General features: G+C 32.2%; 7 protein-coding genes across 9 annotated transcripts; 4 read left to right on the forward strand and 3 right to left on the reverse strand.

Annotated features, from left to right (window-relative positions):
• The first annotated feature begins 8,709 nt into the window (after nucleotides 1–8,709).
• Nucleotides 8,710–15,122, forward strand: LOC114410066 (lipase-like PAD4). The gene is made up of 4 exons (XM_028373820.1): nucleotides 8,710–8,822; nucleotides 9,078–9,411; nucleotides 13,041–13,766; nucleotides 14,178–15,122. Exons 1-4 carry the CDS (start codon nucleotides 8,800–8,802, stop codon nucleotides 14,994–14,996), a joined length of 1,902 nt encoding a protein of 633 aa, XP_028229621.1. The 5' UTR covers nucleotides 8,710–8,799; the 3' UTR covers nucleotides 14,997–15,122.
• Nucleotides 15,123–15,183: 61 nt separating this feature from the next.
• LOC114410067 (amino-acid permease BAT1 homolog) lies at nucleotides 15,184–18,847 on the reverse strand. Of its 2 annotated transcripts, XM_028373822.1 has the most exons (8): nucleotides 18,722–18,847; nucleotides 18,468–18,587; nucleotides 18,170–18,352; nucleotides 17,611–17,730; nucleotides 17,333–17,524; nucleotides 16,351–16,656; nucleotides 16,016–16,198; nucleotides 15,184–15,788 (listed from the first exon to the last, which is right to left on the reverse strand). In XM_028373822.1, the coding sequence occupies exons 2-8, from the start codon at nucleotides 18,528–18,530 to the stop codon at nucleotides 15,297–15,299; spliced, it is 1,539 nt and encodes a 512-aa protein (XP_028229623.1). In that variant the 5' UTR covers nucleotides 18,531–18,587; nucleotides 18,722–18,847; the 3' UTR covers nucleotides 15,184–15,296. The 2 variants fall into 2 exon arrangements, with proteins under 2 accessions (XP_028229623.1, XP_028229622.1); XM_028373821.1 differs by lacking the exon at nucleotides 18,722–18,847 and having other exon boundaries at nucleotides 18,468–18,704.
• A 2,529-nt stretch (nucleotides 18,848–21,376) lies between these two features.
• On the reverse strand, nucleotides 21,377–24,225 carry LOC114410068 (psbP domain-containing protein 2, chloroplastic-like). Its single transcript, XM_028373823.1, has 3 exons — nucleotides 23,742–24,225; nucleotides 22,562–22,717; nucleotides 21,377–22,067 (listed from the first exon to the last, which is right to left on the reverse strand). The coding sequence occupies exons 1-3, from the start codon at nucleotides 24,054–24,056 to the stop codon at nucleotides 21,813–21,815; spliced, it is 726 nt and encodes a 241-aa protein (XP_028229624.1). The 5' UTR covers nucleotides 24,057–24,225; the 3' UTR covers nucleotides 21,377–21,812.
• Nucleotides 24,226–26,299: 2,074 nt separating this feature from the next.
• LOC114410069 (NAD-dependent protein deacylase SRT2-like) lies at nucleotides 26,300–32,922 on the forward strand. Of its 2 annotated transcripts, none has more exons than XR_003666271.1 (11): nucleotides 26,300–26,460; nucleotides 26,851–26,893; nucleotides 27,027–27,264; nucleotides 27,411–27,476; nucleotides 28,477–28,522; nucleotides 29,084–29,244; nucleotides 29,343–29,472; nucleotides 30,520–30,684; nucleotides 31,890–32,017; nucleotides 32,553–32,647; nucleotides 32,741–32,759. XR_003666271.1 is itself a non-coding variant. In XM_028373824.1 (11 exons), exons 1-11 carry the CDS (start codon nucleotides 26,407–26,409, stop codon nucleotides 32,789–32,791), a joined length of 1,182 nt encoding a protein of 393 aa, XP_028229625.1. In that variant the 5' UTR covers nucleotides 26,300–26,406; the 3' UTR covers nucleotides 32,792–32,922. The 2 variants fall into 2 exon arrangements, 1 of the variants encoding a protein (XP_028229625.1); XM_028373824.1 differs by having other exon boundaries at nucleotides 32,548–32,647; nucleotides 32,741–32,922.
• Nucleotides 32,923–33,432: 510 nt separating this feature from the next.
• LOC114410071 (RNA polymerase II transcriptional coactivator KIWI-like) lies at nucleotides 33,433–35,442 on the reverse strand. Its single transcript, XM_028373827.1, has 4 exons — nucleotides 35,015–35,442; nucleotides 34,808–34,913; nucleotides 33,863–33,885; nucleotides 33,433–33,720 (listed from the first exon to the last, which is right to left on the reverse strand). Exons 1-4 carry the CDS (start codon nucleotides 35,141–35,143, stop codon nucleotides 33,661–33,663), a joined length of 318 nt encoding a protein of 105 aa, XP_028229628.1. The 5' UTR covers nucleotides 35,144–35,442; the 3' UTR covers nucleotides 33,433–33,660.
• A 2,001-nt stretch (nucleotides 35,443–37,443) lies between these two features.
• Nucleotides 37,444–41,745, forward strand: LOC114410070 (vacuolar protein sorting-associated protein 20 homolog 2-like). Its single transcript, XM_028373826.1, has 6 exons — nucleotides 37,444–38,847; nucleotides 39,754–39,906; nucleotides 40,171–40,323; nucleotides 40,468–40,551; nucleotides 41,102–41,231; nucleotides 41,512–41,745. The coding sequence occupies exons 1-6, from the start codon at nucleotides 38,746–38,748 to the stop codon at nucleotides 41,535–41,537; spliced, it is 648 nt and encodes a 215-aa protein (XP_028229627.1). The 5' UTR covers nucleotides 37,444–38,745; the 3' UTR covers nucleotides 41,538–41,745.
• Nucleotides 41,746–53,846: 12,101 nt separating this feature from the next.
• LOC114410072 (probable receptor-like serine/threonine-protein kinase At5g57670) lies at nucleotides 53,847–57,390 on the forward strand. Its single transcript, XM_028373828.1, has 10 exons — nucleotides 53,847–54,149; nucleotides 54,229–54,311; nucleotides 54,432–54,675; nucleotides 54,826–55,416; nucleotides 55,513–55,761; nucleotides 55,853–56,016; nucleotides 56,122–56,198; nucleotides 56,281–56,428; nucleotides 56,587–56,736; nucleotides 56,829–57,390. Exons 1-10 carry the CDS (start codon nucleotides 53,996–53,998, stop codon nucleotides 57,066–57,068), a joined length of 2,100 nt encoding a protein of 699 aa, XP_028229629.1. The 5' UTR covers nucleotides 53,847–53,995; the 3' UTR covers nucleotides 57,069–57,390.
• The last annotated feature ends 5,087 nt before the right edge of the window (nucleotides 57,391–62,477 follow it).

A 62,477-nucleotide genomic window follows, 5' to 3' on the forward strand; every position in this document is an offset into this window, starting at 1 on the left:
ATCTTTTTTTCAACAAATGCATGTTATTGAATTATTTGATTTTCATAAAATAATTTTGGTCATAATTTTTTTTGTTGAATGTCATTTCTAACTTTTTTATATAATACTTATAACAAGCTTTGTTAGACATTTAAAATATTTACTTTGTTTATTATCCCTTTTGAAGATAAATAATGTTGAAGTGAATAGGAAACAAGGTTAGGACATCGAATGATGGAAGAATAACCTGATAAATTAAAATATTTGAAAGAATATTTTTTAAGAGTACTGTTAACTAAGTTAAATATTTACTTAATTATATAACTCATCCTTAACTATAATTAAAAGTTTAATTGAGTCCCTAAATTATTAAAATTATTAAAAGTTCAATCAGGTGTTTCAATTATTTAAAACATTTGAATTGGGTTCTTCAATTATTACAAATTGAATTAGGTTCTTCAATTGTTTAAAAACATTACAATCATATCATTTTCGTCAACTTTGTTAGTTTTATCACAGAAATTATGTAAAAAAATATTTCTACATTGATTGTATTAACAACAAATATAAAAATATTTATTTACATCAACAATAAATCTTAACAAGAACTTCATTTTTGCATGGGTATCATTGATAATTGATGTAAAAAATTCTTATTTTAAGTTGATTATATTAATCTTACTTTTATCAATCAAACTAACGGAATTGATAGAAAAAAGTGTAATTATAATATTTTTAATTAATTAGAGGCTATAATTAAACATTTAATAATTAACGAACTCAATTAAACTATTTTAAATAATTGAAAAACTTGGTTGACTTTTTTAATAATTAAAGGATCCAATTAAATTTTTAATTATTATAAAAGATGAATTGTATAATTAAACCTTAAATATACTAAATAAAATATTTTCATATCTAATTGGATGAAAGTATAGTTTACTTCACTATTTTTGTGTGTATACCAGACTTGAACCCAATTCTTTATGGATGTTGTCATTAGACAATTATCATAAGAATCAAAGTTGTCGATCTCTTTTTCTTAAAGTGATAGTCCAAGCATCTAAGCTCACCAGGCCATGCATGGTGGATTGTGGTTGCAACAACTTGTTATCCATCCATTGTTGGGAGAGGAAGGTGTTCACTTCTCTATGAAACTAACCTCTCACGTTGTGTCCTCCACTCTAGGAACCAGGAGATTCAACTCTTAACTTGCAATAACATTAATTTAAATGAACTACGTTATATATTTCACTATAAGAATGTAATATTTATATCTCTTAGAGGAGAGAAACGTAATTTGCTCAATATTTTTAGGCTAAATCACCCCTAACTCCTAATTATAAATAAGTTTAAAAAAATATGTGTGATTCAAAACTTATTAACCCCAATTCTTGAGTATTTAAAATGCGCACATCAATATATATTTAATTCTTGTGTGCGTAAAAGATATAATTATGGATGGTTTAGTGCGAGTAAAAAATTAAATTACTAAATTTTGAATTGCAGTTTTTTTTCTTTTAAATTTAATAGAAATATAACTGAATGAATGCCCTTATATTGAGCAACCTTTCTTTCCCCAGCATAAAAAAAAAATAAAACTACTTAAGAAACCTTTACAAAATGGAATTTTAAAAAAATTAGATAGTAATAGTAGCTTTTATCTTTTGCAAAATTTTTATTATTTGTATAAAGATGAGTACTGTTATTTTATTAATTCATTTTTTTGGTGCTGAGAAAATGAAAAAAGAAAAAACAAACAAACTACTGCCTAATGTATAGTTCCCATTTCCCATCATGTCTATGCCTCTAATATTGTAGGCATTGATTCCCTGGGACAATCTTATTATTCCCGTTCTTGTGGGACTAGGAGAAGAATATTATCCACACTCTTACTTAATAAAAGAACAATGTTGAAAAGAAAAGGGGTTTGGAATTTAGCAAAGTACAAAGATGAATTCCGGATACAGTAAAATGATTTAGTCATCAATCAAAAAATCAATAATTAAATAAACCAAAATAATTTCACTGTATATAATTGGCATTAATCCAATAAAATTAATGATTAGCTATTTCATGTATATAAACTTGTTCCATGCATATTGCATGGTACATATTTAGTTTGACTCATTTTTTTATGAAATAACTTTCTTGGGGAGCTAGCAACACTATATTGTGCAGACCAAGTACTAATAGGCTGGAGTTTGATAAAGTTTCTATAATTAGTATAAAAAAGCTTCTAAGACATTATTTTAAAAAAGAGTAATTATTAAGAAAATAATGATTTGTTACTGCAAATGGAAATGGAGAACTTATTAAGAATAACCTCAAAAGGTAGTGGATCAACCAATATATATATATATATATATATATATATATATATATTCAGCACGTTATAGTATAGCAGGTACCTTTAGTCCTTTACTAGCGTTAAGTTATGTAACAAAAAAAAAGTCTTTCGATAACTATTTAAATAGGTTAAAATTTTAATATTTTAAATGTTTAGTTTCTATAGTGCATTGAAATTTAAACACTTTCAAGTTTTTTGGAGAATTTTTTTTTTTTTTTGGATTAAAAGAATAGCAAAACAAATTACTTGTTTGGATTAAAAAAAAATCCCTTACGTATTTGTACAATGAAAATGTTAAACGAGAATTTTAGAGATTTTTTTTAAAACGCGTGGGAGTAAGAATAGCAAATCGAAGTTGAAAATAGTAATTCTCAAAAATAAGAATTGGGCTTTAACGAAAGAATAAGGAAACGCCGATTCAACTTTGGGCTTTGTTATTCCCACCCATATTTTGTTTTTGGATTTTATGATTTCTGAAAATGCAATTCTATTGATTGACATACGCAACGAAAATGCATTTCCAATTGTGTAAGAGGGGCTCAAACTAATTACATTATTGTTCTGTTGTGTATTTCATCAACATGGTAATGTTTTCATTGTGACTGAGTCTTAACATAGAGAAAATGTATTTTCGATGATTGAAATACACAAAAAATGCAATTTAGTTGTGTGTTTTTGAAACCCGTACAACAAAAATACGTATTTTGCATTTATAAACCGCTGTGTTTTCATGAATTACTTGTTTGCTTTTTTGAAATTAAAATTATTTTTTATCAACAGAACATTTAATGATTCACTAACAATCAGTAGAGGTCGTAATGCTTTACTGACGTGTGAACAATACAGACATATGAAAATATAGACACAAACTTCATGCGTCCCATGATGAATACGAAACATAAAAAAATATTATTAAAACTTAATTTAAATAAAATACTCCTAACACAATTAAATTAAATACTAATAAAATATTTTGATAAAAGCTAATTAAATTACTATTAAAATATTTTAATAAAACTTGCTAAAACAAACAATTAATAACATATTGCTATTTTTTAAAAAATAAATAACCAAATAATTAGTAATCACATTATTAAATGAATACAGGTAAAGCAATATTGATCATTGTTTTTACTTTAGCACGTGACAATGCTTGTAATATTTGACTGACGATTAAACAATTGATGCACTGATATAAAACAACGATGGTGGTTTGAAGCAGCTCATTGTTTGTCTTCATATTCACTATTTTCCTAACAAGATGAAAGGATTCCTTATTGTTATGTATTACAATGGTGATATGATATCAAACTAAATATGCCTTGCTATGTGATCCTTATATGACCTAAAAGAAGAGTCAAGTCTATAGGACCTCCACCAAATGACAGTCCAATGATCTGCATAAGAAAAAAGGGAACCACAAAGGTGCAGTGGAAATAAGATTTAGAAGGTGAGGAGAGAAAGAGGAGGGGAAATGAGAGAGAGAGAGAGAGAGAGGGGGTAACAAGGCGTGCAAGGATGAGTGTGAGAAGCTCCTTAAATCAAAAGAAATTAAATTAAATACTTAAAAGTGTAAATCCACGATTACAATAATCTAAAATTTTAAAAAATATGTGATTGATGAAGTGATAATATTAACATGAGTTAAAAATTAAAATGACAAGTAATTAAATTCTATGGACTTATTTAACATTTAAGGATTAGATATATATTTTAAATATTTATTCAATATTTTATTAGCTTCAACCATTAATATTAGAGAAATGATTCTCGTCTCGTGACACTGCAATTGTACACCCGATGATCATCTGAACAATGTGGTAAATTATGTATATAGATATGATTATTTTTATTTCATAAGTGGTTAAAATAAATAAATATTATAATTTTAGTAATTAATCAAATACTAAAGTGATTATTTGCTCCTATAAATAAAGGATTTGTCTAATTTACTTAAGGTACAAAACTAAAAATTAGATTAAATAACCTCATCTTCAATGACCAATAGAATTTAAACAATTATCTTATTTTTAATTCCATTGTTAATGTAATTATTATTATATTTAATGTATGATCCTTTCTCTCATGTCTGAAAATTCTATATTTAATGTTCATAGAATTTAAACAACAAATAATATGATGTAATTATTACTATATTTAAAATTACAACTTTAGAGATTTTTTTTATATTTTAATGTGATTGAAATATATAAAAAATAGTTTTTCAATAACACTTTACTTTTGTAATGTATAGGATATTAAAATTTTTTCCATATGTAGACTCACGTTTAATCAGGATGTTATGAATGTGGATATTACGTAATGCATTGGATGTGGAACATCATAACCAGCGAGATAAAGAGTGATTGGTCCATGGTATGCATAAACTTGAGTTTCTAACATTGTTGATTGCAATTGGAACTGAATTTTGTTATTTGCAGTACTAACTTTTAAAAATTTATACTTGTAGTGGTTTGCTGATGAGACACCGTTGGACATCGATAACATAACAACAATTCGAAAGAAATGGACAACATATTTTTTAAAGACTGCGTGTAAAAAGGGCTAATTATGGCTTAAGAGTATTGTTTTTTCCTGTATTTGAGACAATTGTTTTCTTATTTTAGTCACCAGCTATCAAATTTTCAGGCTTGGTAGTAATACAGTGACCATTCACAATTGGTATAATGGTGATGTGCCCAAACATCGTGGTGTTCTGTTTTTAGTATTACGTAGTCATTTTGATTAAATTTTAGTAATATATTGTCATAACCCTGTTGAAGTGCATTGCACCTGCATTTAATTCACTGTTTGCAGGCTGGTGAACTTATAGCAAGGCTTCATCTGGATGATCCTTAAGCTGTAAGAAAGGCAGAACCCTTCACTGGGAGCTTCCCAGTTCTGGGACCTCCTACTGCAATTTCTGGTAAAGTTCATCATAAATGTTCTGCAAGCTTAAATGTCGCAAGGATGATTCTTTCTGGGTATGACCACAATATTGATGAAGTGAGTAAATTCTTGACCTTGATTCATTAAGATTGATGAGGGTGGATGAGAGAGCCATGCCCATATAATTGTTCAATTCCTATTTGATGAGTATCTTTTTGTTGAAGAATTATTTAGCGATAATATTCAGGTTATTATGATTATTCAACTGCTTGTACTAATATTATGTGGGTAAATCTGTTATGACCTTTTATGATTTCTACCCTCCAAAGTAGTTTTTTTTTTCTGGGTGATGTTAAAACTTACAAGAATCTTTGATACAATGTTTTTCTGCATTACTATTTCTAGTTTTTACAACATTCTGATAGATCATTATATATTTTTTCTTTCTCTAAAATAAATGATTTCTTTATTGTCTTGGGGTGGTGTATATAAAAATTGATCAACACATTTTACTTTTCTTTTTTTGCGTGCTCATTCCAATGTACAAATGATTGGTTTATGATGCAACAAAATCTAAATCAGGAACTAAATAGCTCTTTTGATATAAAACATGTTTTCTTTATCTTTTACTTTTCTACAAGATTCATGTCCCTTTCCCTTGATGTCTAGGCTGATGTGCTTGTTGATATATTGAAGATCTATTGAAGATTGTTGATATACTGCTCTCTCATCACGTATGAAATTTTATAACATGTTCTGTTGGGTGTTTTGCTTCCTGGATATCTTGTTGACATTATACTGCAATTAGATTAACTGCATTTTGTGATTTTCAGGGAATTTCATGTAAAAATAAGCTAATCTTGCAACTAATGGATAAATTGGTATAACCCAAATTACACTTTATGTTTATTTTAGTTTATTTCCTAATATAGTTTATTTTAGTTTATTTCCTAATATAATTATACTTTCTGCGTGAATGGTATAACCCAAATTTTGTGAGCAGGGCAACTACAACAACGACGGTCGTTAGGAGACCCGTCTTTATAGCGTTCTCCAGCAACGACGGTCGTTCCACGACCCGTCTTTATACCTTCCTCCAACAACGACGGTCGTGGAACGACACGTCTTTATAGCTTCCTTCAACAACGACAGGTGTACGTGACCCCGATGTTGAAATTTTAAAAAGCGACAACGGGTGCATCTTCCACCCGTTTTTATGGATTTCTGAAACAACGATGGGCCCCCTTCACACCCGACGTTAAAATCAATCCGAACAACGACGGTGCTCTGGTAAGTACGTCGTTGACTTATGTTATATAACGACTATTGTTAATCGCGCACTGACGTTGTCTTCTGACATTACAAAGACGGTGGTGGGGCTGACCGATGTCGTTGTTGTCGACTTACAACGACATCTGTAACAAAGACGGTGAGAGGCCCGACGTAGATAGCTTAGTTTGACCGATGTAGAATCTGCTTTTTGTAGTTGTGATTACTTAACTTCTAATTATTTTTAGATGTTAAATTTGAACTTAGTTTCTAAATTTTAACCACTAAGAATTTGGTTTCTATTTTAGTAAAATCTACTCTTATAATATAAATTTGAATAATCATTTTGAATGAGAATGAGTTTTTGGGTTATTATTAAATAAGAGTATTTTTAAGAATTATTCCTGAGTAAATTATTACTTTGGCTCTTAAAATTGTCAGGTGTTGGATTTTTAAAGTTAATTTTGTATATTTAATTCAGATTAATATATTAAAATTATTTTTTATAATTTTAAAATGAATGAAAAACTATTTATCTAAAGTGAATAAAGAGTATAGTTTTTATAATTAATTAATTTTTTATTAAGATTTAATGTTTTTTTTATATTTTATTACATATATTTATACATTTTAGTATAATTCTAATTATTAACTTTTAATTAATAATTATAATTTAATTATTTATCTATTAAAGTAATAAATAATATGACATGTACGTCATAATCAAAATGTTATTATAATTTCAATTTTTCAATTTTCATAATCTTATGTATAATTTGATAATTATAGTATTTATTTATAATTTTTATTAAACAATTATAATCAAAATTTTATTTAAAAAAATACTATACGTATGTTGCAAAACAAATAAAATAAAAATGACAAAAAAGTTTGTGAAAAAAAGTATGACATGTACTATGTGTGTTATATATGGAATTTTAGCTTCATGAGAACGAAAGCACTAAACATTAAATATAATAGTAATTACATTAACGTTAAAATTTAAAACAAGATAATTGTTAAAATTCTATTTTGAACGTTGAATATAGGGTTCATTTTTCCCTTGGCTCAATTAGCCAAACCAATAAATTGTTAGTGGTTAATTTTATCTTGCAGGATTTTTATGAGATACTAAAGTGATTATTTGCTCCTATAAAGTAATATAAAAATTTTGGACAAAATTGTAAAATTGGTCCCCACTTTATCTCTAATTACAGATTTGGTCCTCCTATAATTTAATTCACAAATTTGGTCCCTCAATTTTATAAATTTATGCAAAATTGGTCCTCGAAGCCTAATTTGGACGTTGACCGTTAACCTCAGACGTTGACTGCCACGTGTTAATGCCACGTGTCAACGCCTAAGTGATTCCCCGTAAAGACTTCATTTTTTGTAGGTAAAATTACACTTTTGATCCCTTAGTTTTACTCAAATTACGATTTTGGTCCCCCTATAATTTAATTCGCACATTTGGTCCCCCAGTTTTATAAATCTCTTTATAAATTGTTCTTGCAAAATTGGTCTTTTGAATGGTTTAGCCACTAATACTAGAGACATGATAAGTCTTGATAAATCTCGCACTTCTTTTTCATCGCAAGTTTTTCACTCACTTGGAACCCAGAGAAAAATCACTCTTGGTCTCTTTCCCACTTCCGGGGTTGTTCAACTTGGAAAAGTGGCGCATGAATTTCAACCTGGGTCTGAAATTTTCAGATCTCTTACTTTAACAGTAATAACTCCCTCTTTTTTTTTTATTTTTTTGCTTCCCCATGCAATATGATGTGTATACGACTGCTTGAGTAGCCTATGTATGACAATGATATTTTTGTTTGAAATTTGAAATACAACTTATCCAGTAATGAAACTTGACTGAATTTATAAAGGGATTTAGAAAACTGAGGGACCAAATGTGTGAATTAAATTATAAGGTGACCAAAATCGAAATTATAGTAAAACTAGGGGACCAAAAGTATAATTTTACCTAAAAAAATGAAGTCTTTACACTCAGACGTTGACACGTGGTAGTCAACGTCTGAGGTTAACCGTCAACGTTCAAATCAGACTTCCAGGATCAATTTTGTAGGGATTTATAAAATTGGGAGACCAAATTTGTAAATTAAATTATAGAGGGACTAAATCCGAAATTAGAAATAAACTAGGGTACCAAAAATAGAATTTTGACAAAATTTTGTATAAAAAGAGTATCACTCATTCAAAAGCTTATTATCCCATGAGTTCTCTATTCTTTTAAACCTTAGTCTCCCACGGAAGACTTCAACAGAAGAAAAAGGAAGAATTAATATCACTCTTCCATGGTTGCCGACGAAGCTTCACCGTAAGTTCTCACTCTCATCACTCATCAATCATACTCAACTTTTTTAATTCGTGGGAGTTCACCTCCCACTTATACTCCGATATATTCATTCGAGTAATAATTTTCCACCCAATTCAAATCACCGAAAGAAAAAAAAAGAAAACAACTCTAGACTCCAAAATCAACAATAACTTAAGACTTTCGAAGAATAAACAAAGTCACGCTAATTAATCAGGCTTATATATGTCGTTAATAATTTTGAATGATACGTGCCAGATTCGAGACCAGCGATATGCTGGCAACGCTCCTGGCGTCGACGCCGCTGTTGTCAGAGTCATGGCGGCTGTGCACCACCGTGGCCGCCACCGCGCCGAGGAGTTTCATGACTGAGCAGCACGGTGGCGGCGGTGTGGTGTACGTCGCTTTCCCCGGCGTAGAAATGGCGGCGGGATCGGACTCTATCTGCAGAAACTTGGTGGCGTTGGAAAGCATCGGCGACGTGCCACTGTTCTCGGCGCGGCGTCGCAACAAGGAAGGCGATGAACCTGTGATGGTGCATGCTGGGATGCTGAATCTCTTGTCCACCTTTTTCGAACCATTTCAAAAACAGGTTTGTTAATTCCTAACTCTTCCTTACAAGTGTGTGTAGAAGATTTTGTTTGGAGAAACAATTTTTTTTTTATTTTTGTAAATTTTACACCTCCAAAGAAATTAGTATAAATTTCCAAATAGAAAGAAGTATATTCTTATTTTTTGTTAATGTCTTTGGCATCGTGTTGTCTCTGATCTATTTGCGAAGCTTGTTCTTGTGTGTATGTTTTGTGTTTTGATAAACCAATAACACGTACTGTATGTAACATGTGCGAATTTATATCATGTTAAAAGAATCCCTAAGAAGTTAAACTAAATAATACAGTAACATATAGAAAATTAAAGCACGATTTTATTCGTATAATCAGTATCATAAACAGAAATGAATACAATCAAAAGGCCAAAAGAGTATGTTTCGATAACTGTTATGCATAGAAGGTATTTTTGAAAAAGAATACTTTTGTATTTTTTTTTTAAACCTACCTTTGGAACTCATTAAAAGTGCAAAAGTTATCCAAAGGTATATAAGGTAGCTCAAACGAAAAATTGTAAGTTTTAAATTTTACACAGACATTTAGTCATTGTTGTTAACACAAAAAAACACTTTCTGAGAATATAAATCTACTATATATAAAAAAATTTGTCAGCAATGAAGTGCTACAAAAAGTTATATAAAGAGTAAAACTTCAAGTTTTTTTCTGTATAAAAACTAAAATTTAAAAGAGGCAATTATATACACTAAATAAATAGTAGAACCTAATTGAAATATTGCATAACATTCAATGCATCATTAAGTAATATTTTTTCCTGCAATGATAATAAAATTTAATATTGATTCACTATCACTATAAATTAGTTTTATATTATCAATCAATAAAAGTCAACAAAAATTTACTTACCATGCAAAGTCTATTTCTCATAATATTCATGTACTCAATATCTTTTTATCTTTTTTTATGCCTTTTTTTATTTTGTTTCAAAGTTATCACATCATTTTGTTACTTTTTCTTTCTTTTGGTCTCTTTTCTGTGATTTTCTGGTTCATCCTTCTTCCTTTCTTATGATAAACAAATAGTGATCACTGGGTTTTTCTTTTGAATAATTATATTTATACACTTTATTTTTCTAGTATTGTATCACTTATTATATTTACCATTTTAATTTATTTGTCATCTCTTGTTCTTTCTCATGCTTGCACTCCAAGATGGGGGCGTATACCAACATTTTCCTGATTTTTGTGGGAGAGGGTTCTGTGCGTGGTTGTTCACGTAAAAAAATAAATTAAAATAGCACTCTATATATATTGACGGCTTACGTGACGAGATTGGTGGGGGTCGTGTCACTCTTCAATTTTCAGAACTATACTATACCGAGTTTATTAATAGAATAAGAAGTCAATCTTAAAGAGAACAATCAAATTGAAGTTTAAAATTCAAGATTAAAGTTGAAAAGAAAAGGAGTTTTCTCTCAAAAAAAGAAAAGGAGTTATTATTGTACAATAATTTCTCTTTATTTTCTATCACATTATTTATCATATTTTACTTTTTCTGTCTCCCTTTTCATTCTACTTATACACTCTAAAAAGTATCCATTCACATTTTTCAAAAGAAAAGCCAAAAGCTAAGATTGACATGATAAATATTACACTATTAATCATCATTCTTCCCATCGCTTTCACACAAATTTCCCCGGTACAATATCTCCCTTTTTTTGTGTGGTAGTTAAGCCGTGGTGAAAGTGAGACTGACTAAGCAAGAATAATGCAAAGAAAAATATATGGAACATGATAGAAAAATTTAAAGAAATTTCCACTATCCATTGTTTATTCAATTTATTTTGAAGAACCTTAATTTTTTTTTTTGTTATTTATCACAATTAATAGGAGATAGAGTTAAAAGACACTAGTATACTACTATCGTAAAACTACTTTAGTAACTATGTCACCATTCATCAAACTAACTAGTTACACTAGTTTTTGCTATTTTGCAACATTCATTTTACAATATATTTTAGATTTTACAAGATGGGTGGATGATCCGCAACTCCAAACTCAATTAAACGTCCTAGGTAATTAATCAATGCGACTAATCGTCCGTTTGTTATCATCATTTAGTTTGGAATCAATCAAGTTTATGAAGAAGAAGAAAAAGAAGAAAGACTTGGACTTGAGTCTTCTTCAGCTTGAAAATGTTTACCTCTTGTGTCGGATAGTATCATGGATTGGTCGCGTCAGTCGTTGTTTTATTTGAGAAAATTTCTTGAATTTCTTTGTCCTTTTATTTAACTCTAAATATAAAGTAGGGTACAAAAAGCAAAGAAGATTTTTGCCGTGTGAAGTGCTCTCGGGCTAATTAAAGGCCATAAGCTCGTGCCAAACATGGGTCCCCTTAAAAAGCTCTCAGTGTCATTTTTGGCTATATTTACCAACCAAGCCATTAATGAGATAGTCTCCAATAATAATATTCCAATTTTGAAGCAATTATTTGCCTCCGCCATCAAGTAGATAATGCTATTGACGAAAGATTCCAAGTGGGATAGATTTTCAGAGTCAATGAAGAAATTATACACCATCCATTATTCTTATTTAATATCTTCATCATCATTATATAATGTGTGTATATTAATAGGAACAAATCACTACCATTGACTTGGGAAAACCGGAAACAAATCATTTATATTAATTTATCATCTGGTATACCGTTTTTTTTATAATTTTGAATAGAGTGTTTAAATCATTAATTGAATAAAGAACGTTAATCAGAGTTTTTTTTTTTTGCAACATACATCAATATTTTGTAATGCTCTTTTAACAATTTAGAATTCAAATACATGCACATGTAATTATATTAAAATAAAAAATGAATAATTATTCTACTGTGTACTTAAAATAATAAGTGTTGAATAGAGAAATTAACATCATTGGTGAATTGGAAAAATATTTAATGCTAAAACTAATATTTTTTTTATACTACTAAAAAACTTATCGAAGATTATTGATGTCTCAAATAAAGTGTCTTAATTATCAATTAAATAAAACGCTTAACAAAATTGATTATGTTACTTTAAAAATTAATTTTACATATATCCTAGAAATTTATTATAAAAGTTGAATAAAATATTATAAATTATTTTATTATATATTTGTTCGACTTTTATAATAAAAATCTTACAAGTCATATTCACCCTGATTTTAATTGGCTAGTAGTATAAGAAAAAACTGTGGAGCATACACAATTTAGCCTCATGGAAAAAATATAGTAATAGTAATATTGTAAGAGATGCAGTTCGGATCGGTTTACTTCATAATTTTTTAAAATAAGATTTAAAAATTAATCCAGACCGAATAAAAAAATTCAGTTGTTTTCAATTTTTTACTTACAGATTCTTTCCTTAACGAGTTTAATGGATTGAATTAGATTTTAGCACCCCTATCCTATAACTGGAAGAAAAGTATTTCATTTTCACAATTCCGGCGGCTTCTTCAGTTCAGTTTAAGACCATATAAAATCTAAATCATTTTATTCATCAATTTAATAATCCATATTACAACCTTGAAACAGTGTTTTTTTTTTTTTTGTTATTGTTCCTTACATATGTTTTCCTAGAATCTTAATATTATTCCTAACTAACTATAGTATTACCATGCAGATGTTGGCACTCATGGGAAATTCCAAGACCAAATCAATTGTCCTAACTGGCCACTCCATTGGAGGAGCCACAGCCTCTCTATGTGCTCTTTGGCTACTATCTTACCTCCACCAGACATATTCCTCTATTTCTGTGTCAGTCTTGTGCATCACATTCGGTTCCCCCATGCTAGGGAATGGCTCTTTCTCACGTGCCATTCTCAGAGAAAGATGGGGTGGTAACTTCTGTCACGTGGTCTCAAAGCATGACATAATGCCAAGGCTTCTCTTTGCTCCCATAACACCTTACACTGCTCAAATAAACTTCCTGCTTCAGTTTTGGCAACTGTCCATGACTGCTCCAGGCTTTGGGAAGCTTGCAGTTCCAATTTCTGACCAACAGAAAGAGCTGTTCAACTTTGTGATGAGTCACTTGGATGCAGCCACACAAGATGAAGAAGGGTCTGCACCTGTTTTGTTTCACCCATTTGGGAGCTACCTTTTTGTTTCATCAGATGGAGCAGTGTGTGTGGATTGTGCAACTTCTGTTATAAAGATGTTGCATTTGATGTTTGCATCAGTTTCCCCAGCTTGTAGTATTGAGGACCATCTAAAGTATGGAGACTATGTTAAGAATTTGTCATTACAATTCTTGAACCAGAACAATTCCGTGCAGGGGAATATTCCTGATTCAAGCTATGAAGCAGGACTTGAATTGTCGGTTCAATCTTCAGGTTTGGGTAACCAGGTAAATGCACTATCTTGTCACTTCACTATGGAGAAATTATTGCGTGATCTTAAACTATCATGGATCCCGCTAATCTCTACGTGATACATAGTCGAGTTTTATATTCTTTCTCATAAATTGAAAAACTTGACTATATATGTCACGTGAAGATTGGCTGAGACCATAGACACGTGGTGGTCTAGGACTTACGTCTTACAATGATTTCTCAGCCACTATGTGATATTTCTTCCACTCTTATCTTTTTCACGCAAACACCAAAATGCCAATTTATTGAACATGGATTGAGAATGTGGAATGAGTAACTTTGTCTTCTCACTAACAGTAATATTATTATTAGCTACACATGATTCATAATTTCCACTGGAAGTAGACATTTTACTAAACAAATTACTTTCATTCTACTATATATAGGAATCGGCAATCGAACCTGCCAAGGAGTGCCTTAAGATGACAAGGAGGATGGGTCCTTCACCAACCAAGAATGCTGCTAACTTATCAATTACATTATCAAAGTTTGTGCCTTATAGGACCGAAATAGAATGGTACAAAGCTTGGTGTCACCAGCAAGTTGATCAAATGGGATACTACGACTTATTCAAGAGGAGAAGGAGCACTTCAAAAATGGCTATGAAAGTCAACATGAATCGTCACAAACTTGCCAGATTTTGGAACAATGTGATTGAAATGTGGGAGAGAAATGAGCTGCCTCATGATGTGGCGGTGCGGGCTAAATGGGTCAATGCTTCACATTTCTACAAACTATTGGTTGAGCCACTAGATATTGCGGAATATTATGGGAAGGGGATGCACACAACCAAGGGGCATTACATACAGCATGGCAGAGAGAAGAGGTATGAGATTTTTGATAGGTGGTGGAAGGATGCAATGGGCAACACCGAAGAAAATAATGAGAGGAGGAGCAAGTTTGCAAGTTTGACCCAAGATTCATGCTTTTGGGCAAGGGTGGAGGAAGCAAGGGACTGGCTGAATAGTGTTAGAAGTGAGAGTGACACAACAAAGTTGGCTGTGCTGTGGGATAACATTGAGAAATTTGAGAAGTATGCTATGGAACTTATTGATAATAAGGAGGTGTCTGAAGATGTTCTTGCTAAGAACTCAAGTTACAGTATATGGATGGAAGATTTAAGAGGACTGAGGGAACTCAAAGCAAAGGTGAAGACGTTTTCACACCACTTTAACCCGTTTCTGGATGGAGAAGTAATTCCTTAGTAATTTTAAATGAAATCAATAAATAAGCTTGACTCTGTAATCTGTAATATGCCTATGAACTACTTGTTTGCAAAATAACTAGTGTGCTTATGGCTTGATCTAATCAGTATTTTACTTAAATGCTTACAAGAAGTGTGACAAAAACAAATCAGTTATCCTTCTTACCTTTTTTAATTGAATGATGGCATGGAGATTCCAACAATATTGTTCACCATAGAATAGAACATTGAAGTCAGATCAACACAGGAAAAAAAGATAAATGATATTCCACCAATTATTCCTTCTTTAAACTTATAAAAGTTAGACTTTGCCATTTTGAATATCAATATTCCTAACTGGCCCTGTGAACCATTTTCTAGCATCTAAAAGCCACCAAAGCATTATTAGACCCAAACCTACCCCCAAAGCAACTGGTGCATAATTGAAAGTATCCCAAGTAATTGGGTACAGAGTTGGCAAAAGGAATACAGAACATGTGTAACAAATCCATAGGAATGCCACCAGACAGACTGGTCTTCTTGCTTTGCCTAAATAAAATGGCCCGGGCTTGAAGTTCTTCTCAGACATCACAAGCCTTGCAAAGATAGGAACTGCATAACCACCAACCCATCCAATAGTACATATTGAAGTTATTGCAGTGAAGACTACATTGACCTTCAAAATTGGGAGACCAAGAAGAATGCAGATTGCAGCACAGAGCCACACTGCATTTGAAGGAACCTTGTACTTTGGGTGCAGTTGCCGCCATAAGTGTGAAAAAGGAACTCCCTTGTCTCTAGACAAAGCATAAACCTGAAAATTGTTTGCGATACACCATAGCGTAAGGAGTCATTATTCTCCTAATATCTTTTCGGTTCAGACACAAGCATACAGAACCCCATTACTTTTCAAGCCTTTAGTAACATGTAATCAAAGCTAAATGTTGGATAATCTACTATTTCCTTTTCATAAAAGATATACACCACTTTGCCGAACCTAATGACCAAAAAGAGCAAAAATAAAAAAGATTCTGTGCTTACCACTCTGGCAGCACTTGTAGTAATTGAAAGCCCACCAAAAAAGAATGAACCCCAAATGACAAATAGTAGAATGATTGCTCCAGCAGAATTGTGATATCTCCCATGGAATGCATCATAGAGTATTTGTGCTGGAACAAATGCTCCAGCAGTCTCATTGTTTGGATCATAAAGGTAACCAAAATCCTGCATCAGAGTTGAGAAGTGGTGTTACTAACTTACTATCATCCATTGGATCATAAAATCATTTTCCTTGGGAACAAAAACCAAAAGAGGTGCTTATTGCTTGGTTATATCTTCAAGATTTTTATTAGTAACTTAGATTTACATATGTTTACCTGAATGCTGAATGTAAGTGCCAAGATGTAAGCCCATCCAAATACTGTAATGATCCCAATACTACCTAGTATTGCAATAGGCCCGTTCTTGTCTGCACCTTTGGTTTCTTCAGTTAAATGTGCTGCAGCATCATAGCCATAGAGAGAATACTGGCTGACAAGAAATGATAGAATGACTGCATATGGTTTGCTTGATACTCCTGTTGATTCAGGGGCCAATTCTAAGTGTGTGAATACAAATGAAGCAGATTTTGTAGTCAGTGCTACCAGAGGTAACATTATGACTATCACAATTCCACCAATAACCTGACACAGAATAAATTAATGTGTTACTTCCTAATCACCCAAAAACCTTAAAAATTGTTGAGCATATCATGAAATTTTCAGGATATTATTTACAGAAATTTACACTTATTAGTTATACCATATGCAGATCTATGAGTGTTTGTGTTTAATCAAAATAAACTAATACAACTTTCTCTCTCACTTCTAAGGGTGTCCACGAATTGGCTTGATTCAGTTTTAGGAAATAAAAAAATTTAAACTAAGCCAATGGATTGAATTAGTTTGTTTTTGTTTTGCAATTTTCTTCTTCTTTTGTACCAAATCCATACCAGACAAACCTGATCAAGAACATTTTGGTTTGGTTTGATTCATTCAGTTTGATTTTATTTTTATTTTAAAAATTATAGAGGGGTTTGAGTTAAATTCTTTGTGATTACCTTTTCCTTTTTCCAAAACATCATCATATAGTGCATATAAATAAAAAAAAATATGAAAATTGTTAACCATTGCCCTAAGAGAAATGAATAAGAAATCGAAAGTAGATAATTTTTTTAAGAAAGTGCAACATTTTTTTGGGTTATTGAGTGAATCAAAACCAATTAACACCCCTTACTCACTTCTGTTCTTTTACTAACAGAATAAGACAGCTTAGGCCATCCTATGGCAGTTAAAAGTGTATACAAGGAAGTAATAGTACCTGCCACCATATTGAAACTATATCGATCAAAGCAATCACTTCCAATGCAAATGTGTTTAGTGCTGCCCATATAACAGTGAGGCCAATATACATACATAAGAATAGCCATTTTGGAGCGAAGTATCCTCCACCTTTATTTGTGCCAGTTGAGAGTAGGATTATACTCTGCAACGTTTGTGAACCTGCATATGCCTTTTCCAACCATGAAAAGCATGGGTTATACCATGTAAACATTCTCTGAAAATATTGACTAGAAAATAGAAGTTTCACCATATTACCTGAGTCCCTATCCCAGCTATAAGCCCTATGGTCTCAAGCCAAGCACAGCACCATGAAGAAAATGGTCCCCATTTTGGACCAGCTAAATGGGCAGCCCAAAAGTACAGAGAACCAGTCGTCTGTTAGATTGAATTGGAAGTCAAAGTTAGTTCTGCATAATCAAGTACTTTTATGATGTCCATTTTCCTCTATGCAAAATGTTTTTTCCCCTTCACAGATATCCTATTTCAAAGTCAGTCCTATAAAAAACATTGTTGGACACTAAATTATAGACACCTTTTCCAGTTAAGCTTTGAACCTTGGTTCGCCATATTACAACAAACTAACCCCTTCTACTAGACCCAACTCCCATTGGTCAAAACGGCTATTAATGACTCTATATTTTATAATTAAAAACGCATATTTTCTTTTTTCAAGATTGAAACAAATTCAGAATAGCACAACAATTCAGAATATCTTTAACAATAAAAATGTTACGACATTCTATAATTAACAAAGCCTGGAAGTGCTGCCACTACAAACAAGTTGTACAAATCAATTTTGTGAGAAGAGACAAACCGGGAAGGATGAGCATATCTCAGCCATTGCAATCCCAACAAACCAAGTGAAGAAAGAAACCACTATCCACCCCCAAACAAGAGTTGCAGGGCCTGCATATTGAAGACTAGAACCATAGAGAGGTGTAATTCCAGTGAAAAGGGTCATTGTGGAAAATGATATTGCCAGAGTCTTAAACAAAGTCTGCACCATAAATCGAAAAGCTAAACAGATTTAACTAAAGAAAACTAGGATCAAGAATCAGCTCCATCAAACACAAGATGGCAAAAATATATAAAAAAAATAAAATAAAAAATACCATTTCTCTTCTCAGTTCTTGCTTGTAACCAAGCTCATTGAGCCTCTTCTCTGCTGAATCCATAGTTGTGTTTCCTGTCACTAGCGCAAAGCTGCTTTCACTCCCCAAAGAACCAGGCTTCTGTTGAGGAGTTCCCAACGTAATATGAAAAATAAGAAAAAAGAAAAAGAAAAAACCTTACTTCAGAGTTCAGAAACCTCATAAATATAACCAACAAAGATTGCAAGCAATGTATAATATTGGACTAGTCCCACTAATATTTCAGTTGAAAGATTCAATCTTCATAGTTGCAATATTTGAATGGTCTTTCGTGGCAAGTAACAAGGACAAGCAATATGTTTCGTGCTTCTTTTTCAACTCATGCGTCAGTGTTTTCTCTCACACTATGAAAGAGAAAACGGATTCAAACCTTCAATTTTTTTATTTTTTTTGCGTTGCTTTCTCTTGCAACTTGAAAAGTAAATGCATGTGTAGAGTTTCTTATAATAAGCCAACGTAGTAATTGGTTAGTTTCAAATAAAGAATTGTGTGTCATTTGTCGCTTTGTGTATTATATTAATGATACAATGATGAATAGGATTGATTTATTGCATCTATGTTTGAAATATATTAATTGATGGATGTGATTTCCATTGTTGGACTTTGCCTTCGTTGACCATTTCAGAGGGAAGTGGACACAAAAAGATACAGATGGAATTTAATTAAAAAAAAGTGTTGAACTCTAGGGAGGATCAAGAACATATCCATTCGTCATGTTCTCATGTTCCCTATTAGTACTAGTACAGGTTGCTTTTATATCACGTATTCTTCTGAGAAAAATATTATCCAGCATAACAACTCTATTAAATATAGTTTTTATTGTTAGGTGAAATTTATAGAAAATCATATATGTAAGTCATACTACTTCTTTTAGTGATTTTGTAATTTTTAATAAAATTTAATTTATAAAAAAAATGCCTCATGAAAAGTATGTTATGTATTGATAAAAACGAGTAAAGTATCAAATTAGTCCCTCACTTTTGGAGGCGTTGTCAATTTGGTCTCTGAGATTTAAAAAATGTCAAAATGATCCTCCATTTTACATTTCGTTTGTCAAATTAGTTCCTACCGTTAGTAGTCTCCTAACACCATTAGTAAATGTGTGATGTGACACGTTAAGTGTCACCCGCACACGTGAAACTTGTCAGGTAAGGAGGAACTAAATTGACATTATAGGGACTAAAATGACATAATTTAGGTGATCATCTTTTTCCCCAAAATGTTAAAACTCTAACGGCTACTTTAACATGAAACACTACTACAATGGATAACAAATTATAATATCATATTCTCTACTTATGATTACATGATAAAATTAAAAATACCACCACTACAAACCCTACAACTACACAATATGTTAACATCCTAACTTCTCTTTCCAGAATCTTCAGTCTCAACCTTAGATCAAAGTCTGGTATTGGTTTTATTCTACCTATTTCAATTGCACCAACATCAATGTCTTCATCAACCCACGAAAAGAAATTACATCAATCTGCATCTTGGTACACAACATAAAATACCCATGTTCAATCTTGCATAGAAATTAGAATACAAAAAACACCATTAACATTATTTACTTGTGGTAATGAACAAGCATAAAACAGTTTCTCATTATTTCTTGTCGTCCTTGCTGTTCGAATGGTAACTCTTCTACGATAATAGCAAAAACGGTTTGACGTGATATTCCCCCTTGTGCTTGAATTAGCAGATATGGTAGACCACAAAATAATAGAAGAAGAACTACAAAGATGGAGAAAGATGAATAGGAGAAGAATAAGAATTGGATGAGAGTATGAGTGGGAGAAAAAATGGAATGAAAACGTGAATGTTAAAGTAGCCGTTAGGGTTTTAATATTTTGGGAAAAAAGATGATCACCTAAATTATGTCATTTTAGTCCCTTTAATGTCAATTTAGTCTCTCCTTACGTGACAAATACAAGTAACTAATGTGAAAGTTTCACGTGTGCGTCCAAGTGGTACTTACGTGCCACATCACATATTTACTAACGGTGCTAGGAGACTACTAACGACAGGGACTAACGTGACAAACAAAATGTAAAGTCAATGATCATTTTGATATTTTTTAAATCTCAAAGACCAAATTGATAACACCTCCAAAAGTGAAGAACTAATTTAGTACTTTACTCCCGTAAAAACACTCCACTCAACTACGTGTGTTGGGTTGCAAAACATGCATACAAGATTATGACACAATTCAGTTGGATGTAAGGAGAAATACTTTAATCTCAAATAAATGACAAATAATTCGTTGACTTAATTCCTCTCAGTCTAATTTTAAAAGCAAACCTTCGGCCTGAAAATTTGGTTAGTTTGTGTCAGAAATCAGATTCCATATACCCGAAGCAGTAGATTTCTTCTATAAAATGTTGTGCCATTTTTATTTTTTTACATTAGAGAAAAGTAGATTATTAACAACATGATTTCTCAAGGGGCTATCGTGATGTTTATATCTACATCTAAGAAAAAGTAGAAGCAGCTTGTAGAACCTACAAACTTCTGGTCAAAGGAAGCCTTTAAACCAACCATCATGATACATATACAAGAAGTGATCATCAAAATCTGTCACGAGAAAGGACAAGATTAACTTGAAACGCATAACTATCTATTGACTAGAAATTTAGTACTCGTGAGTCATGATGAATTCCTGGGCAATCCAAAATTCCGACTATAATAGCAGGACTTAACAATATATTGACCAAGAATGTTACTGTGTTAGTATCCATAAATTTGAAATTCACTGCATAACTATATACTTTATTTTTCTCAGATAACCATTGAAGAAAATGGAAGCATGGAAGGGGGGCTCAACCACTATATATATTGAGTGTTATTGTGCTAGCGCAGAAATAAGACTTCAAAGAGATAACTATATGCACAGCAAAAACAATTGCAAGTATTGTCAGTTTGTCACATATGAGCATTCACCTAGGAAATAATTAATTTGGAAAATCACCACCCGAATACGTAAATGGCAGTTCATCTACCCCAAGAAAAATAAAAATAAAAAACTAATAGATCACCTGTCTATAAATATACACTAGTACACAAGCATTCTTCTGTTTTTCCCTTTTAACTAAATATCATGTTGAAGTATTATGCCGGTTACAAGTACGGTGGTAACACTAGCATTAGTGTAATATTCACTTCAAATTTTCAGTCAGCTTGACAATGGTGACTTTCAATGTAAGGATTTGAACATAAGTCATTATCCATAACTTAGGAATCAAATCAAAACTCAAGAAAGAATAAAAAAATCAGAAGAACCGGATTTTTTTATACCACAGTTTAAGCTGCTGCATCAAAGGAATGAAGAACTTGTTCTAAAATCATTCTCTTATTTGGGTCAAGAGGAATCTCTAGTTTATCAGAGTGAACAATATTTAGAAGATAGAGCTTCTTTGAGGCTACAAAAGCTGCAGAAAATATCCTCTTCATCCCTCCCCGGGTACTATCAACCTTGTATTCAAATTCATAAATCTGTAACCCTCCCTCCCCTGATCTTTCTGCTACTGTAATCAACTCGACCTCCTTTGTACTTTCCTGAATGTCAAGGCAATAACTAATAGAAGTTAATACATAATACAATCACATAGATATTTGATATCTATCCACTAATTCTAAGAACACAGCCATGTATTACTATGAGCAATCAAGGTACATGTTGGGATTTGAAGTACTATATGAATATGAAAATATGAAATGCTCGACTTCTCACAAATATGAATTTAACTCATTAAGCTCTATGTTAAATGCTCTCTGAATATGGAATGGTCATTTTTTGTCATAAAAGTAACAGAAATGTTCGCTTAAAGTCAGCACATAACTCCAGCTTTGCTTATCTCTTTGTATCTATACAGTATACACTATGCATACAGCATTGTTAACTTTGAAATTGTTTTAAAAATGCAACAAAGGATCTAACAAATGCTAACGAGAATTTTAGCTCCTTTTTCCATCATTTGTGGTCCTGGACTTTTTAATGTTGTAGAATTCTTCTAAAAGGTCACAACTCACAACCAAATGCTCAACTTTACCTTACGTCTTTCTGCTTGTAAAAGTTTATCAGCAACGAACTGAGGAGTCCCAAATTCTTCAAGGGTCTTAAGACGAACTGGGTTTACCACAACCCCAATATTGTTACTTCCCATATCTGCCTCTTGAAACAACACAGTTGCCCCTGCTTTATCAACCTGTTAACCACATTAGCAAAGACTTTCTTTTAGGAGAAAAAAATACAATTATTCATGATATGCTAATTTTGTCTTCGGGGTAGTCAGGTAGACACTTTAGTCAAAAATCAAGGGATGCCAGTTTCACGTCATTTTTCCTCACTTTTTCCTTTATTTTCCTCACTGTCTAGTTGATGTTTGTAGTTACATTATTATTGATATTGAAATACTATCTTATATTATTAATTAAATACTATAATATAACAATCAATTCCAACTTGCAACAAGCATCTATTTTGCTAACTCTCTAACTGTGTGAATCACTAGAAATTATCAGGTAATCTTGGACTTCCATATCTCTATGGTCTCTGTTAAATTTATGACTGTAAAACTTTTCTTGTTTACTGTTGTAATGATGTTTAATTGTTCAGCTTGCTTACTTGGGTCACTAAGTAATGTTCCTATTAGTGGGTTTATGTTGGCTTCTATTTTGGGCAAAACTGCACTTGTAAGTTAGTGGTTGCATGTCTTTTGGTGACAGTATGTATGAGTGTCATGATGGGTTGTCATGTATTTGCACTTAAATATGAATGGAAACATTCCAAACAGAATGGTTATGCAGCAAAAACGAAAATGGGCTATCATTACTCTTTATGTTTTAAGGATTTTATGTTCATTGTTGTCTTATTCATCGGTCTCCACCAATTTCTACATGACAAGTATTCAAGTTTTGTAACTTATCATAAAGAATTAATAGCAGCCCGAGTATGTGTTATATAGAGATTAGTAACCATAATAATCCAAAACCACCTAACAATTTCTAGTGAATTACACTCTTGGAAGGCACACTTAAGCAGATAAAGTGACACATATATCCAACTGCTTAGTATATAATAGCCATAAACTATATGGATGAATTATGGATATATTAACCTATTTCTATGTTTACAAGTCATTTTAGTACATCCGAAAATGCATAATCAACATTGCAGAGTGCACAAGTCAATATACTAGTTTGAACCAAAAAGGGAGTAGTTTAGTTTACCTTAGTCCAAGAAGAGGGTGTAAGAAGAGTGAAACCTTCATCGGAATCCGTGTATCTCTGAAGCTCCAATTCTTGAGCCAACAACAATGCATCACGGGCATTTGGCAACAACATACCCTGACCCCACAGAAACGTTGTGAGAAGAATGCTCCTCTTGCTGAAAGAAGGTGCTAAGTGTATGTCTTTGTGGGATTCATGAATGCAAGTGGGTGAAGTTGATCTGGGGAACAAGATTGAGACAAAGGTTCTGGAAGCTTGAGGGTGTTGGTGGAAGAAAGTGCTGCGTAAAAGGGTAGAGCAACTTCTCAAAGCCATTATTATATTTTGCAAATTTTAAGGATTTGGTTTGAGGTTTGTTGGGTTGAATTTCAATGATTCATCCTCATTCATAGGATGAATCGAAGTTAGAAGGTGTTCCTGAATCGTTATCCAGATTCTCTTCTTTTCAATCTCTTCCACTTTCTAAGATTATGTTGTCCAAAAAATTTCAGACTTTATCTATTGGATTTTATTTTATTTTTCCCTTTCATTTTTTCTTATCATCCACTTTTTCTTTCTTTTCCTATCTCTGCATCGTTAATTCGCTGTTTATATGTTGTTTTCTATTTCTTTTTTCACTATTATTATTAATATCCTATATTTAAACCAAAATTTAGTGTTTATGTATATATTTGAAAAAACAATATGTAATAAAATATTCATTTCTTAGTATAAAAATAAAGTAATGTCAAATACTATGACAATGTATTAAATATAAAGAAAAATAAATAAAATTATAATTCTATATTTTTATTACTTATAGAATAGTCTTTATTTTTATATTAATATCTGAAGATTTACTTATTTAAATTTAATCTTTGCCGTTAAGATTTTAATTTTCTTCACTTAAATTTTTTTTTTGTATAATTTATCAATTAACTATTATTTTTATTTTATATAAAAATTATTATGAGTATAATTATTTTACTTATCGCAGTAGTGTTCAAAAACTATTATTTAAATGAGTAATCAATGAATGCATTGGTAAAAGATTTTTACATTACTATTCAAAATTACAAATGGTTAGTGTCCGGAAAGGTTTCTTAATTTTTGTAATAATTATTTTGGAGGTTATATTAATATTGATTTTTAGTTGGCTGATAATTACATCAACAATACACAAATAAATAAAATTACAACATTGGTATTTTAAATTATAATTTTTTAAAATAAATAATACTAGTACTTATATTAACAATACAATAATTTTTTACATTGTTGTGTAATTATAAATTAACATTATTAGTTTTTAAGGGTCACGCATCAAAGACAAAATTTTAATTAATTTTGTGTGAAAACTTGAATAATTGATAATGTATTAAATTCGTTTTGCTAAATTATAACATATATTTATTTAGCCAACACAATTTACTTTAGTGAGTAAGGATCGGAACTCGTACCTGTAAGTTTAAATCGGCTGTGGGAGTGACAATTTTATAGCTAAAAGATTGTAGTATCCCGATCCATATTCAATCCACTTAAACTTTAGCTAAATAATTATTTTTGTTCTCTAATGTCTAATTCGCATAATGAAAATATAAAATTAAAAGGTAAAATTATGATAAATACATTCTGCAGTTAACTGTGGTCGTTATTATGGATAAAATAAGCTGTATATGAAGAGATAAATTTGTCAACACATTATCAACATAGAGATATATTTATTATAATATTTTTTTTACTTTTTGTCACGCTACCAAATGTGTCTCTAAAGATAAAAATATAAAATTTAATCCACAAAAATATAAAAATTACAACAACTATATCCAGACATTAATAATAATTTGTGAGTAATTATTGTTATTATTATTATTATTATGTGTTTATAATTTACTCTTCTTGTTAGTTTATTATTTATGTAATATATTTTTTAAATTGTTTTTTAATATATATATTTTTATTATTTTGATTTTCTTGTCAAACTTTAATTTTGCTGTGAAAAAAAAATAATCTTATATCTTATATTTTTATCAAATTTTTACTAAATTTTTCATTTTTAATCTTTAAAATTATTTGAGATCTCAATTTCAACTTGTACTTTATATTTAGATTGAAAATAATATGTCAAGAGTTTTGAGTAAAAAAAAAATACAATCAACCATGGGACCAAATTTATTTATTTTAAAAAAAGAATTTAATCAACTATTATATATATATATAGAATTCCTTGAATAAATCTCATCTGCTTCGAGAGACAATTAAAAAAATTAATATAAATGTTTATTCTTTACCGTTTAGACTTAGAACGATATCTCTCGTTGATTTAAGGACTATAACAAAATTACATTTCATTCGATATAATGTGATATGATAAGTAATAAAAATTAATAATTATTACACATGAGCTAAATTTTATATTTTTATTTTTCAAATATACATTTGTAAGCCAATTAACAAAATGACTATTTATTATAAATTTTATGAACTAAACTTTATATTTTTATGTTTCAAATATACATTTTTAAGCCGATTGACAAAATGACTGTTTATCATAAACTTTAAACTTTTTATAGGCGGCGGAGAAGTATGCAACGTGGAGGGGGTTGAACATAATGAACCAAAATCCAGAGTAAAAGGCGAAGCAGCGGTGGGAGCGATGCGCATCATGGTTGCTCCCATAAACTAAATGGCTATGTCTTTACCTCTTCGTTTCTATTCCTCCTCGTCTTTCTCTCTCACTGTAAGTTCCGCTTCTCTCTCTCTACCTTTCTCTCTGTTACATCAAGTCAAAGATTCAAAGGAGTAAAATAATTGTAGGTCAGGGAATGCTATTATTAACCATGTTTCCAGAAACCTTTCTCATGATAAATGAAATTCATTCTCCACTTTCAGATTCTTCATTTCTAACTTGTGTTCAACTCTCTTTCTTCTGACTCATTCTGCATCTTTTTCTTTCTTTGCTCCAAACAATATCTGCATCAAATGCACTTTTTATTTTAATCATTCGTTTCATATCTTTCATTTAACTCTCTACTTTTTCTACACTATTGAATAGATGTAAATATGTTATGCTTCATAGTTCATAATGTGTGTGTTTCTTTTTCTATTTATTATTTATCTAAATGTACAGTCTCTTGGGGTTGTGAGAAAAGTGCTCGGGACTCTTACAACAGGCAAGTATGCTCCCTCTTGCTTGCAAAATTATTTTCTTGCATTAACATAAACTCTTACTTTGAGTTCCTGACACTTGTGGCTTATTTGACTGACTATAGCATTGTGTTTCTGCAAATTATTGCATCTTCACAGATATTGTTCAACCAAGGAGTGGAAATTGGCACTTAGCAAAAAGAGGTGGAAGACTCATATCGTTTAAGGGTCGTGCGAGGCTGGTACATACAACGTGCCGAATCTCTGTCCCTGGGACCTTACCAAGAACTGATGAAAAGGCCTCATCTAACATCTCGAGGGATAAGAAGACAGTTCCAGAAGCAGATCCTCCGAGTATCAAAGACGTTCAGCTTTTGTATGAATTTTTGGACCGGAGGTTGATTTTCTTATTCTCTATTTTTTTTTTCAGTTAGAAGTATATTAGATCTCCATACGTACTGTAGATATAATAACAGCACTTTGATCATTTACATTTTGCAAATTTTAAGAGTTCCCTGACTCAATTTCAATTTTAATGTACAGTACCAAGCTCACGGTATTGACTGGAGCTGGAATCAGTACAGAGTGTGGCATCCCCGACTACAGAAGGTTCTGCCTCTTTTGTATACTACTTTCTAAGATCATGAGGTTACTTAAAATGCTTATTGGGCTCTTTTGCTCAGAATGGCTGCTTGCTAATTGTTTTATGATATTGAAAATTCTTTCCTCTATTTATTAATATATTTGTTGGACCTTGTAAAGTTTGTGGATGTAGCATTCATAACTGATGGCAACATAAAAGGATTAAACGGATTAATTGCTTAGTTGCTTTCTTCTTTGGCCATGTTATAGATATTGTGCTAAGATTGATAATTGTTGCTATATTTCATCACATTTTGATTGATCCTACCATTTCCTTTAGACTATTTGGAGCTCATTTTCCATTTATTACAAAGTCAAAGTGTGATGAAATATGTCTATGGCCTACATTTTTTTAAAGATTTTCCAAAATTTGGTTTGCTTTATAGATGATCTGATATTTTTTGGTCATTGATGTTACATGTTTCCTGTCAATCTTAAGAAAAAAGAAATGTGTAGGCCTCTTTGGGTTTCAACTTCTTCATTTTATAGGCTGAGTTGGTGAGAGATTCTCTAGCTAATCTGATCTGATTACAATTCAAACTAGTAGATCAGGGGGAAACAAAATAAAAGATAAAACTGAGATCACATGAATCTCAGTCTATCCTAATCTGATCTTATTCTATCCTATGTTTCTAAAAGAATAATTTAAATATTGAAAAGAAAATAACTACGCTGCATCAATATGTAATTATTGGAAACCAGATGCATCAATGATTCATCAGTTGGAGGGGTCCACCATCCATGCACTGACTGTTCATCAGTGCTAATTCTTATCAATATCCACTTTCATTTATTGGTGGAGTCAAAGAATGTGCCATTCTTGTTGTGTTTAAAGTCCTATATAGGGTGAACATTGAGTTTCATATTGAGAGAATATGGAATGAATTGCTAAAATTTATTATTCTTGATGCTGACTTTATCTTCTTTTGTCTGTTCTTCACTGATAGCAATTCATTATTTATTGCAGCCCCAATGGAGCTTATAGTTCTGGTTTCAAACCAATAACCCATCAGGTGATCTAAAGACATGTTCAAATATATTTGCTTCTTTGATTGTACTGTGATAGGGCCTAAATAATTTAGAAAAATATGGCCAATAGAAAAAGATTAAAAAAAACGGCTAAGGATAGGAAAACATATATGTTTGCATTTAGATATCATGTTCCAGATGGTTGCTTTAATGGCTTGGAATTTCATATCATTTTTCAAATACCTTAAATATTATTTCCTGTAGCCTATAGGGGAAAAGAAAGAACACAATACCTGCAGTATGCCAGTATCTATGGGCATGTTCTTTAAAGAGAAGAAAAGTTGTTGTTAGCCAATAGTGTAGGGCAAGCAGAACTCTCTCCATCTACAGAAGGAGAGAAAGACTTCAACTATTGATAAGTTATTAAGAATCTGGCATTGGTGTAATCATGAGTGTGTAGCATATTTAAATTTGAATGTTTATGGCAATGACTTTGGTGAAGAAAACTCAACTAGATTTTTATGCCAAAATAGTTGTGACTCATGAAGCCCTTTCATCTTAATCTGCGTGTTTATGTTCTCCTTTCTCTTAACATTATTTAAAAGGAGTTTCTCCGTTCAAGTCGAGCTCGGAGGAGATATTGGGCAAGGAGCTATGCTGGATGGAGGCGATTTACAACAGCACAACCATCTGCTGCCCATACTGCATTGGCCACATTAGATAAAGCTGGCCGAATCAATTTTATGATTACCCAAAATGTTGATAGGTACCCTCTAATTATTTATCAATTAATTAGGCTTATTTGGAAAACCTGAGATATTAAAAGCAAGCCTATCTTGGAATTTTGTTGTACCTTGTTCTCAGGCTGCATCATCGTGCTGGTAGCAACCCATTAGAAATACATGGGACTGTATACACTGTAATTTGTATAGATTGTGGATATTCCTTTTGCCGGAGCTTATTTCAGGACCAGTTGAAGACCCTTAATCCCAAGGTTAGAATTTGCAACTAATAGAAAAAATTGTATTATCAATGAAATTTTTTTAAGTGATTTCTATATTTAGAAAAATGCTGATGAAGTGAGTTTATGATTAAGTCATGATATTTAAAAGATTTAGTCCTTTGTTCTAGGGATAAAGTATATTTTGATGTTGAGAGATGTAATACTTAGATATAAGGAATAATTTCTCTTGCTGGTTGATAACTATAGTATCTGTGTAAGCTCTCTAGAGGTCTTGATGGTTTCTTTGGGTTGGTTTTGTTTGTGATAAAAAAATTCCCCCTTTTTTATTCTCTTAAATATGAGGGAAGAGGGAAGTCATAGAAGGAGAAGAATGATGCATCTGGGTGCTCTCATTCATCAGGTGTGTGGCGTGGGGAGAACAGTAATCCCATCAAATGATTTATGCTTCATAGGTTTAAGATGAAATCTGATTGTTGGGAAGTATGCACTAAAAAGTAGAGAAAGAAGTATGGGGAAAAACTAATATGTCCCGTGAAAGATTCCTAATGGCATGTGTAATAATACTGGATGTTAAACATTGTGTTTAAATAAGACTTGTACCTTTGTTGCAGTCATTGCAAGAAACTACTTTCTTAACTCATAAAACTTCCTCGAACGCTTATTGTTTTCTTATATTGCTTGACAGTTAACACTAAGAAAGAAGATTGAAAAAATTGAGGGTACCATCTTGAATCTTGCAGGGATTACTAAACTATAAAAAACTTCGTACCCCATTGCCCAGAGGCTCTTCGCTATGCGAAGATATAGGGTACAATTACCACACTAAGCATTTATTTGTCAGTCTGTTAAATTTTCTTAAGAATTATGTTTTGCATGTTTCAATCATTTATATAATTTGTATTATACATGTCTGCAATGTGTTCCTTGTACTGAAACTCTGATAGTAGGAGGACCTGACTTGGGTCATTACTGTGTATTTAAAAGCAAAAATATGTTGCTTCATTTTATCAATGTTTATTTCTCAAAACAATAAGACTGTGTGCATCTATTCTGAGTTTCCCTTTTCTGATAAACCAGTGGGCAGAAGCAATCGATAACTTGGACCATGGAAACCCTGGATCAGACAAGAGTTTTGGCATGAAACAAAGACCTGATGGTGATATTGAGATTGATGAAAGATTTTGGGAGGAGGATTTTACCATCCCAACTTGTCATAAGTGCAATGGAGCTCTCAAACCTGATGTAGGCCGTCTTGTTTCTTTCAGTTGAAATATATGGCTGTGCCTGTGACTTGTCTGGATACTTCAGCCTGTTAGTTTTGTACAGATATTTTGTTCTTTATTGTTGTGGCTGGTAATTAGTGGGGGCAAGAGAAGTATAAGAAATCATAATTATTACTATATAAATTATGGATCTGAAACAGTGAATCTACGAACACACCTCCCTACTGCACATAAAAGAAAAGGAAAAAAGAAACAAAATAAAAAATTCCATGAAATGCAGTGAAGCTGAATAGACACTTCTGGATGTTTTGACCACCAGTTCAGAATATATAAGGTTATGATAGGAAGTGATGGTTGACCCTCCAAGATATAGAAACAAATAGATCAACAATGGAAAAAGAAAAGCAGGAATTCAGGTACTGATATTATTGAATGTGTAAAAAGGAAATGCTGTGGGTTGGATTTCCTACTGCCACTGAGCTAGGCTCCTACCGAGGGCTAGTGCGCTCTGTCCATAACAAACTTAATGATTCTCTCTGATATCCTCTTTCCTCACACATCCCAATATAACAGAAACTCATTATATATTTGACACATCCCTCTCTGCCACGTCAGCATTGTCTCTCAGGCCATTTCTAATTTATCTAACATAAACTCTCTACACCTTGGGCTTGGGCAGCTGATGTACTAATTGTTCATTTGGATCCAAATTCTCATTTAAGCCTTTAAGGACCTCACAGGGTTGTAGAATATTTATTTTAAGTTCTCATTAGGTGCTATACTCGTTATCCTAGGCAACTAAACTTGTCCCGTTTGGCTCAGAGGAATCAGAACAAAATTCCATGTTGATGACCATTTAAGTTGTGTATTCTTTTTTGTAATTCTGTTTTATGTGGCAAATCTTGATGTGTGCTTTACCGTATCTTTTTCTTCTGTGATGATTTGTTGCTGCTCTATCTCTTGAATAAGTTCATGGCTGTGTTTTAAGATTCAACATATTTCATGATTCAGCTGGAAGGAACAGACTGCAAGTGTATTTTGAAACAACTTGAATTATTCCGTGGACAGAGAAATTCATACTCAGTCAATCATGTATCTGAGAATGTTTTGTGATCATTTTTATTTGACTTATTATGCTGGCGAATGTAAATGCTTGTTTAAGTAAATCAAACGTGAAATATTTATGGAGTGTCCTTAACATTCTCATTGTGAATAATTATGAAGGTTGTCTTTTTTGGTGATAATGTTCCCAAGGACAGAGCTGATATGGCAATGGAAGCATCTAGAAGATGTGATGCTTTTCTTGTACTCGGGTCATCTCTGATGACCATGTCTGCTTTTCGACTTATCAGGTAGATTCAAAATTACCAGGTCTTCTGGCTATGGTGTCAATATTATCTAAATTATAGCATTTGAATATACAAAAAAAAATAAAAATGTGTGATTTGCATTCTGCCACATGATAGATTGATAGTAGAAACCAATTTTCCATGTTTTCACATCTTCAAAATAACTATTTGATAAAATCTGGTGTTGGAGTAGAACCCTTCATCATTTTGTCTTGTCAGTGATTTATTCTTATCTATTGTAGGATCTTCCCATAAATGACACCTGAGATTAAAATACAATATAGTTTTCTAGACAAATTCTGCTATTTTATAAAATGATTGTTGATGCCCTCCTATAAAATTTGATATGCAATGATATTATTGAGAATGAGATATATATCAAATTATCATTTCAAAGAAAAAGTTTTGTTTGTAATTAACTTCAAAACTCTAATTTAGATAAAGGTTTGTATTTCCCATTTGCAAGCACTGAAATTTCATTTGCCTGTTTTGCATATCTGACATGATTGGATTTGTAAAATTTACTTGAACAGAGCAGCTCATGAGGCTGGTGCTGCTACTGCAATTGTGAACATAGGTGTGACGCGTGCTGATGATTTTGTGCCCCTGAAAATAAATGCACGATTGGGTGAGGTATGGCTTGAGTTGATCCTTTGACTAGCTATACTGAATATTGCATTTTGCATGCTTACTGTCTCAAATCTTACAAGCTTTGCATTGTTGCAGATCCTGCCAAGAGTACTTGATATTGGATCTATAAGCATACCCGCTGTATAATGATAGATGAAAATAATGTATTATGTTGCATTCAAATTCAGCAACCAGTATTTTATTTCATCATTCTTGCCCTCATGTAAAGATATTGACGAGGAATTAAATAAAAAGTAATTGATGTGTTATTTTCTGAATTTAAATGTTTTACTTCTTCATATTAAAGACGAACATTGCAGATCGATTAGAAACGCGACAAACACAATCTCAATTCCCAGCACAACAAAAAAAACACGGGCGTTGCTGCCTAAAAGATAGTAAAATCGATGCTCACGAATTTAAACGTTTCGTCAACTCTTTTTTTCCCATTTAATTGTGTAAAGCATGCGCATCTTATACAGAGCTATACCATACAGAAAACTAGTTTTATTTTTGGTACATTATGATTTATTTGGTACATGCTACGAATAACTTGTGTAACTGATCGGTCAATAAAATCTATACATAAATTTATTAAAGATTAAAATTAGATTTTTTTATTTTTTAAATTAAAACGTTTGGCAGAGGAAATGAGTCAAGGGTCAAATACTATTATTAGATTCAACTACTCTAAATAAATAGTAAACAAACATTCTTGAAATTTGTAGTTTCTCCTTCCCTTTCTTTGTCCACAGTTTTTACTGTTTCAGAGGATAAATAACAGCATGTGGTAGCAGTAAGCAGTAGATAGTTAACCAACTACTAGCATATATAATAGAGGTCACTTTACATGCATTAGTAACCAGAGGCTGAAATCGAAATCCTACAATAGCAACCTCGAAGGGTTTGATCAGACAAAATACTGTAGCCCTTAACTGTACTTCAAATCATCCAAAAAGACTATATATATAACCTGCTATCATAGTAAACTATTAAATTGACTAGATGCCCACTTCCTAAGAATTCTCATTAACTGCCTTGTCAATTTCTTCGACATGATTACGAAGCACATTCCACTGCAAAACACAAGAAATGAATTACAGGACAGTGGCTCGAAAATCATTTGTTCTAGATCATTAGAACCAACAGATTTAAGACAGAGGCATAGAAAAGGAACTCATAATATACAACATCCATATATATAGTTTCAAGATATACCTGATCCATGGTCAACGAGATACCTGAAAACAAATAATAAAAATGTAAGTGTAACCCACATTTATAAATCCTCTAGCTAACAAACATCTTCATATGGGGTTTAAATGAAATGGATAAATCAAATAGAGTTCTATAAAATACCAATTTTTCAGTAAAAGCAAACAAAACAATCTATTCCTGCACTCCACTTGTTCCCAACTGACTAGTCTTTCTACATTCTAGAAGAATTTCCCAGGTTTACATAAGGATCCCTCAACCATAATGCATGAGCATGATCTTGAACATCAAAGGATAGCATAAACAAGGACCTTTTAAGAGTCAATCAGGTCAACCCCATTAGAAGAAAAGACTCTAATTGAAACATGGAAATCAAGTTAACAAGTATACATCCAATGCAACTTGTCACAAATTGCATAATTATCAATTTGGTCCACTCATGTAATGACTATGAAATAGATACAACTACAAGCAAGAGGCATCATGTGTCAATACTATATAACATGCATGAGTATTCCCATGGACCACATTGTTGGCAATTTCAAATACATGCCCAGCGGAGCTAACAACAAATTACACATTCATGAATCACAATTCAACAAACTCCACATCAGAAAAAAAAAATAGTTCTCAATGTGGTGACCAGCTAGTACAGAAAACGTGCGTATCCCTCAACCTTCAATGATGTGAGAACCTTATCAATAGTGCCTAACCTAGCAACAAGCCAACAAGGGAGTAGAAACTGCAGCTATCATGAACAAGAACATAGCGTACATTAGTTTAACTACCTCTTTCAACACAATCAGCAAAATAACATTCATAGCATTGAAAAGATCTGACCTAAAACCCTTACTATTCCTAAAACAACGCACACACAAAACTAAAATAAATTCACAAACACATAAAAAGAGTGAAAAAGGCATTTGAAAGAAGCGAGTAGTAACCAACCTTTCCTGCCAGGCAATTGCTTGCCATCTTTGACGTAAAACTCGCGAATGTCAACCATAATGCTGCCTTTCCAGTTCCTCACGGCAACCCTCCTGTTCTTCGAAATCTACATAATAAATAAAACAAACTAATTAGTACACAGCAAAAAAGAAAAAGAAAAAAAAAAAAGAGAAACCCTAGCAATAGCATAGTAGTAGAGTAATCGACTTCGCAAATGGTAACAGAGTCGGGATCGTCGTCGGAATCCTTCTTGAGGGACTTCATGGGCGGCGCGTGGCCTTCGGAGTCGGCGTCGGAAGCATCGTCGTCGTCTCTCCTCTTCGCCTTTCCAGACATTTTCTCGAGTAAGTTTTTCTTTTCAGTTTCTGTGGTGTGAGAATTGTGTGAAGAGTGAGTGAGTGGATTTAAAAAGACGCGAGCGAATAATTTTTTTTATTGAGAATGAAAATAGACCGAAAAATTGAAATCTAGAAACGCTTTTGGCGCCCAAACGAAACGACACTCAAGGGTTGATGCGAAAGTTCACTCCACTCCACTCGCTGCGTCTCAAAATTTTCGCATTCTCAGGGTTTTAATTTAAGTAACTTTCTCCTTTTTTTTTTTCATTTTCTTTTGGGCTTTGCAAGATGCAAAATTAGGGACTTGGATTGTGTCTTAACCCCGTTTGGTTTGGGATAGGATTGTGATGATTTGTGGCATACAACAGGTTGTCAAGAAAAATTAAATTGGACTTGGTTTCTAAGCTGACGTATTTTCTCAAGATGGATCAAAATAATTTGAAATTTTAGTAACATTGACATGAAGATAGGGTGTTGATGTGTGGGAATGATAACGGGTATTGGGATATTGGTTGATTTATATTTTGGTATATTTGAGATGAAAATTTAAAAAATTGGTGTAGTCCCCCACTTCTACCATTTATACTTTATTTTAATCTAAATATGTTACATTTTTTCATTTCAATTCATGTTTATACTTTTTTTCCTCCTTTGAACCAAAGACACTTTTAATGATAATGAAATTTGGTATAAATAATTGTTCATAAATTTTAATAGATGTGGGTATTTAAGTATCCAATCTTACTCATATTCACACCTTTCGATAAAATTAGCTCAAAAGATAACTTATTAAATTATAAGTGTTTATTAAAACTAATTGTTAAAGTAACTAAAAAGTGTAAAATGATAAAAAAAAATAATAAAATCATAATTTATTTTAAAAGAGTAACTAGAAAATTAAATAAACACATAAAGAATAAAAATAGAAAAAAATATAAAAAACTATAAAATAGTGTTTCAAAAAAAATGTTATAAGCTATTACAAAAGTTTACTTACCAAACAATAAAACTAAACTATAAATTAACTAAAATATCTTGTCAAACATACTCATAATATTAATAATAACAATAACATTTTTTTTCTAATGTTGCGCAACATTGCACATAATAAGAGTAAGTAATTACTTAATGTTACTTAATTTAATGTAAGAATTGAATATAATATTAGAAGTTTATAATAATTCATGCACCTTATCTAACTAATTGTGTATACTTTATTGACTATTAACACTTATTTTTAATGATTCTTTCAAATTAATTATTATCATTTTCTTATTTAGATTAATAAATTTACTTTCAATCAAAATAATAAATATTTTCTCTCTGGTTTATTAAATAAATTGATTTCCTACAATATTTATCTATAAAAAAAAATTACAATAACATTTAAATGTCATAATTATGGTGTGCAACAATAATAATAATATATAAGTTACATTTTATAATTCATCCAAAATAATTACCATGTTCCTTATAGAGATACATCATGCTTCTTAATTCACCAAAAAATATCACGTTCCTTATTTTCTAAAGAATAATATTTTGTAAAATATCTTTGAATAATATATTTATTAATATAAATATGTTATAAAACAAGGTTTGAAAATATATGATATAAATTGATAATCTAATTTACATATTTTAGTCATTATATTATAATAAACCTTGTTTAATTTACATATATTCTTTAATAATTATAAATTATATTATAATTAAATTTATTTTAAAAAATAAAATAAAACATATAAAAATGAACAAAAGCTCACATAAGCTCCTAAAGATCATAGATTAAAGTTATTTTTGACAAAATTAGGTAGGCTACATCATATAAAACTAATTAAAAGAAGTGTTTAATAAAGTTATTTATTGAAGTAATTAAAAAATATAAAATTATGTGAATCGACATAAAATTTTACTTTAAATAAAAAAGATTAAAAATAAAGTCTAATAAATGTTTAAAGACAAAATAAAAATAAAAAACAATAAACTTAAAGTTAACATTTTTTAAAAAGAAAAAAGCTAATGTCTTAAAAAATATTCTTTTACACATTCAAAAAATGTTATTTTTTTTTTACAAATGGTTTTATCAAAAAGTGGAATAAGCTGTCCAACTAATAAAAAAAATTAGAAATTAAGATCTTGTTGGGAGTGGTTGTAAGTTTCCGATTTTTTATTTTAAAATGAAATTCAAAACAAAAACATGTTCGACAAAATTTGGGCTGAATTGGTTTTTTTTATAGGTTTTTAAAACCCTTATTTGTAAAAAAAAAAAAAAATGGCTTGTGGGATTTTGTTGTTAGTTTTAGACACCCTTACCTCTCTCTTGTCTCCACGAGTTCTCTATCTCTCTTCGGCCTCTTTCTCCATGCGACCCACTCTCTCGCCGTCGTTCTTCGTGGTCACTGGTCGCTGGTCGTCGCCACCTGCCTCTCGCCTACGGTCACTGTTTTCTTTGGGGAAGTAGAGACTTGTTTAAGGGGAGTAGATTTGAGGGTTTTTCTGAGAGGGTTTTTTTATCTATGTGTGATAATGTGTATGTGTATGTGTATTGATTGATGAAGGGGATATCATGCTCAAGCTTTCATTTGAATCTGTTAATTGCTCAAGCCTTAAAATTTTGATTTCTCTTTTCTGTTAACCCCATATCTCTCACGTTTTCAATTGAGATACGAAAAGGAAGAAGTTTTAATTTTTTTACTCTCCTGAATTGAATTGTGGTGTTGATACAAGAAAAATAGGCCCAAAAAGTTTTCTTTCTCCTTCCTATATTTCTCAGAAAAGAAAAGAAAGAGAGAAAGTTTTATTTAAAAAGCCGTATATTATTCTAATTCGTAAGCCTAAAACTATTTGTATGAAAAAAATATATGAGCGTGAGAGAACGGTGATGGTGTTTCCAGAACAAGAATGAAGCCTTTATCACTTTCTTCTTTTACTCCAATTTCTATCAACTAAAGAAATTTTTAATGAAAAAGGTGTGTGTGAAAGATGGATTCTATTATGGCTGGAATAATGGTTTCAAAGGATAAAGACCAATTTTTGTAAATTTTGCTATTACTACTATAACTTCTTCTAACAAAATTGAAATTTAAATATATGTAACTGTGTGTGAGAAGGCTTAGGTGAGGAAAGGGAAATTAGGAACAAGAGATTTTATTTTGAATTGACTCTCAGGATAATTACTAGAAATAAAATCGAAATAGGAAAGTGAGACTTATTTTAATAGTTTTTAATTATTTTTTTATGTTGTATAATTTCACAATGAAACATGATAAAAAAAAATTCAAAAAAACTGAAACTCAGTCCTCAAAATTAAAACTGAATTTAGTTTTTAATAAATTTAAAATTAAAAACAAAAAAATCACCCGAACGGACTCTAAAAATTTCGACAACCAACGAAGATAAACAACCATAGTGGTTTTCTCTTTTTTTTTTTTTTTTCCTACGTTGTGACCAGGTTGTTCACTTTAGCTGCGAAAGTGTTTGTTTGGCTCAGTTTGTTGAATTCGCTGGCAGCTACAGCTATGATCATCAACAGCACCCCTTTTCCTCTATGATCGATTCGATTCCGTAGAGTGAGAAATCAGATCAGAATAATCATCGATGGGTAATTTGTTCGTGAAGAAGCCCAAGGTAACAGACGTCGATAAAGCAATTCTCGCTCTCAAGACCCAGAGACGCAAACTCGCCCAATATCAACAGAAGGTTACCCTCTTTTCCCCCAAATCAATTTATGCCTTTGTGAATTCTATTGTTATAAGACAATAGGGTTTTCATAGGGAAAATATGATCAGGACGAGTTCTGCCTCTAATATTAGTTAAGATATAAATAAATGAATTTGGGTCTTTTGGAATTCTTTCTTTGTTATAGTTAGAATGAATAAATGTTGGGCTTTCTGAAGAAATGGTTGTATAGTATTTGTATCCTATCCTTAAAATTAGGCATATTCTGCTCCAAGCTAATATGCCATAGAACTTCAAACACTGCACGCTTATATTATAACCTTCTTAAGAGCATCCCACATTTAGTGTCCAATCATGTCTTGAACAGGATTGTTTGTTTCCGAAGGAGGATACATGTGGAAAACCAAAAAAAAGAAAAAAAAAAAAAAGAATTGCTGCAAGCTCAGTGGACAGATCCTGCCCTTATAATATGTTCCATTCAAATTAATCTGGTAACCGCCTGCAAAGTAAAGAATAAATGAGCTGAACTGTACAAGCTAGACCAACACATTTTTTTAATCATTAGCATGCTCTGTATTTTTGTTTGTATGGAGCATGCTTCTAATTGAAATTGTATGGTGGTATGTGAGCGTACATGTTAACTGCATTCTTTTCATGCATATGTCTTTTGTTGTGAAGTGTAGTTTTTCAACTGTTTCCCTTTAGGTTCCTTGTTCAAATTGGCTGGCAAATAAACTTCAATAAAATGCTATTAAGTATGTTAATTGTAAAACTAGTCAGTTGAGAATGTCAATGATGCTTACACTTTTTTTGTTATGTTGTCAACGATGATAGAGCATTTTATTTAGAATATAAGTTCTGCCGTACCCTATAGGATATGTTGCCTTACTTCAGTTTTATTTTTCTTTTTTATTTCTTGTTTTCCAGCTAGATGCTGTTATTGAAGCAGAAAAGCAAGCTGCACGAGACTTGATTCGTGAAAAGAAGAAGGACAGGGCCTTGTTAGCACTAAAGAAAAAAAAGACACAAGAAGAATTGTTGAAGCAAGTTGATGCTTGGCTTATAAATGTTGAGCAACAAGTAATATTTTAATTTATATCGTATTATCCTCTGTCATATTTTTACTTTTCTTGTTTGTTTTATTTCTTTTTGTCCCTTAGAAATAATTATGTTGTTACCTGTTTGCTTCTTTTGGTGGCTTTACAACTGTCTGTTTCTATGTGCCAATTCAGTCATTTTCCCTTCTGGTGTCTTGTACTCATGTTTAGAGGAGATTATTGTGCATTGACATTTCTTTCTTTTAACTCGATTATACATCAAAAACAAATACATACACATTTTCAGTTAGCAGATATTGAACTGGCTAGCAAGCAGAAGGCTGTGTTTGAAAGTTTGAAAGCTGGTAATGATGCAATGAAAGCCATACAAAGTGAGATAAACATTGAAGATGTTCAGAAACTTATGGATGACACTGCTGAAGCTAAAGCTTATCAAGATGTGAGCTTGACTTTCCTGTTATGCTTACTCTTGTTCCTTTTGAAAACTGTTTCCAATTTTCCATGTCTAGATGGAAATTTGATGCTTCTTTCTGTTAACCTTTGATGTTTACTGATGGTTGCCATAATTTTGTTGAATTTGAAGGAAATTAATGAAATAATGGGGGAGAAGTTATCAGCAGAAGACGAGGAGGAGATTTTAGCGGAATTTGAGGACTTGGAAATCCAGGTACATGGATTTCCATTTTTTTTAATTTTGTATTTGTTCTACTCACCTCAATATGAATATCATATTCAAACTGTACCAATTGAACTGGGTTTAATCATAGTAGTACGGAAGGGACATACATATTATGCTTCAATTTAATCCTTTTTCACATAGTGTACCTCCTTGCTGGGGGAATGGCATGGGAATATTATTATTGTACTAGCCAAGGTTAATGGAGCTTCTTTTGTTGGTTGAATTTGCTTTACTTTTGTTGTATGATGAATGTGTATCTAAGATTTTTTGTGGCATGTGATCTATTGGTAAAAAGATGTGTACTGCTATTAGCAGCGTAATGTAACTGTCTGGTAGTTGTGCTGCCTGCAAAAAACATAGCATTCGATTGACTGCAGAAAGTGTGAACTCAAAATTAGGAATATGATAAAAGAAATACCAACTTAAGTCACACCCAAGGAAAAATCAATTAATTCTTAATCAAAGAGGCATAAATAGCATCATGCCCCTGTAAGTTGTTATTATGTGGAAATTGACAGAGTTCATATTATTGCTTCAGCTTACAGTCCAAGATCTTCCCGAAGTTCCTCCCTCAGTTCATGAAGAAATTGAAGAAAAGTTGGACCTTCCTGATGTCCCAACCAAAGCACCAGTTACCAGTGATGCTGAAGTATCTACAAAAGGAAAAGGTATCTGATCTTCCCCTCTTTCTATCCCCCTGTGAAGTTAGTAGATAGATGGTCTGGGATCATCATGATCTCTACTAATCTCTACATGACACATAATTAACTGCTATAATTCTTTCTCATAAATTGGAAAAACTCGAATTTCATATCATGTAGAGATTAGAGATCGATTAGGACCATAAACATGTGATATTCCTGAACTATCTAATAATTCCAACCCCCCTCCCCCAATAAAAATAGGAAAAGAAATTAGCTAACCACTAATGACTGATGATGTAAACAGTTATGGAGGAACCGTTGGCAGCTTGAAGAACATTGCGACTAGAAACATGTCAATTGCTTTGCAAACCAAGGCATACAATCTGACTGTTTTTGCCTGTATTCTTACAAATTCTGTTGCAAAATTGGTGCAGTTACTGGAGTTTGATTGGTTTTACTATTTGCAGAGACATTGAATTTGTACAGATTTGCATGTATAATAATACATCAGTTTTAACAAGAATTTGTACTGAGAAAATCACACGCCCCGTCCCTCTTGCAACTACTTTCACATTATTTACGTTAGATACTTCCAAGGTTAAGCGATAATATTGACCAATAATAACCCGAAACATCCAGTTGAGGAAGTTGTGCCTCTCTTGACTGCCTTGTGGAAACATTGATTCATCAGCCACCAGGTCAGTGTGTTTAGGATTTACAGTTTAGTTTGTGGAGTTGATTGCGCAGCATACTAAATATTAAGATGAGTCGTTGGGCATATAATAAATGATATTACCAAAATTTCCAAAGAAAAAAACATGAAAACTAAAAATTTGGTTTGGTTTTAGCGGTTTTAAAACCATCTTAAATTGTAATCCCTAGGTTCTAAATGCTAACAATCTAAAATGCAACTTTAGAGATCTGTACATCATGTTAACTTATCAAAGATTTATAAATTTAGACAATAATAACTAATTAATGTCTTATATATTGATCAGTTGAAATTTCTATAATTTCCTAATGAATCAATATTGATATCAACTCATTAAACTAATAATAATTTAGAAAGTCTACGAACTTATCAACTTAACGAGTTAATTGGTTCAAGAAAATATTATTATTATTATTATTTTTAATTACAAAAAATTGTCTTATTTTCACTTATTATTTTTAAAAATTTATACAGAGAGCAGTAAAAAAATAAAAATAAAAATATTTTATTTCTTGTACAAATCATTAAAAATAGAAAATAAAAAAAATCAACATTTTAATTAAAAATAAAAAAATCTTAAACCATATAGTCCCTAACATTTTCATGCGTGGGAGCAGAGTGCAAGATTCCCATGAAAGTGGAAAAAAATTTAGCATACAAATAAAACATTGTCTACATTTCTAGTAGTTCTTTCTAAGAATCTTCTAAACATATCAAATCCATTTATAACATTCTTAGAAATCAAGATTAATAGGAAACATGATTGGTAGAAAATATATTTACTACAAATGAAAAAAATAACCTACATATTAAACACATCTTATTATTCTTAGATAATCCCAAGGGAAGGAGTTAATCAAGTGAAGCAAGACACATATAGCATTTGATAGGTCCTAAGTTAGAATCCCCATTTGTCTCTTTGGACAGAGATAAATGTAAGTGTCTCATAAAAAGCTTTTTGAGTTCGGAAACTTTCTCTCTCTTGCACCCCCTCTCCCTAAATGTTACATTACCAAATATACATCCTAGATGTGTCTACCAAACTGACACAAACTTGAGGGAATCCTCCTTAGAAATTGCAATCTTAACATTCATATTCACACACTGTCCATTAATAGAATAATAAAATACATGGGAGAGAGTTTTTTTGTCTTCATGTTCCATGCATTAAGGGTATCTCTAGTCAACAGTGAGAGACTAATCCCTTCAAACTATAAACATAATCAGTTTTACCTCTCCCAACATTCTCTTTTATAAATTAACAGGCAATGTATCGGCTTTATCGGCGGAGACTAATCATTTATTAACCAGTGTTTATACATTGTATGATTTTCCAAATGCTCGGATGCAATTTATATAAAATCTAGCATCTTCCAAACTATTAGTAATATCTTACAATCACTGCATCACAAATCTAAATGAGTACCCTCTCCTTGAGAACTTGCAGACAAATTAGATGAATGCACAATTACTTGGCCAAAATATCTTGACAGTATGAGTCGGGCAATTAATATTCTCAGCTGCCACAGCACTTGTCTCCATGGTGCTAGCTGCATTTTCAAATGCATTAACGTAGTATAGATGCCGCCCGTCCAATATAAATGGTGCAAATACTTCTGGGGCGTGGTAAAGAGGATATGCAGCCCAGTTTATCCGAATTGTCTCCTTCCTCACACTGCCAGTGATAGCAATTGACAAAAATTAAAGACTGGTTCAAGTTTTCTTTTTCTCATTTTAGGGGGAGGGAGGGAGACAGAAAAACACTTAATAGAAAGATCAATAATTAATACAAAGCTCAACAAGTAAATGTCAACATTGGGTTCCAAGCCTAATGTGTCCGACTTGCACGTTAGGGCTAAATGATTGGATTTGGCTTTTTTTAAGTGAGTAAGGATAAAGTAAGTAATTTCAACACATCTATGATTTATTATGCATATGTAATATAAACAATTGATTTTTTTTTCATCAATAGATGAGATTGATTACTTTATCCTCTAAAATTGGTTGCTCACTTTAGAGAAGATGTAATCATTTTATATTGATTAAAAATAATAATTTAAAAAAAAAACAAATAATTTTTTTTATAAAGACCAAAATGAAGATCCACTTGGGACAAATTGGTGACCACGATAAGTCCTATGCTATCCTACTAATATACGATAATGTTATCCTATATCTTATTTTATCTTGTTGGAGAGTTTCAGCCCCCCAGGCAAAGGAGTAGACATACCTTTAGCATTTGCCATCACAATTTTGGCAAGCAGATCTCAAATATATTTAGACTGTGAGAGGAGTAGAGAGCCATTAGAGAGGTGTTTAAACTCGATGCCTAGAAAGTATTCTAGATCACCAAGTTGCTTAAAGGCAAAAACAAAATGAAGTTGAGAGATGACATATTGCGGTAGACTAGAAGAGGAGCCTGTTAAGATAATGTCATCTACGTAGATGAGATCATAAAGACAGCCAACAATGGTCTTGAGAACTATAAGAGAGATGGATCACATTTACTTTGAACAAATCCAAACCCAATGAGGGTTTTAGTAGGCCTCTCTTACCAAGCCTGAGGAGTCTGTTTCAAGTCATAAATAGCTTTCTGAAGCTTACAAACAAGAGCAGATTTTTTTTTTTTAATTTAAAGCCCGTGGCTGTGTCGTCATAATTATCCTTCTCCAACAATCCATTTAAAAATGCATTGTTGACATCTACATGTTGAATGGACCGGTTACTGGTGAGATCTAAAGTTAGAATAAGTCTAATAGTTACAAGCTTCACCATTGGAGAGAAACTCTTCGAATAATCACACCCAAATTCTGATTAGTGATTTTGTGTTGAATGGACCGGTTAGCTGGATTATACACCTATGCAGAGTGATTTTGTGTTGAACAATAGTTGTAAGCATTTAATGTGAAAAAACTTATGAGATAACCTATGTGAGTATGGCAGTTTCAATACATAATGTGTAAGTGGATTAATGACATGCAAACATTTTTAGGAGACGGTAACATTCATTTTATGGATACTATTAATACCACTAAGCTATTTTTTACTTTTGTTTTTGTTTTAATCTTCAGCATAAAATAAGTTTTAGAATTGTGGTGACAAGTGAGTGAGTTGCCATTCCTATTGTTTCAATAAATAAATATTGCAATCCTCTCATTGTACCTTACCATGTTTTCCAGCAAGACCTCTAGGACCAACTACACCTACCAGCAATGCCCATCATACTAACCCAAGGCAAGGAGTTTGCATGAACTGTCGAGAAACGAGACATATATTCTTCCACTGATTGTCCTTTACGTTATGGAAATGTTCAACATCGTGGAACAAATGAACATAATGGTATGGTCTCCGTAGATTTTAAAATTCCATGCCAGTTTAGTTTATCTAGAGAAATAAAAAATGTATTTCTTGGATACTTAGTGTTGCCACAGGAATTTGAGCAAATGGTAACGGTTATTCATGAATACACTGAATGTGTATTGCTTCGGAATGATGGATTAGTGAGGAGTTTACTATAAACTGGTTAGTGTTAATTCTCTGGGCTTGGTCTGACATTTGATACTAATTGAAAAGCTCTCCCGTGACATGCAATGCTTAGTTACACAATGATCATTGGGGTGTATTGGGATTAGGGTTTGAATGCCGGGAAGCTTTTCATTGATCATGATGAAATTTCTGTTCTTTTCTGTGCATATTGGCATAAAATTTACTGTAGCCTGTAGGTTAAACTGCATAAAGTGTGAGCACACAATTTCTTTTATCAAATCTAGGTCTGGGAAACCATATAAAGCTTTGATTCAGGAATTTTACTATTTGTCTTTTCCATTTTCAAGATTTCTTGTCTCTCTTTGTATTTTAGGCATATAGTAGACACCACTGCAACATGTTTCAAGATTTCATATTTTTGCCTTTTCCTCTTTTCTGTTTCCATTTTTCTCGTTTCTTTCTTTCTTTTTTTTTTTATCTAGATTGCCCTCTGTGTTTTGGTTATCAACCTTCCATGCCCTAGAAACAAATTTGTCTTCTCCGCAGCAACCTATGTTATAGATGATAAGTGTTAAATTTTAATGGTTTGCTTGTTTCTACATTTACGGTTTGTGTTTGTAACTTGTGTATATACTTTTTACGGGGATGTTAAAAAGTGTGAACTGACTTATTTGACAAAAAAACAAAAACGGAATCTTCTTAACTCAGTGCATCATGTTAGAAATTCTTGTTCTTCCTTCATCATGCTTTTTGCAGTCATTTAGCAGCTGTCAAAATTGAAATTTAAAACTTTGCATTTTGTAAACCATTAAACAATGCAGGGGAAGCTTTTGTTTCATGCAGTTCATGTGGAACACCATGTGTTTTGCGAACTGCAAATACAGTAAATAACAGGGGAAGGAAGTTCTACTCATGTCAATCACAGGAATGCAACTTCTCTGTGTACGTGAACTCTTGTTTTTTTTTTTTTTTTGTATAATTATATTTCAGCCTTTTGTGCTATATTTACTCTTAGGAGTGCCTCAAATATGAAGAATTTCAACAAATTGAGTTTACTGGCTGGTGTTTTTTACCTTGTGCATAGTTTTATTTGGGGAGTTTCTTGTTTGGAACAAGGGCAGGAGAATTGTCATTGATTATCAATGCCAAATTTTTGTAACTATCTCACATCTTTGACACTTGGCACATAATAATAATGTCTAGACTCTTGATGACAACAGAATGATTAAGCTTCCAACCTCTTCCTCTTGGGCTGCTTTTAATCCACCCAAATAGCTCAAACTGACATTTATAAAATTGAATTTAATATGATCACCACTCACCATTACATAATCTGTGAATCTAATATTTGAAGAGGCTTCAACTCTTTATTTTCAATTATGTGATAGATGATGTTTCAAGTAGTATAGAAAAACAAAACATATTGCACTGGAGGCAGAAGTGTTACACGTTCAAATAGTATTCCATTCCAGCCTCGAATCCTAGGCAAACTGGTGGACGTGGATCTCGTGGTAGAGGTGGCAAGAATGGATCTCGTACTACTAACGTGTGGTGATCCATCTCACTTTGCTAATGTCTTCCCCATTTGTGGTGTCTGATCTCTTCTCAGTAACTGTATAGAAGGAAAACCAGGTTGGGCATCTAGAAGAGCCTTTCTGTCTTTTTTAGGCTAAAATATGTTTTGGTTTCTGCAAAACATCAAAAGTTTGTTTTTGGTTTCTATTAAAAAAAATTGTCTGATTTTTATCCTCACAAAATTATATTATGTGATTTTTTGGTCCCTAACCATGTGGCATTTTATTAAAATTTAAGTTTTAAAATGCAATTTCCAGGACTAAAACCCATCCCAAATTACAGAAAAAAAAAATCAAAACATAATTTGTATAGAGTTATCCTCTTAGATTACCTTTTGAAATTGAGTTAAACTTATTATAGTTCCTAAATTTCATGACTTATGGAATACAAGTATGCCCTTAAAGCCATTTGATGGAGGGTATTGGGATTGATCAATTCCTGTCTATGATATTTAATCTTCTATTGGTAGGGTGATATCTAAATATCATTATAAGCCCTCGTGGAAGACCGCTGAGCCTGAAATAGGACAATCTCTTAAAACTTTTTCTCATGAAAAAGTAATGTGTAATGCATGCTTGTTTACTTATTTAGATATGGATGAGAACTGCAGATGCACTACGGTGACATAAATTACATAGACTTTTGTTTCATTTGCATCAACCAGTATGTATATTGTAATAATATTGAGGTCCAAATTTTCAATCTTTTTCAAGTCAATAAAATTTGGTCACACCGTCTGTTTGTGGAGCACATGGTGGGTAAGCTGTCACCAAACACTCCATTTGCTAAATCTGAGGGAGCATGTGCGAGGGCAAGCCATAGCAATTGTTTGACTGCAGCTAGGGAGGGAGCATTAAATCCATACTTAGTAACCAAATCATAAATCATGTCTCAATTTTCTCTGCCAATTTCCTAATTTATTGATTTTTTTTAGTGTATGCATTAATCTAATCAAAGCATATAAGTTACATGGAAATTGAATCTGTATCGTTAGATTAATTTTGTAATGCTTTATTGTGGATCAAAGCCATTGAATTAATTTTTTTTCCTGCATGGAAGATTTTTTTCGAGTTATTCTGGCCGACGCATCTAATCAGTTTATTGTTAATTTGCAGATCATGTGCGTATGGGCTTTTAATATTTTGCACAAAATACACACACGGCATCTTTTTGGCCACATAACCATGTTGCTGATTTGCAATCAGATTCAAATGTCCACGACAGTTTTCGATTTAGAAAAATTTTCTCGATCTTTTTTTGTTTGCCTTTTATTTTTCATGCACGACATTTTATAGTATAGTTTTAAATGATTTTTATTTTCGTCGAGGATTTGAGACCTGATCGAATGAATGTTGGGGGAAATGTTAATTTCCATCCAAACTAAAATCATGGAATGATTACACAAATGACTAAGAAAGAATTAGGTGATATGATTAACTTCAAGTTTTAGTGTCATCGTTTTAAAAAGCTCTGTACGTAAATCCCCTCATGCCAAGAGTTTGGATGGAAAAGAAAAGAGGTTTAGTCTCTTAATAATCTTCATTTTATTCTTATTACTTAAATAATTCTTGAATAAGGGAATTTTTTACTTTTAAAAAATATCATTTCCTTTCTCTTCATCTTAAATAAAACTTTCTAGAGTCATTTGTATGTCGATTACTCTGGCGTTCAGTTGTATTTTGTATCTTCTATTATTCTGCAATTTGATAATTAAATAAGGATGATTTAGAGTTGTTTGGTTTGGTTGTTTTCTATTTTTATTTTCACTAAAAATAAAAAATGGTGATAAAAATGTGTTTAGTTGGATTTCTGTTTTCATTTCCAGTGAAAATATTTTTCCAAATGAACCACAAACTGAAAATAATACAATCTCGTTTTGAGTTGAAATCAATAATCTCATTTTGTATAAAATGAAAACGCGGTGAAAATACATCTAATTTTAAGCAAATCTAAAAATACATTTTTTTTAAAATACATTTTCAGTATTTTTATTTCTTGAAAGCAAAAAATAATAAGTCAAATAAAACATGTTTTCAAAATTTTAATCTTTTAAAAATAAAAACAGTTTAAAAAAAATAAAAAATAACAAATGAAAAAAAATGCAAACCAAATATACCCATAAAATTTCTTAAAATGGCTAAATTCTTAATAAAAACCTCTTTCCTAAATATTCTTATGCATAGAAACGTGTGAATTATGACTACTAGGGAGTAAAGACAACGTGTCAACGTGCATTTTGCGTAGGTACTTGATAATGGACGGTTTACGAATATACGGCATGTTAATCACGCCCAAAGCTTATGCAGACAATAATCTTTTAGCAATCCATAGTGTCGTACATATTATTATTTTAATTCTAATTACTTATAACTCATTCATATAATAAATTGTTATTTTTTATTTCTCATCTTCCACAATCCATATTCTATTTTCTTATTTCTGTGATTGATATATAACTTTTGTACATTCTTTTTTACAATTCAATTTCTCTTCATGAAAGTAGGTGATCAAGAGGTGGGATTAAATTATAGCTTATGGCCAGAGTTGTCCTTTGGCTTCATGAAGTGCAGCTTCGACCATACTGCCAAAAGGTAGAGTGGGTAGCATCAATTTTCAATCAGAAAGATGGAAAAAGTCTTTTCCCATATGTTCTTTTTAGAAATATTTTAAATATTCTTCCTTTACCTTTTTCTATTCTATGCAATAAAATGGTCGCTTATTTTAATCTCGACTGTAGGGAACTGGTTTAAAGGAATTTGGCTTCTTTAAAATGAGGAAGGATAAAATATTAAATACCAGCCAATTGTTGATGAGAACATCAACTTGATATTTTAACACATTTATGATTATTATTCCAACTAATACTATTTATTTTACTCTTACTTTTGAAGAATCAAACCGTTTCAAAGTTACCTCATCTCCATTGAGAAGATGTAAAAAAATGTATTCCCATCTCAAGCCTGTAAGAATATCAATGCAAATATATATGGTAGGGATTCGGAGTAATATATTTTTATCGTAATTTGGATTGATCATTTTATGGAAATAATGTGTGTAATACAACACTTAGCATTTAATGATAAAATTTTATTGTAAATTCATTTAATAAAATTATTATTATCAATGCAGTAATATGAACTTAGGTTAGGGTCAAGTGTGCTGTTATAATGCATGCCTTTCGGATGTTATATGGACAGTTATTAATATTATAAGAGAGTAATTAAAATGTTGTACAATGAATAGTTTTTTAACCGGGCAGTGTAACGAAAATTATGTATCACATTTAGGAAATATGAAATATCAATATAATATTGAAATTATGGAATGGTTATTTTTAGTTCTCGTCGAATAATTTATTTGTAACAATACAAGATTAATTTGATATAATTTTTTTTATTAACAGTTGGTTGATTCAAGCCGTGAGAAACAGCAATTTTTGAGGCTTCACGTTAAGTAAATACAAAGTTAAATTTGATAATCAAGCTATAAAGATCTTTTGCCAAATTCTCTTTCTTGGCAAGAGTTGTAACGAAAACAAAAAGGAGCATCGAAATTATCCGCTGGAGCCCTATGATGCATAAAAGACAACATATTTTTCTTAATTCTTTCAATTAGCTTTGACCACTTGCTACCATTACTGTGATTGTTTTTATTAGAATAAATTTTTAATTTGTTGCCGTATCCTTTTTTTAAAAATAAAAAAAGAATCTCATTAGATCACTCTTTCAAAGATAATAAATAAAATTTGAATTTATTCTTTTATGTTATTATTTTTAATTTTTATAAGGATGAATGTGACGACATTCTAAATTTTTAAGGGACTGAATCAATAATAAAAATATTTAAAAACTAACGTAGCCGCGTACTTATTTTCTTTATTACATTCAAAGAACCATCAATATATTATCAATGTAAAAGACATAATGTTTATGAATGAAAAAAAAAAAAAGAATAATGATGCGTTCACGAATATATCATCAAAAGTTATGCTATCATTGTCTTTAATTTGATGTGTTCCATTATTTTATTGTTATTGCATACTACTAATTGTACGTAATAAAAAAAATTTATCGTGAGCTACTCGTAATCTTATTCATAAATTCCCAACAATCTCTAAATTAGCATAATTAGAATTGAATACTCAAAGATTATAGCTTGAGTGGGGAAAAGAATCAAACTTTTGTTTCAGAGTATCTCTGACTCCGTAAGTAATCTCTGGTTTTCCACCACACTCGTTTGTCTTTGGTTTGCTTTTCCAACGGCTAGTATTGCATGGGTCGCTTCTACAACAAAATTGGTGGCAAGTATAGTGTTCAACACTTTCTTTTATAGATTATGGCATCTTCTTGGAATGTAATGGCATATTTTGCATTAGCTTCCCCACATTTTTTCCCACGCCTCATTTCTTGGTATGCACGTAAAACTTTGGCTATATTTTTGTCTTTAATGTTTATTTAGCAATGTTGCATTTATTTTAGTGAAAATTATACTACTAGTAGTTTAGCACAAGTTTTGGTCCACGAACTTCCAACATCCTGAATTTATTAGAAGATATTAGGGAAATCATGGGGCAGGATCTTCCAACAAGACTTAGCTAATTTTATGAATTTTCCCATAAATTTGTTAAATATAACTACTCCCTATTGTTTTCTATTAAATGAGTTATACCGCATTTAATGATGAAAATGTGTCCGTCCACATATCATCGCTCATAAATAAAATATTTTAACTATAACTATCAGTATTAATTATCTGAAAATTCAAACTTTGTATAACTCTCGTGCCTTTAGAGAGAACAGAGACACACATGCACACTCTCGTATATTTTATTTTAATTATGAGGACACATGCTAGACAACAAGTGATACTATGAAAATAAGATGATAATAACGAGATCTTTTGCATTATTATACTATATCAATATTTATTATGGAGCCATTTTCAAGTTATTGAGCGAAAATGACTTTCACACGCCAATCTTTAATAATAATAATAATAAATAAATAAATAATATGTATTATTTTAATTTTTGATTTTTTTATGGGAAATGTTGTTTCTTTGATATATGGATTTTTATTTAATAGATTAATTTTTTCTAGTAACTAATTTTCTTATATATGGACTCAAAGGATGAATGTCTCGCCATATACTTAAAATCGAGAATCAAATCTCTATTCATGTGTTTAAGATGTAAAATTATTTGTTAATTATGTCACAAATTATATTAAATAAAAAGAATATTAGTATTTCATACATGAATTAATAATCAGTAGTTATGATACAATAGTTAATTATCAATCTGTTAATTGAATAACACAGAGTTTTAGTAATATTAATGGGCTTGAAAATAACATAAAAAAGTTGTTCACCATTTTAATTGGCTGGTTAATATTTAATGGTGTACATGAATGGACAAGAAAGCAAAATCATTCTAAATATATGTGGTCCCGCAATAAAGTTTCCTTTGAATGATTTGGCCACTAACATCATTATTTGTCACATAATTGTAAATATTCCGCCACACAACATCTTAGCCAACTTTCATGATAACATTAGAACATGTAACATGCCAACCAATGAGTAAAAGCTCCCTAAGTTTCTTACTGCTGTAAATCAAGCTTCCATGTTTTGATATCTTCAGAGATTTAGACAGTCATGCAGTCCCAATTTTTAATTTCAACACTGTTTATTAAAAATATTAACATAAGTTGAATTGCTATTACTATTTTACTTTAACCTTTTGATTAAACACAACATTTTCTCAATTTCTTTCGAAATATTTACTTTAAGACGACAATATTAAGAATATTTTTGTAAAGGATTTAATATGTCTGCTAGTGTAAAACATATTAAATCCTTTACAAAAATATTCTTTATTATTTAAAATTGTTATTATAGAAATCAATTAACTTTATATAAAATCTGCATTTAAATAGCAATATAAAAACATTACATTACATTATAGTATATTATATTATTTATCTTTATTAAATGGTCGGATATTATGCTATAATGGGTGATAATTAGTTTCGTTTATACTTCTTTAACTCCATTTATTTTTGTTTTTTTAATTGTATTTGATCTCATTTTCAGTGAGATGACTTTTTATTTGGTGATAAAAAATAATAAAGCATGGAAAAATTAGTATATCACATTCACAGCATGCAACAAAACTCAACAGTCTTATATTTTTTAATTAATTATTATAATATGTTGAACAAAAATGATTCAAAACACAAGTTTTCATATAAGAATTTCCAATTTATTTGGTAGTAAATGTCTTGATGAGAGGTTATTTTTATATTTATTCCTCAAGTCAAATGAACAGAAATTGTACCCAATGGTTGGTAAAAAAAAATGTTCAAATTTTAATAATAATTCAAATTTGTGAATGAAAAAATATAATTAAAATAAGAAAATTTTATTAAAGATAACTAATTAAATTTTTTAATAAATATTAATTATTAATAAAGTTAATAAATACTCTACAATAATAAAATGTTTAAAAAAATAATAATACATATAAGATGTATTAGTATTAGTAAACTAAGATGAAAAAAGAAAAACATTTACATCCATTAACTCAGTTATCAAATTAGAACACAGAATGGAGTCTGAATTTTGACTGTGAAGAAGGAATCAACTTCTGTTCTGTTCTGTTCCGCATTGCAATGCAAAGCAGTCTTTTTCAAAGGATGGACTCTGCAGCAGTACAGTGTACAGTACCTGCATGCGTCTTGCCACATCCAATCAGAACCACACTGATGACTCAGCATTCGCCACGTCAGCGTGGTGGGTCCACCAAGCGATGATTAACGCGGCTAGATGGAATCAGGGTCGGCACAACCAACGGTCCACAACCGAAGCCATAATCCCTCACTCCCCCGCGAATCACCGGAACATTCATTCCCCTTAGACACCACGGTTCTCTCTCGCCATTCCCAAGATAAAGCAACCAACACCAAAGAGAGAGAGAGAGAGAACAAACTCACACACACACAAAGTGACTCTTCCGATGAAGTTAATCGGCGACGGTGCCGGTGGCCGGAAAGTTCTCGTCGGCGTTAAATTAGATCCTCGCAGCCGCGAATTGCTGACGTGGGCTCTCGTCAAGGTCGCCGAGCCCGGCGACCTCGTCATTGCTCTTCACGTCCTTGACACCATCACTGGTTCATTTCTCTCTCTAACGGTTTTTTTTTCTTACTCTCAATAATCTGAATCATTACTATTTTTTTGTTGTTATTACAGAGGGAACGGCGTCGCTGTTATCTCTTGTGAAGACATTCGATTCCGTTCTCGCCGTCTACGAAGGTTTCTGCAACCTGAAACAGGTTCCTTTTTCGTTTTTCGCCGTTATTTTTTTTCCGTTTCGAGCCACGCGAAATGAATGAGCCAGCCGTTACTGCGTTTTCCATTTCCAAAATCTGTAACGGTTTTTGTTTCCCATTCAGGTTGGTCTGAGGCTTAAAGTGTGTCGCGGTGACTCGGTTCGGAAGGCCTTGGTGCAAGAGGCGAAGGCGTTTGGCGTTTCCACCGTGATTTTGGGAACTTCGAAATCTCATCACACTATTCGGTCTTCCGCGTGGGTTGCAAAGTACTGCGCGAAGAAATTGCCCAAGTGTATCTCTGTCTTCTCCGTTGATAATGGCAAAATCGCGTTCCGGAGAGAAGCTAATGGAAATTGCAGTGATCGAGGTTTTGCTTTATTCCTTCCATTTCTGCGTTTGTTTTACTTAGGACGTTGTTGTTGTTCAATAACATGCTTTTTTAGTGAAATGTGTTTTACTTTTTTAGTTAGGTTAGAAAAAGAAAATTGAGAATGATAGAGTTTTACTGTTGTGGCAGAGAAATTGTGTGAAGGATCGAGTTTGTCGTCAAAATCATTGGTGGTTTATACAAATAAGAATATGAAGAGTTGTGGAAGTTGTGAATTGCAAGAGTGTTCTGGAAATGAGTTTGAGCAAGGGTTGTGTGGGGATGTTGAGAAGGAGAATCCGCTTGCTTTGGTTCCGTTTAAGAAGCTTGATGATGCTCCTTGTTTTTCGGTTTTGGTGGATAACTCGAAGCATAAACCTGGTTGGTCACTGCTTCGTCACGTGTTTCATCACAAGAAGCATACCCATAAGTCTTCTATGAAGAATACGTTTGTTTTTCAAAGGGCATTGCGGCAGCCGAATTGTCATTCTTCTGCTGTGGTCCATCCTGATCATAAACAAATTAGTATTGAGCAGATTGATGATTCCCCCCTTGATGGGGTGAGTGGTGCCATTGTACCATTTGAATCTACTACAACTACTATCTTTACTCTTCCCTCCATTTGCAGTGATTTGAGTAGCCTTCCCGAAGAATTGTTGGTATTACAAGAAAAGTACACGTCCTCGTGCCGATTATATAGTTTGCAGGAACTTGTATCTGCGACCTCCAACTTTGTATCTGGTTAGCTTTCACCATTTTAACTTTTGTTTCCTAGTTTTTGTTCTGGTTGCTTGCTTGGGGTATGTTCTGATAAGTTTTTTTCATTTGTGTTTTCAGAAAATTTGGTTGGCAAAGGTGGCTGTAGTTATGTTTACAGAGGATGTCTTCCAGATGGCAAGGAATTGGCTGTGAAAATTTTGAAGCCATCTGAAAACGTGATAAAGGAGTTTGTTCAGGAAATTGAGATCATTACAACTTTGCGCCACAAGAACATAATATCTATTTCTGGCTTTTGTTTAGAGGGCAACCATTTGCTACTAGTGTATGATTTTTTATCAAGGGGAAGCCTAGAAGAAAACCTTCATGGTAGATGTTTATTTGGCTTTGTTTGCTAGCGATTGCATAAAAACCTTTTCATTCTCTAATTTGTCTTTCTTACTTGTACTTTCTGGCAAAGGCAACAAGGTGGACTGTAGTGCATTTGGTTGGCAAGAAAGGTACAAGGTGGCCGTGGGTGTAGCTGAGGCATTGGATTATCTGCATAATGGCTGTGCTCAGGCTGTGATCCATAGGGATGTGAAATCTTCTAATATCCTTCTTGCAGATGATTTTGAGCCTCAGGTATTGTAATATATTTTCTTCCCTTGCTCAGTTAGGTGATGACATTGTTACTGTTTGAAACCACTTGATTTCAGTTATACTTAAATCCTTGTGCTTATTTATCAGCTTTCAGATTTTGGACTGGCTAGTTGGGGTTCATCTTCTTCCCATATTACTTGTACTGATGTGGCCGGAACTTTTGGGTGAGTAGCATCCCTAGTGTTCTCTTCCTTTGGCTTGTTTACCTTTACTTTTGATTTGTTCTGAACAAGTTTTATCTGGCAGATACCTCGCACCTGAGTACTTTATGCATGGTAGAGTGACTGATAAAATTGATGTATATTCTTTTGGTGTTGTACTCCTTGAGCTTCTCTCAAATAGGAAGCCCATTAACAATGAATCTCCAAAGGGCCAGGAGAGCCTTGTTATGTGGGTAAGTTTTTTTCTCACTTATAATGAATTCAGCATCTAAGATTGTTACAACAATGTATTTAAATAAATGAAACGTGTACAAGTACAAGGACTGAACATCCTGCATATACTACTATATCCTATGAATTGGACTTAAATGAGATTAATGACAATATCCAGGCAACACCAATTTTGGAAGGTGGGAAGTTTTCCCAGTTGCTTGATCCAAGCCTGGGCAGTGAATACAACACTTGCCAGATCAAGAGAATGATTTTGGCCGCTACTCTCTGCATTAGACGCATTCCTAGATTGCGGCCTCAAATCAACCTTGTAAGCCTTTTGCCTGTGCAAATGTGCTCCATTCCATTTGTTCTTCCTTTTATGTCCTTTTGAATATCAGTCATCTTTTTTCAATGATACAGATATTGAAACTTCTGCATGGTGATGAGGAGGTGATAAGATGGGCAGAACAAGAAGTTAATGCTCCACAGGAACTTGATGGATGTGATGAGGAACCAGTTCCAACTAACATTCAGTCCCACCTGAACCTTGCTTTACTAGACTTGGAGGATGATACGGTTTCTATCAGTAGCACTGAGCAGAGTGTCTCTCTGGAGGACTATTTGCAAGGAAGATGGAGTCGCTCTTCAAGTTTTGACTAACCAGTTCATGTTGAAGCCACAATGGAATCAAATGTTTGTTTCATAATTGTTTTTGTTTCTCTTAGGTTAGATTTTCAAATTCTGCAGTAGTGCAGATTGGGTCTTGGAAGAGAGGTCCAACGGCAAAAAGTTCAGCCCCCCCTCCTTGACTTTGTAGCTTGTCTCAATCTGTATTCTGGAAAGCTTTTAGCTGTAGAAAACTCATGTTGGTGAGCGTTTGGGCTTTTTGGAGCAAATTCTAACGGGCTAATTGTGTAAAATTTGACAAAACAATGAAGAGTACATATATTCCACTATGAGAGAAACGGCCACTTGCTTATTAGGTGCCTGGTGTCACATCGTCACATCCAAAGTCCACATAAAGTGTCGTCTCGTCGACGTTAAGACACGGCGTGTGCTTTTTTTTTTTTAATCTTTTTTTCTTATAACTATTTTGCATGTTTTCTTTGAGTGGGTGTTTGGATAGGGTAATTTAATTAGGTAATATATTTTTTTATAGGGAATTAAATTCTTTTTTATTAAAAGTAAATGTTTAGATATTTTAGTAAAATGAATTCAAAATTTTAGAATTTTAAGAGGAATTTTAGTTAGTTAAAAGAATAAATTTTAAATTCTATCTTAAGAGAGTGAATTTCAAATTCTCTCTTTTGCTTCCTCTTCTCTCTTTTCTCTTGAACTTTTCTCTTCTCTTGCGGAAGCCATGACTCCACGAGCTCTCCAGTGGAATCACAAGCCCAAGCTCTCCGGCACCACCCCTTGTGTTGCCGTCATCACCTCCGGCAAGGGTGGCGTGGGCAAGACCACCACCATTGCCAACATTGGCCTCTTCCTTGCCCGTCTCGGCTTCTCCGTGGTCGCCATCAACGCCGACGTCGACCTTCGCAACCTCGACCTCCTCTTCGGCCTTGAGAATCGCATCAACTACACCGTGATCGAGATCCTCAATGGCGACTGCTGCCTCGACTAAGCCCCCGTCCGTGACAAGTGTTGGTCCTACTTCGAACTCCTCTGCATCTCCAAACCCCGCTCCAAACTCCCCCTCAGATTCGACGGCAAGGCCCTTACCTGGCTTGTGGATGCGCTGAAAGCATGTTCACAGGGCTGCCCTGACTTCATCCTCATCAACTGCCCTGCCAGCATTGATGCCGACCTCATCACTGCCATCACGCCAGCCAACGAGGCCGACCTCATATCCGAACGACAACAACAACAAGTGCAGGATGAAGATGAGGGATCTGCGAAGCATGACGGGTGCAATTGTTGCACTGTGGATCAGAATCCACGATGACGAAACCTTTAGGATCGAATCATAACAATGTTCCGTGTGCATGGCACAGGCTTCACTTTAGGTGGAGATATTACTCAAATCAAGTCAATGGTGGTATCCAAACACATAATTTTAAAAATAAAAGAATTTAAATTGAATTATTTAAAATTCTCAGAATTTAAATTTTTTTAGAATTTTAAATTGTCTCATCCAAACACGTTCTTAAGAATTTTGATGTTGTTATTGTAGATGCAAATATACAAGTAGTATGTGTATAAAGCGATACACATATAAGGTATGTTTCGTTTATTACCGAAGGTCAAAATTTCTAAACCAAACACACTTTTTCCGTTGAAAGTCTATACATTTCTCCTCCATGTGCTTGTGTATAACACTGTATATTAAAGGATAGATGTGTAGGCTTTTTGAGTAAGTACAACTACAAAGCTTTTAACCCTTTATCCCCAAATCAGCTGGCAATTTATAGACCAAATTACTAATAACCACCATTCAGTCGTCCTTAGTTACAAGAGGTATTACACATTGTTATAAAGAAAAGGTATTACACATTTTCGTCAGTTACTAAATACAAAAATAACCTTCAAAAAGTACTGTTATATAAAAATAAAAACTACAAAAAGTACATGTAGTAGCTATTAGCTCCTTCTTCAGTTTTAGGCTTCGTGTGATTAACAACATTTAGTCTGGTATAATTCAAATGGCATGACTTAATTGCCAACTGCCATGAACCTAAGAATCGACATGTATTTATTACTTTAACTAAGTTTATTTTCTAAAGATTTAATCCCAATTGCATAATAAGTAGTTTTGATGACTTTAGGAGCGAAAATGCAACATGGTTGTAAGATTCAATTTGCCTGCAAGTTCAAAGAACAATGTCTTCATGAATAGGTTTGTTGAAACAATCCTGGTAGGAGCAGGATTCTATGCAATGGACACCAATAACAAAATAGGTGTTAAATTTCCCAAATAAGTGTAAACCATGATACCACTATATTTAATTGGTCTTGTATATAGACGTTTATCACTTATGAAAAAATTGACAAATAATAACATAGAGCATATTATGTTGGTCTAATTTCTATCACTTGAATGATATTTTGCTATAAGTCCTTGAAAATATAAACTAGTGGCAACAATGATAGTGGGTAATGTTAGACAGATCAACCAATGATCATGGCATAACACAAGTAAGCATGGTTGTAAGGAAATAAACAAGTTTGAGATCACATTCAATAAAGAAATCAAGAGGATAATGCAGTCACACAAATGAAAAGAACGCAAATAGAATGAATAACAATTCAACCTTAATCTTTTGAGATATCCATAGGCCAACATATTGGAAAAGCTTGTTTCTAGAAGCATTTTGTTTGCTCATGGATTGCACACTCTCATAAACAAGTTCCTCTTGCTTCTTCAGTAATCACATAGGTCAAATTGTTGCACATAATTAAGTTGGCCTCAATTTATGAATATGCTATATTATGTACAATTACCATGATCAATTTTGTATATGTCAATCTCAAAAAATGATGGTTAACCAATTACTAAGTTTAATTAATAATCTTTATATGAAAAGTTAATAATATGTCTAAAACTAAAATTTAAGCTACATATGAACCTAAAACATTATTAGCCTTGAAAAATCATATATGAATTGAGTTCTCCGTTGACATCAAAATTCACATTGTTTCTCTTAAAAAATTAAGACAAATATTAAAATTCTGTTGTGCTGAATATAAAGTCTCAAATCATTTTTTCTCAAACCATGTGAGTATAGCATGTTGTCCAACATTTGAATTATGCTAAGAGGACTTCTAGATTGTTAGACCAAGTTAAAACTAGCGGCCCCAACAAACTAGGTGGTTAACAAAAATGAAGATGAAAGTTTTTCATCAAGTTAACACTTAACAACAATGTGATGTGGAGGATAAAATTCAAGCTTTCAGAAAAAGCATTAAGAACTTATTGACTATTGATCACTAGGGACCAAACACTTAAGTAATAAGACTTTGAATATCATTATCTTGTGACATGAAACAAACCTACTACTAATGGTCTTTTTACACTGATAATCTAGATCAAGCACGAGTGTAGCACAACTAACACAAGCTGAACCTAAAAACACTCTTAATATAACAAGAGCCCCTTAGTCCCCAAATTCTCCTTCTCACACACGCACATAGCGAAACCCTTCAGTTTCCAAATTAATTTGTTGCAGAGTAATTCAAAGTGTTAACTAATGTATGGTTTGTGGTTACCTCTGTTAGGTATATGGTTAACTACAATTTTTCTGATAAATGATTAACATTATTTGTTAGAGTGATTAACTTACTAGTTTCTGATATGTGACTTGTGTATAAATATCCATGTGTAACACAGTGAACACAAGTGACTAAATGATCAATGAGATTTTCTACCATTCCTCTCATTTTCTCTCTAGAATGTGTGTGTGCTCTTCCCCTCAACTCCAACACAATTCTTTTCCCGTACACGACCACAACCATTTAACTCACACATGTGTCCACCCAAGTCACAAACATAGGACTCTTCCCAAATAGACAAACATGTCAGAAAGACAACAACCAAAGAGAAAATGAATGATAAACAAGAAACAAACAAAAGTCAAACTTGCAAAGGAAGCTATTTAATCATTCACCATGTTGGAAATCAAACACAAAAGTGAATAGAAAGTCGATTTTGGGAGTGAAGATTGAAATGCATAAAGTAGAGGAAGTGAATGCTTTGGAGGCACCGAGGAGAGGAAAATAAATGTTCCACCCTAAATGAGCCAAATCTCCATTTTCATTTGAAAATTTTATTTTGTTTTTTCTTTTTTCTTTTTTATTAAATATTAAATAATAAAATGGTATATTTTATGCCATGTAAGTGGGTGTTGGATGAATGGTTTTACTGTTAAACGGTCTCTCTATCATTACTCTTTCAAGTTAGTCTAAAGCCTTCATTGTAAGCCTAACACCTAATTTAGTTGTTATAAAAAGGACTGAAAGGATTATTACTTTTACCATAAAATTCATACTACATCATAAGGTTATTTTGCATTAGAATAATTTAAGGATTGTTAACAAAATATTCTCTAATACACTCTTTGTAATACACTATATTATTAGTTAAATTTATTAAAAATTATAAAGTTAGGAGAGAAACTCATTAAATGAAATAAGTGCCATGAAAAACATTTATTTCAATAAATTCTAGCCATTAGTAAGGTGTGTTCAAAAGTATTAAAAATGATATTATTACTAGCATTTCTATAGGACTAAAGAAGATAAAGCCCTGACTCTCATAAGTCACTTCTTGGAATCTCCTTTGGCGCATTTTTAAAGTTAGTTAGTTTAAAGCCTTCTTTATAACATTACCGCTATCTTTTCCATCCCGTTCTTCAAATTCGATACAAATCCGTGATTTAAATCTTAAGGATTTGTTTTCTTGATTGAATAGGCTAGTTTGCTCAGTGTCTGACCATGAAAGCACAAATCAACAAGTAGCAAAGGTTTTTACTTCCTTTTATTTACTCTGAAATCTTTTTAGAGTTTCATCTTTCGATTCCTTACAAAGTTGCTCTTGGCCTCTACTCAATCAAACATGCACAATTGTGATCAATTAAACCTTTGACCTCTGAATTAGTCCAAATTAAACTCTAGAGTTCGATGAGGGTTGATGTGTGCTGAGTCCAATAGTAATAACAATAGGACCTGAAGTTGTTCTTAAATCAACGTTTGGCGTATCTTCTTCGAGGGCTACATTTAGATTGCCACAAATATCGTGGTGCATACATCAACATTTGTTCAATCAATTTTGGGCATCTTCTTCAAGACTCAAGTCCTCCTAAAATTTCCCCTGACAAATTATACCAACATATTTTTTAATTACAAATTATCATTTGACAATACCTATTATATTTTGGATATAACAACAATGATGTAACTATTTTAAATGATTAAACAAAAAAGGTAATATTAAAAATAGTATTAAAAAATATGAATGCATTAAATCAAAATTAAATTCTATTAATTTTTTATTATTGTATTTTTAAAGTTCAACTCATTAAAGTAATTGCTTAAATTATAATGTATCATAAAATTTTTCTTTTATTATGA

This window comes from Glycine soja, chromosome 4, assembly GCF_004193775.1.
Source record: "Glycine soja cultivar W05 chromosome 4, ASM419377v2, whole genome shotgun sequence".
Taxonomy (NCBI): domain Eukaryota; kingdom Viridiplantae; phylum Streptophyta; class Magnoliopsida; order Fabales; family Fabaceae; genus Glycine; species Glycine soja.

Coding starts and splice junctions, on each gene's coding strand:
- LOC114410068 (XM_028373823.1), bottom strand. CDS start 24,056: ATGGCTTTGAGAAGTTGCTCTACCCTTTTACGCAGCACTTTCTTCCAC. Junction 22,718..23,741: donor CACCCTCTTCTTGGACTAAG/GTAAACTAAACT, acceptor TGTGGTTAACAG/GTTGATAAAGCAGGGGCAAC. Junction 22,068..22,561: donor TACAAGCAGAAAGACGTAAG/GTAAAGTTGAGC, acceptor CTTGACATTCAG/GAAAGTACAAAGGAGGTCGA.
- LOC114410071 (XM_028373827.1), bottom strand. CDS start 35,143: ATGTCTGGAAAGGCGAAGAGGAGAGACGACGACGATGCTTCCGACGCC. Junction 34,914..35,014: donor ACTCTGTTACCATTTGCGAA/GTCGATTACTCT, acceptor TTTATTATGTAG/ATTTCGAAGAACAGGAGGGT. Junction 33,886..34,807: donor GCAATTGCCTGGCAGGAAAG/GTTGGTTACTAC, acceptor ATTTGTTTTCAG/GTATCTCGTTGACCATGGAT.
- LOC114410069 (XM_028373824.1), top strand. CDS start 26,407: ATGGCTATGTCTTTACCTCTTCGTTTCTATTCCTCCTCGTCTTTCTCT. Junction 32,018..32,547: donor TCTGCTTTTCGACTTATCAG/GTAGATTCAAAA, acceptor TTACTTGAACAG/AGCAGCTCATGAGGCTGGTG. Junction 32,648..32,740: donor TAAATGCACGATTGGGTGAG/GTATGGCTTGAG, acceptor GCATTGTTGCAG/ATCCTGCCAAGAGTACTTGA.
- LOC114410072 (XM_028373828.1), top strand. CDS start 53,996: ATGAAGTTAATCGGCGACGGTGCCGGTGGCCGGAAAGTTCTCGTCGGC. Junction 54,676..54,825: donor TGGAAATTGCAGTGATCGAG/GTTTTGCTTTAT, acceptor CTGTTGTGGCAG/AGAAATTGTGTGAAGGATCG. Junction 56,017..56,121: donor CAGATGATTTTGAGCCTCAG/GTATTGTAATAT, acceptor CTTATTTATCAG/CTTTCAGATTTTGGACTGGC.
- LOC114410070 (XM_028373826.1), top strand. CDS start 38,746: ATGGGTAATTTGTTCGTGAAGAAGCCCAAGGTAACAGACGTCGATAAA. Junction 38,848..39,753: donor TCGCCCAATATCAACAGAAG/GTTACCCTCTTT, acceptor CTTGTTTTCCAG/CTAGATGCTGTTATTGAAGC. Junction 40,552..41,101: donor TTGAGGACTTGGAAATCCAG/GTACATGGATTT, acceptor TTATTGCTTCAG/CTTACAGTCCAAGATCTTCC.
- LOC114410066 (XM_028373820.1), top strand. CDS start 8,800: ATGGTTGCCGACGAAGCTTCACC. Junction 9,412..13,040: donor TCGAACCATTTCAAAAACAG/GTTTGTTAATTC, acceptor ATTACCATGCAG/ATGTTGGCACTCATGGGAAA. Junction 13,767..14,177: donor CTTCAGGTTTGGGTAACCAG/GTAAATGCACTA, acceptor TACTATATATAG/GAATCGGCAATCGAACCTGC.
- LOC114410067 (XM_028373822.1), bottom strand. CDS start 18,530: ATGGATTCAGCAGAGAAGAGGCTCAATGAGCTTGGTTACAAGCAAGAA. Junction 18,353..18,467: donor AAGAACTGAGAAGAGAAATG/GTATTTTTTATT, acceptor TTTATGGTGCAG/ACTTTGTTTAAGACTCTGGC. Junction 16,657..17,332: donor TAGTTTCAATATGGTGGCAG/GTACTATTACTT, acceptor ATTCTGTGTCAG/GTTATTGGTGGAATTGTGAT.